We start from the raw sequence: 71,322 nt of genomic DNA, 5'->3' as shown, positions 1-71,322 counted from the left end.
TATAGCTCGGTTGGTCTCGAAAGTGATTATAGTGCAAGCTTCCATCATCGCAATCTACAGAAGCTTTTATCCAAACTTGATGCTTCCATTCACTCTATTTGACATTTTACTTGCTGAGTTGCTCATTCATATTCTATGAATAAGAGTCATTCAACCTAGTAAAGCTGTCCAATCTTTTTGAAGCATGGATTGAAGCTGAACCAAAATCGGATATTCTACTTCAGTCTTCATATTGACAAGACCGAAGCAACTTTTGATCCTTCAACCGACATATATTTGTGTTACTGGAGCAGTGAATTTTACTGACACCAACATGATATATGCACTTGTGCAATGCGCTACAGACTTGAATTTCTAATACACGCCTTGAACCTGTGATAGTGAATATTTCAAGTTATTACTATTTTTCTTGAGGGCAAGACTTCTTAGCTGGAGTTGCTAGTTGAATGGATGAGCCGAGTGAAGTTCATACTAATCTTCTTCCCTTATTAAAGGGTGACCTGTGTGACGCTTATAGTAATCTACTTCCCTTGTTAAAGGGAGAGCTGGATGATGTTTAATGCTCATAGTACTCTACTTCCCTTATTAAAGGGTGAGCTGGGTGACGCTCATAATAATCTACTTTCTTTGTTAAAGGGAGAGTTGGGTGAAGCTCATAATACTCTACTTCCCTTATTAAAGAGTGAGTTGGGTGACGCTCATAATAGTCTACTTCCCTCATTAAAGGGTAAGCTGGGTGACACTCATAGTACTCTACTTCCCTTATTAAAGGGTAAGCTGGGTGAAATTCATAGTAATCTACTTACCTTGTTAAAGGGTGAGCTGAGTGAAATTCGTATTAATCTACCTCCTTATTAAAGGGGCGAGCTAAATGAAGCTCATAATCGTCATTCCCGTATTAAAAATGGGTTGAAATAAAAGTGCCCCGTACTATCAGGGCCCGAGCTGAATGAAGCTCGTAATTGTCGTCCTCCGTATTAAATGGGGTCGAAATAAGCTTGTAAAATATACTTCCCTTTTTCAAGGGCGAGTTGAGTGAAGCTCATAAAATATACTTCCCTTTTTAAAAGGTAAGCTCATTTAGCTTAAGAAAGCATATTCTCTCAGCTCATGAAGTTCGGACAAATCTGCTTAATTCTTAAAGGATTAAGAGAGGTTAACCAAAAAGAGGTCGCCTAACGAAGGTTAACCTAATATGAGATTGATTTCTGCTAAAGAGAGGTCAGTCAAAAGACACTTTGACATTCTCGATGCTTGACAAGCAAACACGAAAATGGGGGGCAACTGATAAAGATAAAAATAATAGGCAACTCAAAGTCAAATGAGAAATGAGATAAGGGTAAGGATAAATTCCCAAAATCTTTGTGGAATCATAAAAAATTTCTCTGACAGTTACCATATGTAACGACAGTTATCATTTCCTATAAGAATGTAAATAATCGACTTGAAAGGTACGCCAAAAATTTCATATTTAATCCTTTATCGGAGATTCAATCGTGAGGTACTAACTTGACTGTCGGAGTGCTCCCGGCTGGCACCACGCCGATCAACACTTCTCTTTTCTGTTTTGCAGGAAACACCCTGTAATACCTCTAATTTTAAAAATTAGTCTCGGCATTTTTGTAATTATCTATACTGCATTTTTAGTTGTTTATTTGTTTATTTGCCTGATTATGGTAATTAATTGATTACTTGTTTTATTTAATTGAATAGTTGTTTGTTTAATTGTTTTATTTTCTTTAATTAAGTTGTTTGTCTTAATTGTTAATGGTTTATTAATTAATTTAAATGGAATAAATGGAATTAATTGGATTAAATTAGTATTGTTAATTGTAATGTTTAATTAGGGTTTTAGTCTGTTAGGGGTCACGTATTAGCCGACTTAAATTATAAGTATTATTGTTTTCTTTTCCTTCTCGGATCATAATTAGAATTAGGGTTATATTTTTTCTAAGCCTATAAATATATCATTACGTTGGTTTAGAGTTTGAAAAACATAAAACATAAATTCTATTCACGTAAAGAGAGGGTTGAGAGAACAGAGACATCAGTTAGGGCTACCAAGGAGGACCGAGAAGGTTTTGTTTGTGGATTTAAACCAGAGCAATAGGAGGTTAACAGTGAACGGACGTTGTCGGAAAACTTAGGAAGACGGCCACAAGGTTTTGATTCCCAAAACCACACAAGCAAGTTTTATTCTGTCTCTCTCCCCTTGGCCTGTGTTCTGTGCATACCTAGATAATCTCTAGGAGTTTAATTGGACACTAACTTAATCTTGCATGCTTAGTATAAGTTAAATTGCTTGTCTGTATGTGTTGAATTTTATCTGATATGGTTCTTGCAAGTTTGGGTTTCAGTTTTGGTCTTTAAGCATGTTAAATCGGTAATTGTTTTAATGTTCTTTATGATGCAAACTGTTTTTAAATAATGGTTTGGGATGATACTGGATGTAATTAAAGACCCTTAGGTTCAGTTTTAAAGAAGAACAGAACGGTTGGAAGCGACCAGAGGCGAAGCAGAAAGGTTCAGGGCTCTTAGAGCATGGAAGAGGGAGCTGGCTCCCTCAACTACAAAGCCGGCTCCCACCCCTTTTGAGCCGGCTCCAAGAGGCATGGAGCCGGCTCCATGCTTTAGGGAGCCTGCTTCCAAGTTCTGCGAGCAGGCTCTCTCATGTTAGTGCGTTTTGGAATTTTTTTGGCACTGTTGCAACAAGTTTAATTTGTTTTGAATTATCTAGGACTGTACTGGGGTTCTAATTATTGATTTCATGGAGTTTTAAAACCTCACATGGCATAAATTATACCTATAAGCTAATGGATGGAACAGTAGAAAAGTAAACAACTTTGCATGCTGTTAACGGTTGGAGGGGAATTAATTGCTTAATTTTAATTCGGCGATTTAATGGATTATAACATGATTTTAAATCTTGTTTTAGATGCACAGTAGGGTCATTTATTTATCAGATTTGACCTATACATACTCTGGATTTTAATTGCTGAAATATTTGTCTCTTTTTTGCAATTACATGAATTAAGATTGAATTTAATTGCTGAGATATTAAACACTATTCTGCAATTACCTGGATTATGGTTTTGGGCTTTAGTTGTTGAACTGCTATTTATGATCTGTAGTTTACATGGTTTTGAACTTAAATTGCTGAACTGTTACTTAGGTTATGTAATTTACATAGAAATTAACCTGGATTTTAATTGAGGAATTAATAGCTTATATTCTGTTAATTACATGGATTTATGTGTTGAATTTTAATTGCTGAATTAATATATATTAAATTCTGTCAATTATCTGGATATTGTGGATTGTATGCACCGGTATGGGACGGTGACATACTAGGGATGGTTTAGCTCAAAACGCTAAGACCTACCCTATTGGAATCAGGGAATGGATTGTAAAAATTGAATCCTACTTATATTTGGGTTAGATCAACTGAGTAAGTTGAGTAACTATATGGATTAACTGTTGTTTGGAGTTAAGTCATATCAACTGAATAAGTTGAGTGATTAACTAGATTATAAGTCGTATGTCAGATCAATGAACAATTGAATGACATTCTCTGGTTTTGGACAGACTTTAAATATATGTTTATGGTACCACGACATGAGCTTAAGTCTCATAATTGTTGGTTAGGATGCGTATATGCAGTGGATGCGTATCTGGCTATGATAGGTTGAGGTGTACCCTGTTAGGTCTAGGTACTCATGCCCACCTTTGGGTGCGTTTTTGCATGTTGCCTTCTATTCAGGTTGAGACCCCTTTGTAGTCCAGTGAATGTCCCTTAGTGTGGATATATATGTATTTATGGACTAGATAGATATTGTGAGATATCTAGGATGTATTTGCGTATCGGGTCATTGTATGGATTGCAGTTAGAATAGAACTTGTTTGTGGGCCTGACCCACTCTTATATTTTTCAGGTATCAGACGGTTCCAGTCTTAGGGCTTGTGCAGCTGAGCAGAGACGGTCATTCACTCTACCGACGATGTAGGATTTCATTCCATGTTTTAGATTTGGATTTTTATTTCAGTTGTTTATGTTCAGTTGGGATTTTGTTTAGGGGTCCACTAGATGGATTCCCGAGTTATACTCTTGGAGGTTTTGGAGAGTTGGATTATTTTGATCTTTATTATTTGAGGATTTTATATTTAGAATTCCTTCAGCTTTAATATTTATTTCTTAAATCTTTTTGTATTCCTGCTTGTTTATATATTAATTGTCTGATATTCCCTCGAGTTTGGGCTTGGGCCTGATCAACCAATTTAGTATTGTAAGCCGCTTTACGAAATTTGAAAAGGGTAAAAGAGAAAAAGAAGGTTTTGATAGTGATGATGATGAAAAAGGTCTGCATAAGTTGAAGAATAGATGGAGCAGTGTGAGTTCTTCTGACCTCATGCTCTTGAATTCTGAGATGCTTAATGCTGCTATGTCAAGCAATAGATTCTCTTCCTTGGATACAAATATTGATCAATTCGTTGCAAAGAGATCGATGTCAGAGATAACAGTTCATCTAAGATTCATAGAGTCGAGCATAGAAAATAGTATTAGATCAGACTCAACTCCTCCTGAAAATAATGTTAAGGAGGAAAGATTGAGGAGGCTTTGGTTGCCAATTGCAAAAAAAACAGTTGAATGGTTTGCCATAGGGGTGTTCAAATAATCCGCTAATCCGTCAAACCAATTTGAACCAATTCGATCCGTGTGGTTCGGTTCGGTTTTTTGATCTAATGGTTCGGTAATGGTTTTAAAAATTAGCAATCCGCAATGAGCGGTTCGGTTAACAGATTGAACCCTGAAAAAACAGAACCGATCCGATCCGGTCTGTGAATTATATTATATAATTAATATATATATATATATATATATTTTATTATATGTATACTGTAATATATTATTTCTATTTATTTTTTGCTTTTAGATTAAATGTGTTACAACATACTGTTTTGAAAGATTTATTGTTTGGGCTTAGCCATAACTAAAATAGTAAAATATAATTTTATATTGGCTTAGGCCATAATTATAATATAATTATATTAGGCTTTTTAAAAAAGCTCAATCCGTGATAATCGAACCGAATCGATCTGTTATTTCACGGTTTGGTTTGGTTTGGTTTGGATTGATAGTCCCCACAGATTGATTTGGTTTTAGATTTAGCCAATCCGTGAGGATCGAATTGATTTGAATTTTACCCAAAACCAAACCGATGCAATCCGTGGTCAGCCCTAGTTTGCCAATAGAGAGAAAAGGACACAACAGTACTTTCACAACACAAGACAATCACTCAATGTGTAGTTTTGCTTTGGGCACTTCAGGCCTGTTCTTTTCAACTACAAGTGAGAAGTTTGAAACCTCTCATTGAAAACGTGTGTCTGTGATCTTGTTTTTTTTGTAAATAGATTTAGTAAAAGCGCTGTATATATATGTTTTATACATAAAATCCATCATGTTGCATTGAAGTTACTATGAACAAAAAAAAAAAAAAAAAAAAAAAAAAAAAAAGAAAAAAGTCCTTTAATCCAACAACCAACAATATTATCTTTCATAAATGTTATTCTAGCCCAAGACTCTTGACTCATTCATTTAGATTCCATTTCCAATTACTATTTCATAAAAAAATTATTTGTGTGTTTCCTGTTGAATGAGAAGCTCTCTCTCTCCCCTCTCACAGTAGATTATGTAATTTTTTTTTTTTTAAATTCAAGCAATTTTTTATATGTGTGTGTGAAATATCAAATATGAAAGTGTTGTGGGCTGGTTGTAAAGATCAGCCCATAAAGTTTACAAAAGACATGGAGGACAAATAAAAATATCTGAGCCCCTTAAAATATCAGGCCTAATGGCAAACAAGCTTAAGTGGGTATAGTAAAAAATTGGCCCCAAATTTGATTTTTCTTTTCACAGTTGGACACGTAAATAAAAATATAAATAAAATTGATACATTCATTTGAGTTATTATTTGTAAAAATTTCTTGTTATCTCAAGTTGAGGTATAGGTTGAAACCTAAGTCACATAAATCGGTGCCAGAAGTTTGAGTGAATTTGAGAGTAGAGTGTAAGAGCGGTAGAATAAAGTTATAAATAGTGGGAATTTGAGTCAACGTGAGAGTAAAATCGTGCTTGAAACGTGAAAATTACACCCATTAAGAAAGGATTATATGACTTAGGTTGAAACATTGATTATCTCTCATCCAAATATCTAATAGGCCCTAATCTGACAACGACTATGCCAGGTTAGTCTCAAAAACAATTCCAGTTGACTCCGGGGGAAGGTGTTTGTTCCAATGACTTCACGGCTTCAGCACTTTGATTTATATGAAAAATGTTTGATTTCTTTAATCTTAGCCGCCTTATATATAATCCACCTCAAAAAAAAAAGCTGTGTGACATCAAACAATATTTCGTGTTCATCAATTAATCTTGTTACATACTTGCATGTCATTGCTTGTGTCATTACATAATAATTGATTACTGTAAGGAATGCCTCCAGATTTTCTGTTTTCGAATTTATTCCTTATAAGTTGGTTTCTAAGTGAGATGAGATGAGATGAGAACAAACCACAAAAACATAAATGCTTCAACCGAATTTTGGACCATAGTTTTCTTTTCTTTTTAGTGAACTTTACTAATTACAACAATCCTCTCGAAAACTATCATTAAAAAATGATCCGCCCTTGTTTTTTTTTTTTTTTTTTTTTTTCTAATTACAAAGTGCAAGCACTAAAGAAGAATTGTGGAATCCATATTGAATTTGAATTCACTATAATTATTAAGCTAATTTGATTGAATTTAATGTGAAAGAACACGAACAATTTTTTGTGATTTCTTATCATTATATTAATTATAGGCCTAATTTTATTTTATTTTTTTAATATATAGTCATAACCATTTATAGCAGCAGTTGGCTGAAGCCTCAAATTTATAGAATACAAAGAGTCAAAGACGAAAATCCTAATACTAAAATGTTAGCACCAGCATAATTTAGCTACTCTATTTAATTCTTTTAATTTGTTTAGTAGTGGCTCCATTGTCCTGGCTTCCCTATATATGTAACTTGCGAAAAATAATGCTATGTTTGTGACCCCAATCAATATTTTGTGTTCATCAAGCTTGTTACATGCCATTGCTTCTGTTATACAATAATTTGATTACATAAATTACCTATAAGTAATTATTATTATCTAAGTCATACAATTCTTTTGAATAGGTGTCGCGCTCTCACGCTCCGTGCGCTCTCACGCTCCGTGCGCGCTCTTGCTTAAATTCTCACTGTTCTTGAATTCGTTATCGCTCTCGCTCCCTTTTTATGTAACTTAGATTATTATTCAAGGATAATAATTTTAGACTTCATGGTTAAAAATCTCTTGAATGCATTCGTTAGCATCAAAACTTTGATTTTATGGTTCATAAACCTTTTGATAGTGTCACGGTATAGATAACTAGGTTTAAATAGCATAGTCTTGCTTAAATCAGTACTTCACATATCAAGAAAAGTTCATTACAAGTGGAGGAATCATAAGTTTAAATAGCATAATCTTGCTAAAATCAATATTTCACATACCAAGAAAAAGTTAATTACAAATGGAGTAATCAGGTTAGACTATTAGGTTTAAGGAAAATGCTTCTTGAGTCGATTTGTCAAATTTATTTATATATATAGCTGAAGAGTTTCTATATTTGTAATATAATGGATGATTGACTGCATTAAGATAAAAACTCATTTGATTAGACTTTTCTACTAAATTCTAGGTTTAAATAGCAAATATCAAGAAAAGTCATTATGAGTGGAGGAATTATAATAGCTAATTATTAAATTCAAAGATTATTGTTGTATACAGTGAAGTCACCTACGTTTACAGGTAGACAAGATAGATCCTAATTCTTGACTTTGTGGTATATAGCTTGGGAAACAAGTAAATCTTACTTTTAATATTATTCAAAGCACATAATTAAACAAAGCTAATTTCACCAATATGGAAAGAGAAACAAAGTCGTACCAAAAAAAAAAAAAAACCTCTCATCTCTTGCTCTCCACGAAATGAACACTATTGTGATCCAACGGCAATTATATAAAAAACTGCTTGCATATGGCCTTTTAGATTTTATTAATTAGAAAAACCACCTATACGGTAAGAAAATTTAAGGGCAAAATTGTTTTCAAATTATTTTTAGAAAACCATAAAAAATAGTTCTCTGTAACTAAATTTTCATAATACAATTTTAATCAAACTGAACAAAGTTATCTAAAGACAGGAATTTTTTTTTTTTTTTTTTTATTGACAAATCAAGAGATTATAAACATCTACTTGTTTATTATTTTTTATTTTTATAATCCAACTCAATAAACAAATCACTATAGAGACGGCCAGTATTTGCAAACTTGCCTACCACACAAACGAACTGATGAAAAATTTGACTATGAATAGCTTATGCTTTAGTCGCCAAAAAATTTTCTGAAGTGTTTTTTCTATTTATATAATTGCATCCAACCGGAGTGTTGGCTCCTTTTGCAATGATATGGAAAGAGAAACAAAGTCATACAAGAAGAGAACTATATAAACAAGTATATATATATATATATATATATATATATATATATATATATATATATTATTAGGTTCAAACTTTCTGTAAAAATTCTTATTAATTATAGTTATATATATACTTACAAGACAAGACAATAATTAAATCTTTACCAGTGAGGATGTACTTTATTCTTACTATTGATGTAGATTAATAATAAATGGACGCATTTTATTTAATTAGTAAATAAAAAATAGTGACATTGAACTTGTTCAAATTTACAAAGAGAGACACTTAGGCCGACGTTTTCAAACTTTATAATACAAACCTACCAACAATCTTGAAAATAATATGAGCACATTATAAAGTTTTTAATTTTTTTTCTTTAAGAAAAATTAACATCATACACATATGCTTGACTTGATAATTGTTCATTTACAAGAAAAATACTATTATAACATAGTAGTGAAATAACTCTCTCTCTCTATATATATATGATATAAAAATTATTACAATTAGTATAAAATTTAAAACAAATTAAATTTTTATAATAGTAGTACTCAATACATGTATATAAATAAAAAAATTATATTTATATATAACTGTGTCCAAGCTTGTATCTTACATTTTTTTAAATTTGACGTGTCCACATATTCATGTGGTATCGTATCTGTGTCCATACTATTTAATTTTAAATATAAATAATGAAAATAAGACATCAAAATTGTGAACACAAATACAATATCAATAACTAGGCTGACCTTCTACATTATGTAGCTTAAATCAGTTTTTTATTTTTATTTCGCTTAAATAAGTGTTTCACATGGGAAGAAAAGTTCGTTACGACTCTAGGATTGGAGGAATAATTGCTTACTATTAAATTCATGTTTTAACAAAGGTGAAGATTTTTGTTTTGTTTGTTTGTTTTTTTTTTTTTTTTTTTTGAAAATTTTTTTTAAATGTTTTTTATATGCCAGTTTAAAAAATGAATAATGATAGGAACCGAACAATTATCCCCGATCACCTCGTTAACTTCTTTAAACACGTGATTTATAATAGTTACCTCATTCAGATAACAAATATATAATATAAATATATATAGAGCGAGAGGAGATCTGATGAAAATTCTTAGTTATAGATTTCAAAACTTTGCATCATCAAGCAACGAAGAGCAGCGCCATATCGACTGACTTCTAATCAAATCAATTCCTTTATTCAGTTTATTATTCCATTATAAAATTTTCCCAAAAGTTTTTTTTTTTTTTTTTTTCAATATATTCCAACGGCAAAATCAATGGCCAGCGATTAGCCCTGAGAGGGATTGTTTGGGCTTCCATTGCAAGAGACTGGGTTTTGACTGGAAGAATCTTCTCAGACTCGTTGCCGTTGAGTGCTGCGATTTGTGAGGTTGACGAAGAAGGAATCAACGAGAAGATAAAATATTCCAAATGATTACCAGCTACACCTTACAATCTAAATTAGGAACTGCACAAACCAAAAACATAAATTACAGGGTCTTCGGAACTCAACCTTAAGAAATATTATTCTGGTTCTTTTATTTGAATCAAAGTCAGCCCAAGAACCCACAAATGTGTTTGTTCATCCCAAACCCAATTCAACAAATTTGCAAAACAATACCCAAAAAAAAAAAAAAAAAAAAAAAGGACCAGTAATCAAATGAAAGCCAATAAGAGCAAAATTAACGGCCGGCGATGAGCCACGAGAGGGATTGCGTGGGCTTCCATTGCAAGAGATTGCGTTTTGACTTGAAGCATCTTCTTAGGCTCGCCATTGAGTGCTGCGATTTGTGAGGTTGAAGAAGGACAATTTTGTGAGGTTGAAGATGAACGGCGGATGATCCACTAAGCCCACGTGAGGTGAGAGAAAAAATAAATTCTCACGTTAGAAAGACGCTTAAAATTTATGACAATAATAACGTGACAATAATAGTTGTTCAATCAAGGAAAAATATATATGCTAAATGAATGAGTATTAAAAGAAATATAAGAACAAAAATATATTTTTTTGTAATATTTTCATTAAAAAAAGAGTATTGCTATTTATCCGAACAAATAAAAACTTACTATTTTACCGGATCTATGTGTCTGCCTATGTGTCTAATATAATGGGATACATTTTAAAACATAAGGTAATTAACTATTTGGAAGGTTGTAGTTCAATTTTTAGGTTTCATTTTAATATAGTATTTTTGTTGGCGATTAAAGTTTGAATCACTATGCATATAAATTATATATTTGTTTTATATATACATCACATTGCATTTCTCTAACGCATAAATACTTAAGATTGTAACTCCTATATATAATTAGATAGACATTTGTTCATTACTATAATGATCAAAACTAATGATCTATGAGATTTTAGAAACAAAAACAAAGAGAGGAATTTAAAGAAAAATTGCAAAGCATTGAAAAATATTAATTTTAAGTCGGATATTAAAGTCATCAAAAATATGATTTTTCTTTTAAAAAAATTACATATTGCATATACACGTAGTAATACCAAGTGTAAAAAGAATATTTTGAAGAAGTATGAATTAAAAGAGAAAAAAAAGGAAAGGAAAATGACAACTTTGAAAGGAAAAAAAAAAAAAGAAAAAAAGAAAAAAGAATTTGATTGAAGAAGAGAAATTTAACATTTTTTTTTTAAGGAAATCAAAAGAATTTGAAGAGTAAAAAGGATATGGAAAGAGAAACAAAGTCATACAAGAAGGGAGTTATATATATATATTATTAGGTTCTAACTTTATGTAATTTTTTTTTTTATTATAGTTATATATATATTACAAGATAATACTTAGGACTTCACCAGTGAAGATGTACTTCATTCTTATTATTGATGTGGACCAATAATAAATAGACGCATCTTATTTAATTACCAAATAAAAAATGATGACATTGAACTTGTTAACCAGGGGTGTTTGGAATGACACGAACCCTTAGAGCCCTCAAGAACCCGACTAATCTCTGAGAATCCGGAAGGGCACCTTCCCACTCGGACCGGGTAAGTCACTGCACATGCAGCGAGGCTAGTCATAAAAAATAACCAGCGGAACTCGAACCCCAGACCTTGGGCTTACTAAGCTCCAAAGTCCAGCGAGTAAAAATCGTTGAACCATATCTGAAGTGGATAAAAAAAAAATTATAAAAAAAAAAAAAAAATTTACAAAAGAGACTATTTTATTTTATTTTATTTCGAACATATGACCTTTAGATGGCAATAAAACTACCTTACCATTGTAATCGGGCTCGCTTTCAATTATTTAACTATACAAATTATAATAATTTCTCAAGTTAGTAGATACCGAAACCTAGTATGAAGAAACCAAAATAACTAACAAATTAACTAAAATGACACCTTTTGGGGTGTGGCATATAAATAGCAGTCCAGCATAGCAAACCTAATGTGATCATACTACCCTGTTATTGGAATTCCAAGCAAGTTTCTAAAGTTCAATCTTCCCATGAATCAATTAAGTGTGTTCATGTTACTTGTTTTCTTCTTCTTCCATGTCAAAGCACAATCTCCTATCTCTGAGCAGGACATGCTTTCCCAACATCCAACCAGTTTTCAACATGCGAACACAACATTTGTCATTGGTGGTGTCCTCTGTGTCATGGTTTCACTAATATTCATCATCGTTTTCTTTGCAAAGTTCTGTCTTATGTCATCATCTGTTGATAACAATCAACAAACTCAAGACGGAGTACTTACTCAATGAAGGCCTCGATTCTCCGGAATTGATAGAACAGTGATTGAATCTCTTCCTTTCTTCAGATTCTCTTCACTCGATGGATCAAGGGAAGGACTTGAATGTCCAGTTTGCCTATCTAAGTTCCAAGATACTGAAATTCTTCGGTCGCTGCCCAAGTGCAAGCATGCCTTTCACATCAATTGTGTTGATCCATGGCTCGAGAAGCACTCAAGCTGTCCTCTTTGCAGGACTAATGTCAGTGCTGATGACCTTACGTACTCGAATAGTTCAAACTACTTATGGAACCAGTCAGAGCAGCGACAGGACTCAAACTTGGAGCTTGTTGTCCAGAGAGACGAAGACCATCATGGCTCTTCAAGATTTTGCATTGGAAGCAGCTTTAGGAAATCTGGAAAGGTTAAGAAAGAAGAAGAATTGCCGATCCAAGAAAATTGTGATGGCGACGAAATTGAAAAAGCTCTGCGTAAGTTCAATAATAGATGGAGCAGTGTGAGTTCTTCTGACCTCATGCTCTTGAATTCAGAGATGCTTAATGCTATGTCAAGCTATAGATTCTCTTCATTGGATACAAATAACGATCAATTCGTTACAGGAAGTAGGGCTGCAGACACAGAAATTATGTTGAATCCCAACACAGAGAGATCGATGTCAGAGATAGCAGTTCATCCAAGATTTATAGAGCTGAACATGAGAAATAGTATCAGAGACTCAACTCCTCCTGAAAATAATGTTGAGGAGGCTTTGGTTGCCAATTGCAAGAAGAACAGTTCAATGGTTTGCAAATAGAGAGGAAAGGACACAACAGTACTCTCACAACACAAGACACTCACTGAATGCGTAGTTTTGCAAAATTTGTGCATTTCAAACTACCAGTGAGGAGTGTGGAAGCTCTCTCAATCAAGAGGAGCAGATGTATCATCCATTTGTTTATTTCCATGATTTCACTTGGAACTTCATATTAGTTTGTTAATTGATCATGTTTTTATTGTAAATAGATATAGTAGAAGCACTCTGAATATGTTTTACGCATTATATATAACCAAAACGTGATATTGAAGATTTAGTTCCTCAAAAATTATCCTTAACCATATGGATAAATCTTTTTTGTTTGGCTGTTCCTTTCTCTAATGTACGTGGTGGAAGTGGTTTCTGTCCAGTTATTTTGGTTAAGTCCCTTGTTTGTTAATAAAAAAATTTCTTGGGAAAAGAAAAGAAAAGAAAAGAAAACCATATGAAATTATCTTTGAAAATTAACTATCAATTATTAGGTGCAAACAATCTTTTTGGAGGCGTGTATGAGTCCCAATTAGAAAAAAATAATTTTTTGAAAACTTAGTTTCTCAAAACATATACAAGCATTTTTATTTATTAATTAATTAATTTTTTCCCTTACATCAAAGCAATTTTATTTAATGTTAGTACAAGTATTTTTTTTTTAGTTGGTACTCACACACATTTGTCTCTCATGAGACTTGAACCATTGACTTCCTTTTAAGAAGTAAGAGACTGATGCCGCTAGGCCACTGACCCGTTGATAACCACCATTATAATTTAGCTAGTCTATTTAATTTTTTTATTGCTTGAGGAAAATAATGCTAAGTCAAAAAACTGTTTGTGACACCAATGAATATTTTTTATTTTTATTTTTTCAAATTTATTCCTTAGAAGTTGGTTTTTTAGTGAGATAATTAAGGACAAATTATAAAGACATCATGCTTCAACACATCGATTTTGGACCATAGTTTTCTCTTCTTTTTACTAAACTTTACTAATGACAACAGCTTCCTTTGATTATGAAGAAGTTGTCTCTGACTCTTGATGTAACATTGCAAATTTACAGTTTGATTGTATTAACTGTTCTTTGTTCTTTATTTTTTGGGTAAATTACAAACTGTTCTTTTTTTTTTTTTTTTCGAAAAAGAATGAAAATGACAAAAAAAAAAAAAAAAAAAAAAAAAAATTTGTTTGGCAAACGCTTTGGAGAATTATTATTTTTTATTTTTATTATTATTAGTTAAAAAAAAAAACGGAAAAAATCTTTTCAAGTAACTATTATACGAGTTTTTCTTGTACGGACACTTCTACAAATGAGTCGTACCGATATTCGTTGGACACGTGTCCGACACTTTATATACGTATTCGAAAATAAAAATACATTTTTATTATTTTGGACACTTTTCCAATATTTCTGGACACTTCGTGGACTTTTATTGGACACTTAGGCCGACATTTTCTAACATTTCTAATATAGACCTACCGACAATCTTGAAAATAATATAAACATATTCTAAAGTGTTCAACTTTTTTCTTTAAGAAAAATTGACATTATACACATATACTTGGCTTGATATTTATTCGTTTACAATAAAAATACTATTATAACAAAGTAGTGAAATAACTATATATATGATATAAAAATCATTATAACTAGTTTAAAATTTAAAATAAATTAAAATTTTATAATACTAGTACTCAATACATGTATATAAATAAAAAAATCATAACAGTGTCCAAGCTTGTGTCTTATATTTTTTAAAATTTGACGTATCCATTTATTCATATGGTATCGTATCTATGTCCATACTATTTAGTTTTAAATATAAATAGGGGACTTTTACAATAAAGTGGTCTTAGTGTAGGTATATTACCCATAACCAAATGTAGTTTGCATATTTACAAATACATGAACCAAGTTCCATTTTAACCCTTTATTAAGCTGAATTCATATTTTCACCCCTAGGAGTTTAATTTATGCACAATTTACTCAAAGAACAACTTATTCAAGTATTAGAATCTTGTCAAACAGCACTTAGGAACTGTCAAATAGCTCTAGAATTGGGAGACATAACACGTAGTGTACAAAAAAGAATTGAAGAAGTTAGATCTAGAATTATATTAATACAAAATATTTTAGAAGCTAGACGTCAACGATTTTAGTTTATGAATAGACTTGGCTTTAATAGTTTAGATACTTCTATAAAACGATTAGGAGAAAATTTAGATTATATTAAAGAACAAGTAGTACAGAATTCTAGTCCAAATAATTTAGATAATAAGATAATATTAGTCGCAATTAAAGATATCAATAGTGATATTAAGAATATTGCTGAAAACTAGAAAATAATCATAGACTCTTTAAAATCCCTTAAAACTGATATCCAAAAATTGTTACAATAGTTTTATGAGCACCAGTAGTCCTGAATATTTAACCGCGTTAGCTGAACTTTACAAAATTGATAAAAAACCTATAGGATTTACTAGCTTTAAAACAGACGTACAGTCAACTAATACATATTAGACAAAGTAACTTTTTAATTCAGTAATTACTCCAGTTATTTGATAAAGTTAATAAACTTGAAGAGAAATTAGAAGTAATACAAGAAAGTATTCCCAGAGAATCTTCAAAAGAATTATCTGAACTATTAGATAAAATAAAAGAAATAAAATTGTCAGTCAATAACCAGTCCTCTCCTACTACACCTAAAAAGATTCCCGAAAATAATATGATATATGTTTCAAATAGCGGAAATGCTAGCATAAGGTTTAGTAATTATAAAAGACAAGATACTTTAGTTGATGATACTCAAGAAGACTTTTTAACTACACTAATAGAGATCGAATCTCTAGAAGAAATAAATGTCCTTTATGATAGATTAGAAGATGAAATTCTAGATAAAATAATATATGATTTTGATAATTTAGAATTAGAAGCATTGCAAGACAAGTATCCAGAACCTAAATACCAACTTATCGAAAGTATTTATTTAGGACAAGGAAATAATGATGATATTAAGAAAAATATTCTAAGTGTCGGATTTGAATCCTTCTATACAACATTAGAATTAAACACAGTAAAAGAAGAGTTAAATGTAATAGAGTATAGAGAAGGGAAAGCACCAGAAGCATCAAGAATCTCACTCAATCGACTAAGAAATGAGTGACCAAAGAAAGACTAACCCCTCAGGTAGTAATACCTTAAATGATGACTTTACTACTGGACAAAGATTAAATCTCTCACATGAAACTTATGTAGAAAATAGAAATATACCAGATATGTACACCTTAACACAATATCGTAGACAATATGAAAATATACCAGCGCAATTATCAGGAACAATATTAGACATAGCAAGGCACGATCCCCAAGACTGGGCAAATGTAATCGAAAATTGGGAACAAGATTGTATTAGACAATCTATTTTGACCAATTTTGACAATAGAACTCAAGCCTTAACCTATTGTGAAACCTTATTAAGAAGAACCATTCATGACTGGTGGCAGGCTTATAAAGTAATTTATCCAAATGATTATTCCATCTTACGTGATAATTTTACCATTTAAGGCTTTACAAGCCTCATTAAAAAAGTATTAATTGGTGAAGATAGATTATTAGATAACACCTTAATAAAACAAAACGAAGCCTTACGTAATTTAGAATTACTACAGATTTGTGATTTTAGATACATAAAAAATTATACCAATAAGTTTTTTGGGTATTTTGCAGCCACTGTTAAAACAGGTGATAAAACATTACTTGATCGTTATCTTCAGAAGTTACCCGGAAGCGTATGAACTAAAATATAGGAAAAATGGTTACAAAATCCTAGACGTGATACGCTAACCATAGGAATAGAGTTAATCATGTGTATAACATGTTAAAAGCAGAATGCCGACAACGTAAAGAGTCTAAACAAATCAAAAAAATAATTTTATTATACGTGTAGACAAATAGATTTTCCACCCCAGTATGGATATATACCTCAAAAAAATTACAATTATAAGCATAACAAACCTAAAAAATATAATATGCGAAAAAGCAAGACCTACAAGAATTTTCGTAATAAAAAACCTTATGTCAGAACTAACCCTAGGCAATTCAGAAAGCGACCTTGGTATAAAAAGTAAAGGATAAATAAAGATAAGAAGGACAACAAAGATAAGGATAATAAGTTAAACACTTTACCCACAAAAGAAAGAAATGTTTTATTTGTGGAGATTCAGGACACATTAGACCAAATTGCCCTCATAGATACAAACAGAATCCTATTAAAAGGATACAAGAAAAGATCAACATACTTGAAGATATTGAAAAACAGATAGAGAAATTATATGAACTAGAAAGTATTTATAACTCTGACGATGATAATGAAAGTATATGTAGTATCGAGAGCCTAGATAGTAACTTTAATAATGCTGAAGACTTTGAACAAGGGCTTCATTCAATAGAAGAGTTCGCTCACACTATAAGTAATCCCTCATGTCAGTATAACTTAGTTAGTTTTCAATTTTCTTCTTATAATTGTAAACAGTGCAATACATGTATTAAAAAAGGTCATTACTGTGAAAACCATTGTAAAATTTTATTATGTCATAATTGCTATACAAAATATGAAGATAAGCAAGAAAATATTTTAGTTGAATCTAAAAATTCAATTTATAAACCATCTAGTCTAATTCAATTTCCAGTAACATTAGAATTTAGAGAAAAACTAGTTCAAACCTCAGCTATGGTTGATACTGGAGCATCTAAACGTATAATTCAAAAACATTTAGTCCCAGATGAAGCCTTAGTAAAGTTAAATTATAATGTTAACATGAGCCAATATAATAATGAAAAACTCCTAGTAACCCATTCCGTTCAAAATATTCATATATTAATTAATAATGAAAAGTTTGTTTTACCCCAGACTTATGTAGTTAATAATATTCTTAGCACCTATGATTTTATCTTAGGATTAAATTTTACAAACTCACTTACCGGAGGATTTATGTATACACCTACAGGCTTACAATTTTTTAAGAAAGGAACCTTTATTCCATCTAGAGATCCTTATATTTCTCAAAAAGAAAAAGGAGCTATTACATATGTTAATACTTTACCTATGACAGAAGAAACTACGAAAAATTTATTTGATATATCCGAATTTTTAGAAGACGTTTCTAAAGCCTTAATGTTTCTTAGTCATCTTGACGAACCAAAGATTTTCCTTAATAATAAAGCTATATTAAAAAACCCCAAACTAAACATTGATAATCTTATAAGATTAGCTGAAACCACAGAAATTTTAGGTGAAGACTCTCAGAAACACTGGTATAAAAATAAAATTGAAGCAAAATTAAATATAATAAATCCTTTTATAACTATAAAGACACAAGATAATCCTCACACCTTAGACGATCAAGAGGAATTCCAAAGACAAATTAAAGAACTGTTATTACTAAAAGTAATAAGAAAAAGTAATAGTAGACATAGGAGTCCAGCTTTTATGGTGAGAAATCATGCCGAAATAAAAAGAGGAAAAGTTCGTATGGTTATAAATTATAAACGATTAAATGATAATACTTACGATGATAGTTATAAAATTCCTAATAAAGATGTTTTAATAAATCGAATCCAAGATAGAAAATGATTTTCTAAATTTGACTATAAATCAGGATTTTGGCAAATCCGAATGGCCGATAAATCCATTGAATGGACAGCGTTCACATGTCTTGAAGGACATTATGAGTGGTTTGTTATGCCTTTTGGATTAAAAAATGCGCCACAAGAATTTCAGCGTAAAATGGATACTATATTTAATAAACACTCAAAATTCTGTTGTGTTTACATCGACGATATCTTAGTCTTCAGTCAAACTAAAGAAGAGCATAGAAAACATCTTGCACTTATATTCAACGATTTTATAATACAAGGACTCATTATAAGTAGTAAAAAGATGATATTAGAAAAACAAGATATTGAATTCTTAGGTTTATACATAAAAGATGGAAAAGTAGAATTACAATCTCATATTGTTAAAAAGATTTTAGATTTTCCTGATAAATTGTAAGAGACCAAGTTGTTACAAGCATGTTTAAGATTATTAAACTATGGTCGCAATTTTATTCCAAAATTAGGACAACTAGTAGGACCTTTATATTCAAAACTAGGAAAATATGGTCAAAATTATTTCAATACCCAAGATATAGAGTTAGTTAAGAAAATTAAATCTTTAGTCTTTCAGTTAGAACCTTTACAACTCCCAATTGAAAAAAGTTATAAAATTATTCAAATAGATGCATCAGCTCAAGGATGGGCATGGTTACTTTTTCAAAGATCAACAAAAAAATCTTCTCTAGATGAAGAACAAATTTGTCGCCATGCTAGTAGAACTTTTAATAAAGCACAATTTATTTTACCGTCAACGGACTTAGAAATTTTAGGGGTAATTAACTCTATTGAAATATTTCAAATATTCCTTGATAAAGAATTTCTTATAAGAACAGATTGTGATAACATAGTAAAATTTGCAAACAAAGTAAAGCAACAACGGATGTCTGCAAAACGATGGATTTCCTTTATTGATTGTATTACTGGAAGATGTTTTAAGCCTATATTTGAACATGTTAAAGGAAAAGACAATTATTTAGCAGATATTTTATCTCGTTTACTAATCGATTTTTAAATTTTTGTAGTAATGGAAATCAAGAGCAACAATAGCTATAGCCTTATACCAGGCACTTCTAATCCTCTTTTAATTATCCAAAACCCAGTTCAATAGTTCCGCGCTAGACATAATCTTTTTCCTGACCAAAAACTTATTTTAGATAATATTTGGTTTTCTAGAAACAACCCCGATAGAACCCTTGTTAGAAATCTAAACACCTTAAGTGAATATTTTGTATCCACTAATACAGCATATCAGAATTTACAAAAGGAGCACGAGATTCTTATATCTCATTATAAAAAGTTAAATTTAGTCTATCAAAGATCAACAGAAAACCCCACAGAACTAACCATTTCTGAACAAATAACTAATGAAGATGAAAATTTTCAGAAAGTTCAATTTTTGCAGGTACAAACCAAGCATGCTAAGCTTCTACCCCTCTTTTCCTCAACTTACAGAGAAATCATAAGACAACAAGTTGAGCTCTTCCCTGATGATCTCAAAGACCTTATCCTTGAAGAGATTAAGTCTGATGGTTTCACAGAATGTGTTGATATCCAAAACTACCTCAAAAATAACAGTCCACCTAAAGGAACCCGATATAACTACTTCTTCCCACGATTTATACAAACAGGCACCCAGAGACCTATGTCCGTTATCTTGTTAGATATAGATCCTATTTTCTTTATTCCTTTTAAAATAACTAGAGAAACCCTTTTCTCTACCAAAACAACCATTTGTTATTTAAGCAAGTTGTTAGAACTAGGAATGATCTATAGTGTCACAATACCCAAGGATACGCCCTTGGAATATCTTAATTCTCTGTGTAATTTTTCCAACTGTCTAAACCAAGCCATCGCCTTCGAACAAAAACTAACCTAGAGTTTTATACCAGAAAGTCCAATTCTCCTTCAAATTCACAGTACTCCCCTATAATGGGTAAAAGACGGAGCTATAATTTTGGGACAGCATTAAGTTTACATTCATTCTGATCCAACTGAAGTCAATATTCTAACACGCCATGTTGATTTCGCTAATAAATTTCGTGTTGAAATTAACCCTACTACCTTTAACCATTTGGTGTACTATAAAGCTTATCGACAAATTAACCAAAGCTACAATCCTGGTTTTAGACTCTACGATCATAATATCAATATGGAAATTTTTGTTAAAGCAAGAATTCCTCATGTCTTAAAGTCTTCTCCAGAGATTGAGATATCCCAGAAGTTGAAGAAATAATAAACGAAGAAAAGATGTTGTTAGAACAGCTTGAACTTGCTTACAAAAATGAAGAAACCAGCTCACCAGACAGTACTGATGAATACCTGGCCCGCAGGCATGCCAGAGCAAGAATTGACAGTCCAACAGATACACTACCGACAGAAATTTGTCCAATACGCAAGAATTCTAGTGAAAAACAATTTCTCTACAGTAAAAAGCAGCTTCAGCATTCAAGAAAAGTAGATTCTCAACAGTGTAGAGTCAAAAGCAGATCCATCGAAAGCAGATTCTCAACAGCAAAAGTAGATATAATTCTCCAGAAGAAGACATCAACAGTTCAGCAATAATTCACGTCATCTTATCTCTAAAGCATCTTGAATCTCAACCATCCATGTAACATCTTCAATCTCAACCGTCGATTCATCCCTCTTTTCTGCTATAAAAGGAGCCTTTCTGCTCAAGTGAAGATCATCGAGTTTTAGAGAAAACAAGTCTCGAACCATCAAGCATCCTAGCCTTCAGTTTCTAGTGTGTTTTCTTTTGTGACTTCCTTCAGTATATTTCCTTTGTAACATATAGTGTGAGAGTGTATCCATGTATAAACAATGTGTATCCATGTATATATTTTTCATGAAATAAATCATTCAGTTTATTTCTGTTCAACAACTTTCTTTTCCTTATTTAGTATTTTCAGTACTTTCGGGCAAAAGACTTCCGTCGACAAATAAATCAAATATATGGATTTTATTTAGCCAGACAGTGTAGATCCTAGAATTTTCTTGAATCCAACCAGTACAAGCAGTCTTAGTTTTAATTTATCAATTTCTTCTGTGAGTTGACTCGAACTGTTGGCTTGTTGGCCCAATCTTTGTTGGTGTTTAGGCGTTTCTATAGGGCGTTATCAGAGCGTTATCAGGTTCGGCAGTCATTTCTGTGATTTAATTGTTAAATTGATTCTTTGTTATTTTGCCTACTTCTATTTGGTCGGATCCATCTCAATTTTGGTATCAGAGCCATACTATTTCGTTAAATTTAATTTATATATGCGATCTTTTGTCTAAAGAAGTCTATAAGTCTTTATTAAGCTACTGTATAATTTATCGTGAAAAATTAAAAAGAAAAGAAAAAATATTAAATATTTTTTAAAAAAACATTGCTGTACTTTTATTTCATGATCTAAGGCTTTTTGTTATATTAAAATATTACTTTGGGTCATTTTAGTAATATAAGTTCTTTTGTGATATAAAGTATAAAGTGGAATCCATTTTGGAGAAATATTCTCTAGGTCAATCCTTTTAGTGAAAACTAAGACTTAACATCAAAACTGTGAACACAAATACAATATCAGTAACTGAGCTAACCTGCTGGATTAGACTATCTTATTAAATTTAAATAACATTATGTTGCTTAAATCAGTTTATTTATTTAGTTGGCTTAAATCAGTATTTCACATGGGAAGAAAAGTTCATTACGACTCTAGGATTGGAGGAATAATAGCAGACTATTAAATTCATGTTTTAACAAAGGTAAAGATTTTTGTTTTTGTTTTTTGTTTTTTTTAAATGTTTTTTATATGCCGTTTTAAAAAACCTAAACAAATGAGTCAAATGACCATCGATAGGTCCACTACTTACTTTACTTGCCAAGCACACAAACAGACAAGGACAGTTACTGATGAAAAATTCCAAAGACTTTCATCAAATTTCATGTACACGCTAAGGCTGCTGCTGAGTATACATTATTCAAATTAAGAGTGTGATTTAAAAATGAGATTTCAATGACTTATCTTTCGAATTACTGCTAACACCGCTATGTTCTGAAGGCAAGTAAATCATTTAATTAATACATCTTAAATTCATGATTTATATAAAAAGGGAGCTTTCTTAGTGAAAAAAAAAAAAAAATCAACTAACATGACGAATAATAATTGTAGTCAAAAATATATATATATATATATATATATATATATGTGCTAAATGAATGAGTATTAAAAGAAATATAAGAACAAATATATATATATATATATATATATATATATATATATATATGTTTATAATATTTTTATTAAAAAAAGAGTATTGCTATTTATCCCGACAAATAAAAACTTACTACTTCACAGAATCTATGAGGCTATCTATGTGTCCACTATAATGGGACACATTTTAAAAATATAAGGTAATTAATCATTTGAAAAGTTATAGTCCATTTTTTAGGTTTCATCTTAATATAGTATCCTTATTGGCGATTAAAGTTTTAGTCACAAGGTATATCAAATTGTATGTGTTTTATATATACATCACATTGCATCTCTTTAATGCATAGATACTTAAATATTGCATCTCGTGTATATAATTAGTTAGACATTTGTTCATTGCTATAGTAATCAAAACTAATGATTTATGTGACTCCAGAAACAAAGAGAGGAATTTAAAGAAAAATTGCAAAGCATTGAAAAATTGAAAAATATTGCAGTTTTTGTTTTAGATTTTGTACCAATCAAATTCTTTTATTTGAATACTATGAAAGATACTGTGAAAACGAAAAAGAAGATGATACGGTTATGAAAAACTAAAAAAATAACAAATAGAAATAGTAATGATACTTATTTAAGTTGAAATTTAATAATAACACATTATATTTTTACCTCGGTCAGTTTTAAGTCGGGGTATGAAAATCGTTAAAAATATAATTTTTTTTTTTAAAAAAAAAAAAAAAATTACATACTGCATATAAGTAATACTTAAGTGTAAAAGGAAAATTTTGAAAAAGTATGAAAAAAAGAGAAGAAAAAGGAAAGAAAAAGGAGAAATTTGAAAGAAAAAAAAAAATAGAATTTGATTGAAGAAGAGAAATTTAACATTTTTTAAGGAAATCAAAAGAATCTGAAAAGTAAAAGGAAAAAAGAAAAAAAGAAAAAAAAAATTAAGAGGTAATTTTAGAAATTAAAAGTTTAGGGGCATTATATAAAAAATTTCCATATATACATAAAAAAAAAAAAAAAAAAAAAAAAAAAACCATATATGGTAGTGGGCAGGCTAGGGACATGTGCCCCTCAGGCACACACTTATATATATATATATATATATATATATATATATATGAAAGAGAGATGATATCATTAAATATGATATGACGTTATTGCCCACTCAAATAAAAAATACCTCCCTCAAATAAAAAATAAAAAGAGTCAAGTATGCTTGACTCTTAAATTTCTTATTATTTTGGGTAAAGTACACAGACACTCTCTGAGGTTTGCTTAAAGAGCACCCAGATGAAAGTTTCCCAATTTTGAGACAATGACACTCCCTTATGAAATTTGCAAGCCAAACATAGCATTAAAACATGTGACAAATCAATTTTACCCCTCCCTATTTTATTAATTTTAATTATAAAATATCAAAATAATTAAACGACCAAATTACCCTTTTTCATCTTTTTATATATATATATATATATTATATAACAACACAAGCACCGCGGGTGGACATTAGGGCTTCGGCGCTGGAGATGGAGAGGTTGAAGAGGGTGGCGGTGGCATTTTCTTGGGAGATTGGAAAGAGAGAGTAGAGGGTTTCGGCGATGTAGGGTATTGTGCCCTCGTCAGCGATCAGATATCGACTTTTCCGGGTCGTGTTTGGAGATGAGACTAAGGTCGCAGAAAGCTTCGGTTCGAGTTTATTCCGATGCTGAGCTCAGCTTCGCTACCAGAGATCTCGCCGTTCGGCGTTTGACTTCTATTTGGAGCTTCTCTCTCCAAAGCTCGAGTTCTTCCCTTTTCTGAATCGTGTGTGTGTATATATATATATATATATTGATTCTGGGTTTTTCTTCTCTCCTCTTGGTGCTTTGTTACAGTTGAAAATATCTAAAATTCAAAGAATTAAGATGTATACTTTATCTTTTCGTTCTTACTGAGGATATTGATGCTGCTAAACCTTAGATTGAATACTCTTTGGCTCAAAGCCTGCAATTTTGATTTAAAACTGGTGCCTGGTTAAGGCAGCAAAGACATAGGCCATAAAGCAGTTCAAGAGCGAAAATCTGATTCTCGCCAGCCACTTCTTAAAGGTGCCCCTGCTAGAGCTATGTCTGATGGGTTTTGCTTCTCTCTCTAAAACAGAGAAGTAAGTTCTTCTACTTCGATTACTTTCTCTCTCTACATGTATCTATGCGGCGGCGGCGGCGGTGGCTGAGGGGTGATGAAGATGTAGTGTATGTGTCTATACATACACAAACACATACAGAGAGAAAAGGGGAGAGGTTCTCTACACGGGGGGAGAGGTTCTCTTCACAGTCGGGTTTGGGTTAGGATTTGAGATGGGTTTGGGTTTGGGTTTGGGTTTAATACAAGGGTATTTAAGGCAATTAAAATGTAAATTTTATATCAAAGGGTAATAAGGTCAATTCACCATCTTCAGGGTCTTTTTGTCCATTTTTTAAACTTAAAGGGGTGTTATTGTCCAAAAATTGACGAACTTTCACATGCAGGGTCTTTCCCCAAATCTCGGGGGTGTCGGTCTAGTTTACCCTATTTTCTTTATTAGTTAATATTTTTTTTCTATTTAAAAAAGTCTAGATGGTCATACCAACGCGGTTTTATATAATAGCATCCGAGATTCCGAGCGCTTGTGTTTGCTCCTTCAGAAAGAATATAGAAAGAGAAACAAAGTCATACAGAAAAAGACATACATGCATGTCTTCCTATGAAAACCCCTAGCTTCCATCTACATATCTTCCTAGTATTTTCCTGTCACACAAGAAAAGACATGTACATGCATATCTCCTATGAAAGCCCCTATAATTGATCTACATATCTTCCTAGCATTTTCCGAATAATTGCATATATATATATATTGCATATATATATACATACATGCATGTCTTCCTATGAAAACCCCTATCTTCCATCTACATATCTTCCTAGTATTTTCCTGTCACACAAGAAAAGACATGTAGATGCATATCTCATATGAAAGCCCCTATAATTGATCTACATATCTTCCTAGCATTTTCCGAATAATTGCACATATATATATATTGCATATATATATATATATATTACACTCGAACTTCTCACCTCTTTTTTGAGAAATGAGAGGTTATACATTTGTTAATGGTCCATTGTGGGTCTGGTAGGCAATTTTGTCATTACATGCAGAGAAGTCACTATTGCACCAAGACTTACCCTCATCTATTTCAACTATATAAAAATTATAATAATTTCTCAAATTAGGAAACACGGAACAGCCCGTGAAAAACCAAAATAACTGAGAAACCAAAAGGACACGTTTTAGAGCGAGGCATATAAATAATAGTCCTACATTACAAGCCTATATATTGTCATACTACCCTTTATTAGAATTGCAGTCAAGTCTCTAAACTCCAATCCTCCCCATGAATGAATTAGGTATGTTCATTTTACTTCTTTTGTTCTTCTTCCATGTCAAAGCACAATCTCCCAGCTCTGAGCAGGACACGCTTTCCCAACATCCAACCAGTTTTCAACAAGCGAACACAACATTTATCATTGGTGTCCTGTGTGTCATGGTTTCACTAATATTCATCCTCCTTGTCTTTGCAAAGTTCCGTCTTGTGTCATCATCTGTTGATAACAATCAACCAACTCAAGATGGAGTACTTACTCAATCAAGGACTCGATTCTCCGGAATTGATAAAACAGTGATTGAGTCTCTTCCTTTCCTCAGATTCTCTTCACTCAAGGGGTCAAGGGAAGGACTTGAATGTGCTGTTTGCCTATCTAAGTTCCAAGATACCGAAATTCTTCGGTTACTGCCCAAGTGCAAGCATGCCTTTCACATCAACTGCGTTGATCCATGGCTCGAGAAGCACTCAAGCTGTCCTCTTTGCAGGTCTAAGGTCAGTGCTGATGACCTTACGTACTCCAATAGCTTAAACTACTTATGGAACCAGTCAGGGCAGCGACAAGACTCAAACATGGAGCTTCTTGTTTGCAGAGAGGAAGACCATCATGGTTTTTCAAAATTTAGAATTGCAAGCAGCTTTAGCAAATTTGAAAAGGGTAAAAGAGAAAAAGAATTGGCAATCCAAGAAGATTTTGATAGTGAGGATGATGAAAAAGGTCTGCATAAGTTGAAGAATAGATGGAGCAGTGTGAGTTCTTCTGACCTCATGCTCTTGAATTCTGAGATGCTTAATGCTATGCCAAGCTATAGATTCTCTTCCTTGGATACAAATATTGATCAATTCGTTACAGAGAGATCCATGTCAGAGATAACAGTTCATCCAAGATTCATAGAGTGGAGCATGGAAACTAGTATTAGATCAGACTCAACTCCTCCTGAAAATAATGTCAAGGAGGAAAGATTGAGGAGGCTTTGGTTGCCAATTGCAAGAAAAACAGTTCAATGGTTTGCCAATAGAGAGAAAAGGACACAACAGTACTCTCACAACACAAGACACTCACTAAATGTGTAGTTTTGCTTTGGGCACTTCAGGCCTGTTCTTATCAACTGCCAGTGACAAGTTTGAAACCTCTCATTGAAAACGTGTCTGTTGATCTTGTTTTTTTGTAAATTGATTTGTAAAAGCACTGTATATATATGTTTTATACATAAAATCCATCATGTTAAGTTGAAGTTAATTTGAAAAAGAAAAAACAAAATTCCTTTAATCCAACAACCAACAATGTTATCTTTCATAAATGTTATTCTAGCCCAAGAGACTCTCGACTCGATTCCACTTCAGGCCCACGTTGATGGCATCGGGTAAATGAATAGGCCCGATCAAGTCTCGGGTCTTAAAATAATTTCCAATTACTATTTCATAAAAAAATTATTTGTGTGTTTCCTGTTGCATGGGAAGCTCTCTCTGTCTCTCCTCTCTCAGTAGATTATGTAATTTATTTATTTATAAATTCAAGCAATTTTATATATTAGTGTGTGAAATATCAAATATGTAAAGTGTTGTGGGCTGGTTTTGGAGCACAAATAAAAATATCTGAGCCCCTTAAAATATCAGGCCCTATGGCAAACAAGCTCAAGTGGGTATGTTAAAAAATTGGCCCCGAATTAGACAGTTGTACACGTAAATAAAAATAAAAATAAAATTAATTCATTTATTTATTTGAGTTATTATTAGCCCACTATGTAAAAATTATATCAAGTTGAGGTATAGGTTGAAACATGGCTTGTCTCCCATCCAAAAATCTAATAGACCCTAATCTGACAACCACTGTGCCAGGTTAGTCTCGAAAACAATCCCAGTTGACCCCAGGGGAAGGTGTTGTTCCAATGTCCTCGGCTTCAGCACTTTGATTTTACTATATGAAAAATGTTTGATTTCTTTAATCTTAGCCGCCTCAAAAAAAAACTGTGTGTGACATCAAACAATATTTCGTGTTCATCAATTAATCTTTTACATACTTGTATGTCATTGCTTGTGTCATTACATAATAAAATTGCTTGTGCCTCCAGATTTTCTGTTTTCGAATTTATTCCTTATAAGTTGGTTTCTCAGTGAGATGAGATGAGAACAAACCACAAAAACATAAATGCTTTAACCGAATTTTGGACCATAGTTTTCTTTTCTTTTTAGTGAACTTTACTAATTACAACAACCCTCTCGAAAACTATCATTAAAAAATGATCCATCCGCCCTTGTTTTTTTTTTTTTTCTAATTACAAAGTGCAAGCACAATAGAAAATTTGTGGAATCCATATTGAATTGGAATTCACTATAATTATTAAGCTAATTTGATTGAATTTAATGTGAAAGAACACCAACAATTTTTGTGATTTCTTCGTCAATTGAGGAGTAAATCAATAATCATTAGATCTACAAGATTTCAATAATTAAGGAAATAATTATGCCTAAAGTAAATCCTACAAAGAAAGTCAGCTATAATACATATATATATATATATGATAATACATGTTAACATTTAATGTTTACATATGAACCTGCTCTGCATTGTTTGACAAAGTTTCCAGTCGACCCGTTGAGGGTTTTAAGAACCTCATTTACTTAACTCTCGTGGTAGGATGTTTTTCCTAGAAAAAATCATTATGAGTGGAGTAATTATTTGCTGACTATTTGAATTCATGTTTTCACAAGATTGTTGTATGCAGTGAGTGAACTCACCTACAATCACAGGTAGCCCAAGGTAGGTACTACTTGACTTTGTGGGTAATATAAGAAGCTTGTGATGCAACTCATTTTTGACTTTCTACTTGCAATCCATTAAACCCATCACAATCTCTTACTACAATATTATTCAACCACATAAACATAGCTAATTCACGAATATGGCAACAGAAACAAAGTCATACAAGAAAACAATTATATATATATATATATATATATATATATATATATATAGTAAGATTTTCCATGGGAAGTTCTGAAACCAATTTTTTAAATGCATTGAGCCACTCACATGTGTATGTGGGTATCTGTATGTATATGTAATAATAAATGACTTGGAAAAAGTTAATCGTTACACTGTTTGGTGGCATGATTGATGGCGTCAGGCTCTCAAAACTTCTAATTTAGCTGCTAAAACCGTTTTTGTGTTTTTAATGATTTATTCTAATGTTAATTATATAACTACCATGTAATAATGCCTACCATGTCAGAAGTCAAATATGCATACAATTATAAGCCTACATTGAACTTCAAATTTTAAAAAACTTCAACCATACAAAATTATAATAATTTCTCAAATTTGGGACACACAGAACAGCCTATGAAGAAGCCAAAACAAATGATAAACTAAAAAGGTCCTTTTGGGGGAGGGCATATAAAAAAAGTGTCCTGCATAACAAACCTATTGTCATTTCTCATACTACCGACCCTTCTACCCACTAGATGTATCTTCTCCGGCACCGCGCTCACCGGAGAATTTAGAATTCCGGGCAAGTTTCTAAAGTTCAATCTTCCCATGAATCAATTAGGTGTGTTCATTTTACTTTTTTTGTTCTTCTTCCATGTCAAAGCACAATCGCCTAGCTCGGAGGAGGATGTACCTTCCCAACAAGCAACCACTTTTCAACCAAGCATAAAAGTCGTGTTTGGTGTCCTCTGTGTCATGTTTGCACTAACATTCATCCTCCTTGTGTTTGCAAAGTTCTGTCATGGCTCATCATCTGTTGATAACAATCGACAAATCCGAGATGGACTGACTCAATCAAGGTCTCGATTCTCTGGACTCGACAAAGGAGTGATCGAGTCTCTACCTTTCTTCAGATTCTCTTCACTCAAGGGGTCGAGGGAAGGACTTGAATGTGTAGTTTGCCTATCTAAGTTCGAAGACACTGAAATTCTTCGGTTACTGCCCAAGTGCAAGCATGCCTTTCACATCAATTGTGTTGATCAGTGGCTGGAGAAGCACTCAAGCTGTCCTCTTTGCAGGGTTAAGGTCAGTGCTGATGACCTTGCGTACTTCGCGTACTCAACTAGTTTGAGGTACTTATGGGAGCAGTCAGAGCGGCGAGAGGACTCAAACATGGAGCTTTTTGTCCAGAGAGAGGAAGACCATCATGGCTCTTCGAGATTTAGCATTGGAAGCAGCTTTCGGAAATCTGACAAGGGTAAGAAAGAAGAAGAATTGCCCATCCAAGTAGATTGTGACAGCGACGAAAATGAAAAAGCTCTGCATAAGTTCAATCACAGGATCATTATGTCTGATGTGGTCCTCAAGAACAGATGGAGCAGCGTGAGTTCTTCCGACCTCATGCTCTTGAATTCGGAGATGCTTAATGCTATGTCAAGCAATAGATTCTCTTCCTTGGATATAAATAATGATCAAATCGCGACAGCAAGTGGTGTTGAAGGCACAGAAATTTTGAAGATCAAGGAGGAGACGGAGAGGAAGAGACTGTTTGAGAGCAGGGTCAGTGAAATCAGCCAAACTGATTCATTGTCATCTTCAGATCTTCCTAACACTTCCGAGTCGAAAATGTATCAAAGTCAAACATCAAGATTTTTGAATCCTAACGCAGAGAGATCGATGTCAGAGATAACAGTTCATCCAAGATTCACAGAGTTGAGCATGAGAAATAGTAATAGAGACACTTCTCTTCCTGAAAATAATGCGAAGGAGGAAAGATTGAGGAGGCTTTGGTTGCCAATTGCAAGAAGAACAGTTCAATGGTTTGCCAATAGAGAGGAAAGGACACAACAGTCTCACAACACAAGACACCCACTCAATGTGTAATTTTGCTCTGTGCATCTCAAGCTTGTTTCAAACTTCTAATATATTGATCACATTTCCATGATTTCAATTGAACTTTTGTTATAAATAGATTTAGTAGAAACACTATACGAGTTTTACACATAAAATCCATAATGTTATATTGAAGTTCTTAAATTTCATAAATTTGTTATTGTGATCCAAGGCAACAAACCCCGTGTGTTACTATTAGATAAATTTTATTTTATTTTGTTTCCTGTTTCATGACAGCATGAATTACTATATACTATTTCTTTGTCCTTGACTGCAGGTCTCTCTCTATCTCTCTATCTCTCTCTCTCACACGCAAAACACATTTATTAAATCTAAGAAGATGACGAATAAAAGACAAATCTTTCACTTATTTAATCCTTAAAATGATAGGTGGTCTTAGAGTACTCAGTCCATGCTAATTTACTATTTCATGGCTGTTCTTGTTTATTCCTGTATTCTATTAGTAGTTCTATGGTTTATTCAATTTCATTGAGTAGGTTGGTTGTTCCCATCTTGGTGATAATATTTAAAGAGAAAAACAAGGATAAGGAAGTTGTCCAAACAGAACAAACATCATCGCAGCCATCACAGCTCCATTTTATAATGAAAATGGACAATCTGATATACATTATTATGTTGGACCAAAAAAAAAAACGATGAAAAGAAGATTGATGTCAGCACTACACACTCATAGGTAGTGTGTCTATACAACATATATCTACACCTATACATATAAATATATTTATATTGCTATTAATTTCAGGATAAAGTTGTGATGTTTCTGTTTTTTTTAGCATTTTCATTTTTCCAATAATTCGTGGAGACAAGGGTATTTATGTCTTTTCGCATTGTGTTAGGGATTGTGGTTGGGTTCATTTGCATTGTGTACATTTTAAATTATGTGGATTAAGTAGTATTTGCATGTGGTTCACTTGTGTGTGTATGTAGTGTAAAATTGAAGTAAAAGAAAAAAGGAAAAGAAAAGAAAATCAGGTGGAACCCACCACTACCTCAAATGTGGTCTTGAGACCGTATTCTTGCTCTCTCATTTTTCATTCTCCCGTAAGTTCTCTCCCTCCCTCTTGCTCTTAGCTTTTCTTTTCATTTTTGGCTTCAAATTTTTGAATTTTCATAACTTCTTCACTTCTTAGTGAAATTGAAAGTCGTTTGAGGCAAAACGTCGAGCACATCGAGCTCTACGCATCCATACCTGAAATTCCAGATTTGGTGCCCTCCTTAGAGTTCGAATTTGAGGACCCATTTCAAGGGTTCTGTCCATTTTCGAGGTAGGGGTCCTTAATCCACTTCCTTCTTGTTTCATTGTGAGTTATATCTCATTTGTGTGATTAACATGCTTAAATTGAGAGCTAATTGTTTCAATGTTGTGTAATTGATGTCTAGAAAAATTCATGATTTTGATTATGATTTGTTCTATGTGAAAAGCATGTTGTGGTGATAGTTTTGTTATGTTTAATGTGTTGATGACTCAATTGATGATGTTGAATATGATATATGCTTAGTTGTGAAGTAATTATGAAATGTAAAACTTCTACATGCTATAATATTGTAAGCTTGAGACACATATACATGTATATGCCATTGGGTTACATGAAATGGGAAAATTCAGTTTTTGAAATGAAAACGGGAATTTTGGGAGAAGAGTTTTTGTAAAATGGTTTTGATAAACCCGGTTGCTACGGGGTTACCAACGGGCCAGAGGTTAATATAGCCTAGAGGGGACTAGGGAGTCGCCCTAGCGTGGTTGAGCTAGCTGGGCCCCATAATGACGCCGCGGGGTTACCAAGGGTCAGGGACACTAGCCAATCCTCATCTCGTGTCGCAGCGGGGTTATCGAAGGGCGAGCTGTATTAACAGTTGGAAAGTATGGTTTTGAGAAATGAAAAATAGCAAGTGACATATCATGCATTGCATTTCACTGCGTTGCATTGTTTACACTTGGAATTGACATTGAAGTTGTTTTAACCCTACATTGCATGATCCCCATTTCCCATTGGCTTATGCTTTGATTGGATTCACAAGGACACAAGATGTGTGTCTTAAGTGTCACCTACTGAGCATATAGCTTACCCTGCTTTATATTAATTTTTTTTTAGGTTTTGGAAAAGAACCGGCGGATGCTAATCCACCTCAAAATTGAAAGTTGTTGGAAGATGATTTTTGCTATCTTGTATTTAGCTATTTCGTGTGTAATTATAGTTTTGGGAATGTAATCTAAGTAACGTGTTGTAAATTACGTTACCAACGTGGTGGTTGTTATTACAATTTGATGTTGAAGTATATCTTATTTTGTACATGAATGTAGTGGCGAGGTGGTTAATTGCCAAGTGTTGGTGTAAGTGAGTTATCACTGGACAGTGAGAAGTGGGAGTGCAATTTTGTAACGACCCTAACTGATGCCAAGAATTTTACAAAAAATTCGGCATAACCTCCCCTAAAAATAGGCCCATCACAACCTGTTTAATTGCATTTTTAACCTGTCATGGCTCAAATTCCGAATTCACGGCAATAGTAGATGATGATATACAATCAAATGACCTTAATAATACTTCAAACTAGTATTACTCTCCCCATTCATCAATAAGGTTTACATGTTATCAAATTCACATCCAAAATATCATCAAATACCTTAACTACATTACATGACAAAGTTTTTGCAAAATATACATATACACCTTCACACTTTTAGTGCTTTGCAAAAATAATGGGAGATATACAAAAGACACAAAAGTGAGCTTCTAGTATCGCTCAAGCTTGAGGTGGGTTGTCGTCCACCGGTTCTTTTCCAAGACCTGAAAAAAATGTATAAATAGTAGGGTGAGCTATATGCTCAGTAGGTGACACTTAAGACACAAATCTTGTGTCCTTGTGAATTCAAGCAAAGCATAGGCCAATGGGAGATAGGGATCATACAACGTAGGGGATCAAATACAACATACAAGTCAATTCCAAGTATAAACAATGCAATGCATGTCAATGACACTCCCCATTTTCATTCTCAAAACCATCACTTTCAAACGTTAATACAGCCCGCCTTTTGGTAACCCCGCCGCGACACGAGAGGAGGATTGGCTAGTGTCCCTGACCCTTGGTAACCCCGCGGCATCATTATGGGGCCCAGCTAGCTCAACCACACTAGGGCGACTCCCTAGTCCCCTCTAGGCTATATTAACCTCCGGCCCGTTGGTAACCCCGCAGCGACCGAGTTTATCAAAACCATTTCACAAAAATTATCATCTCCTAAAAATTCTTCATTTTCATTTCAAGACAAATTCTCCCATTTCATGCATCCCAATGACATGTCCAAGAATGTACATATAATCTCAATATCATGACAATGTGAAATTTTGGCACAATACAATTAAACATGGTCTCATACATCACTTTCAGCAAGTTTACACATGGTAGACATAAACTCAACACATAGGCAAGCTTTTCACATAATACATCACATGTGCATAAACATACATTTCTCTAGACAACGTTAAAATAATCATTAACACAATTAATCCCCAAGTAAAGCATGTTAGCACATAAAAGAGGTGTAATTCACAAAAAACACCATAAAGCCATCATCTATACATGCTTTTCACATAGACAAGTCATAACCCTAAGACATGAATTTTTTCTAAACATCACTTACACCTCATTGAAGCAATTAATTCTCAAATTTAGCATGTCTAGCACAATAAAAGAGCATAACTCACAATGGAACAAGAAGAGAGTGGATTAAGATGCCCTTACATCAAGATTGCACCAAAACCCTAGAAAATGGGTCCTCAAATTCGAGCTCCAAGGAAGGTAGCAAAACTGGAATTGCTGGTACTAGAACGTAGAGCTCGTCACACTCGTCGTTTTGCCTCAAACGGCACCTAAATCCGGCAAGGATTGAGAGAGTAATTAAGGGTTAAAGCTTGAAGTGAAAAAAAAGAAAAAAAGGAAAAGAGAAGGAGCCGAGAGCAGCAATCAGGAGAAAGAGAGAGAAAAAGAACAGAGATTAACTTGGTCTCTTAATTCATTTAAAAGGGACGTGGGTCCCACCTCTCTTTTTCTAATTTCTTTTTCTTTTTTTTTTTCTTTTTTTTTTTTTTTTTTTTTTCTTTTAATACACACCGCACACACAGGCATATATATATAAAGGCACAAACATTACAAATTTTCTCAGAACCAGTCGACATGTGGCCTCCCAAATGTCGACCGGTATCTTGGCAGAATGGTCATTATGGCTTACGTCCCAAACCAGTCGACCGGTATCCATTGTAACTTATGTTCAGAACCAGTCAACTGGTATCCCAAACCAGTCGACCGGTATCTTGGTAGTGGTTTTCCCACTGCTCATATCTCAAACTAGTCGACGTATAAGGAGTATACGTCGACCGGTTCTGCCTTAATTACTAATCTAAGTTCTTAAAAATTACACTTTGACATCATTTGAAGTTGAAATTAATTATTTTTATGACCCAATTAAATGCCATAATTATATTTTTGTCCCAAAAGGACTATTTTACCCCGGACCTCATTTTAATTATTGTGTGATGCACATAAATGACTATGACATCCTTTGGGTCTTAATTTATTGAAATATGGCAAATTACCATCTTGCCCTTTTTGGAACTCAACATTTTAATTTAACGTAAAATTACCGTTTCATCCTTGGGTGTTTTTGGGTCGGGTTAAGACCCGTTTAATGATCCAGATCCATGAGGAGCCGGATCGTTACAAAAGTAGTTTCTGTCTCATTACACATTAGTATGTCAAAGTTTATCTATTCAGCCGTCTCACCATCTTCTTAGGCAATGGTTTAGCTTTTGAGCAATTTGAACTCAAACCCATCTGATTAATTACCACTCTAACGCCTATTCTATAACTGAAGAGAACATTAAGGAGAAGTTCATGGTTGAAATCTTCAAATATTCATTTTTTACCATACAAAATAAGTAATGTATTTGATAAAATTTTGACTAAATTAAACTATTGTTTAGCAAACATTACGGCTATAATCTTTCTCACCTCATCCTTCGCTACCTGGTTTGACAAGAGTCACAAAGACAAATCCCTTGTCATTCCAGAAGTACCCTCCCATTAGGCACATCTTTCTGCACTTTCGAAGGGTCAAAATGGTCATTACATGCCCATAATCATATCCACTCAACTACCAACCTGTGTATTCCTAACCGTTTCTTGAAACTTCCCTAAACATTTTGTTACCTGTGAACTTCAATTAACATAATAAATGGATAAACTAAGCGATCAAAATCAAGGAGGAGGACCCAAAACTAGAGACGTGACCAAACTGAAAGGGAAAGAGCTAGGAGTCTCATGTATGTTGAACACTGAGGTTGGAGCTGTTCTTGCCGCGATCCGACGCCCACCAGAACCCAATGCTCAGTTCCTTCCTCATCCTGATGACAACTACAATTCCTCCGTATTACAGTTATTGAAATCGCTAAGAACCCATATATTTAATCCTCAACAGGAATGGCGAACAATCGATCCAATGGTATATCTGTCCCCATTTCTTGATGTGATACAAAGCGAGGATGTCCCAGCTACTGCAACCGGTGTTGCCCTTTCATCCCTCCTCAAACTCCTCAAGTTTGGGATATTCGATGAGAAGACTCCAGGAGCCAAAGATGCTATAAATTCAGCTGTGACTGCCATTACAGGCTGTCGCTTGGAGAAAACAGATCCAGTTTCTGAAGATGCTGTTATGATGAGGATTTTACATGTTCTGATTGCGATAATGAGACACCGCGCTGCAGTTTTGCTCACAGACCAGGCGGTTTGCACCATTGTCAATACGTGCTTTCAAGTTGTCCAACAGTCAGCTGGCCGGGGTGATTTGCTGCAACGAGGCGCGAGGTACACAATGCATGAGCTGATACAAACCATATATTATCGGTTGCCTGATATAGAGGTAAAAGACGCAGACAATTCTGAATCAGACAGTGAAGATAGCAGTTTGGATTCGAGGTATGGAATTCGCTCTGCAGTTGATATCTTCCATTTCTTGTGCTCTTTACTGAATGTGGTCGTTGAGCATCCAGAGGGATTGGCAGCTCAAAGTGCTGATGAAGATATTCAACTTTTCGGGCTGATTTTGATCAATTCTGCGATTGAATTGAGTGGTGACAGCATAGGAAAGCACCCAAAGCTTCTGAGGATGATCCAGGATGACCTGTTTCACCATCTGATCCACTATGGAATGTGTTCAAGCCCATTAATCCTTTCCATGATTTGCAGTACTGTTTTGAACATCTATCACTTTCTTCGCAGGTTAGCATTTGAATCAGGAAGCTAAATTTTCTCCCAAGTTTGATATGTAACTATTGAAGTTAGAACCAAAATGTCAGCTCGTCTTTGCAGGTCTATTCGTCTCCAACTGGAAGCTTTTTTCTCATTTGTGTTGCTTAGAGTTGCAAGTCCAGCAAACTTAGTCCAACAGCAAGAAGTCGCGGTTGAGGCAATTATAAATTTCTTCAGGCAACCCACATTCGCGCTTGAAGTTTATGTAAATTATGATTGTGATCCAATGTGCTGCAATGTGTTTGAAGATACTGTCAAGTTGCTTTGCAAGCATGCATTCCCCTCTGGTGGCAATTTGACAAGTCTACAGGTCCAGGCCTTCGAAGGACTTGTAGTTATCATTCACACCATTGCTGATAATATCAACAAAGAAAATGATTCAAGCCCTTCAGGACCCTACCCAGTTGAAATTTCTGAGTATAGACCTTTCTGGGAAGAGCAATTCCAAGAAAATTATGATTCGGACACTTGGGTGGAATATGTGAGACTAAGGAAGGCGCAGAAAAAGAAAATTTTAATTGCTGGTAACCATTTTAATCGAGACGAAAAGAAAGGTTTGGACTACCTGAAAATTTCTCAGTTGGTCTCCAATCCTCCAGATCCAAAAGCCTTCGCTATTTTCTTCCGCTACACTCCTAGCCTAGACAAGATCATGATTGGTGATTATCTTGGCGACCCTGATGAATTCCACATCCAAGTTCTCAAAGAATTCACAGACACGTTTGAATTTTCTGGAATGGTTCTTGACACTGCACTACGAACTTATCTAGAGGCTTTCCGGTTGCCAGGGGAATCCCAGAAGATTCACAGGATCCTTGAAGCATTCTCAGAGAAATATTATGATCAACGGTCCTCGGAAATTTTTGTAAGTAAAGATGCAGTTTTTATTCTTTGCTACTCCGTCATTATGCTCAACACTGACCAACACAATCCACAAGTAAAGAAAAAGATGACAGAGGAAGACTTCATCAAGAACAACAGAGCTATCAATGGGGGGAAAGATCTTCCAAGAGAATACCTATCTGAGCTCTTCCTTTCCATTTCAACCAATGCCATTACTGTTTTCAGTCAATCTGTTTCAGCTATAGAACTCAATCCAAGTAGATGGATTGAGTTGATAAACCGAGCCAAACTCATGAAACCTTTCATAATGTGTGATTTTGATCGTCGACTGGGGAGAGATATGTTTTCTACCATTGCTGGTCCCTCAGTTGCAGCACTTTCAGCAATCTTTGAACATGCTGATGAAGAAGCAATCCTCCATGATTGTATTGAAGGATTGTTCTCAGTAGCTAGAATTGCTCAATATGGACTAGAAGACACTCTTGATGAGCTCCTTGCCTCATTCAGTAAATTCACTACGCTGTTGAACCCTTATGCATCTGCAGAAGAAACCCTTTATGCTTTCAGCAACGATATGAAGCCACGAATGGCAACCCTCGCAGTTTTCACCATTGCAAACAGTTTTGGAGGCTCAATCCGAGGGGGCTGGAGGAGCATTGTGGACTGCTTGTTAAAACTCAAGAGGCTTAAGCTACTTCCCCAATCTGTTGTCGAGCTTGATAAAACTTCCACTTCATCATCTGACCTTCAATCACACTCAAGATCAGAATCTGGTGTGATTTTCCCAACTCATGATCCTAAGTTCAGCGTTGACCGCCAGAGTTCTGGCTTGATGGGTAAACTCTCCCATTTTCTCTCAATGGAGAGTGTAGAAGAGTCTTTGAACCTTGGTGTGAGTGAATTTGAACAGAATCTAAAGATCATCCAACAATGCAGAATCGGGAGCATTTTCAGCAACACTTCAAGTTTACCTGAGGAGGCATTGCAGAATCTTGGGCGCTCTCTGATATTTGCTTCTGCAGGGAAAGGCCAGAAGTTTAGCACACCAGTTGAAGAAGAAGAAACAGTTGGCTTCTGTTGGGATTTACTCCTCATTATTGCTTCAGCCAACATTCACAGGTTCTCTGCATTTTGGGCTCATTACCATGATTATCTGCTCGGAGTTGCTCAGCTTCCTATGTTCTCCCCTATCCCATTTGCAGAGAAGGCCATCATAGCCCTTATAAAGATCTGTCTCAAGCTCCTTTCTTCACATCAAGATGACAAACTCTCTGAGGAAGTCATCTTCAAATCCATAAATTTAATGTGGAAGCTCGATAAAGAAGTTCTTGACACCTGTTGTGAGTTCATAACAAAATCAGTGAGCAAAATTATAATCAACCACCCTTCAAATTTGCAAACTCAACTTGGATGGAAGTCAGTTCTTCATTTGTTATCAATTACTGGTCGACACACTGAAACATATGATCTTGGAGTGGAGACTCTCATTACGTTCATGTCCGAGGGGAACCATGTTTCGCGCACAAACTATGCTTACTGCATTGATTGTGCATTTGGTTTTGTCGCCCTAAAGAACAGTCCACAAGAGAAGAACATGAAGATATTGGATTTGATGTCTGATTCAGTGAATTTATTGATTCAATGGTTCAAAAGTGGATACTCTGATCCAGGGAGCATTCCTAGTCTCATGAGCAACACAAGTTCCTCCTCAATAGAAGAAAATTCAAAAGCTCTTAGTTATTCGAACTTCACCATTCACTTATTTCTCAAACTAGGCGAGTCACTTAGAAAAACCAGCTTAGCCCGAAGAGAAGAGATAAGAAATCATGCTGTCACATCTCTGCAGAAAAGCTTCACACTAGCTGAGGAATTATATTTTACACCAATCAACTGTATTAACTGCTTTAACCTTGTGATCTTTGCCATGGTCGACGATTTACATGAAAAGATGTTAGAATACTCGAGGAGGGAGAATGCAGAAAGGGAGATGAGAAGCATGGAAGGGACTCTGAAGATTGCAATGGAGCTCATGACAGATGTATATTTGCAGTTCTTGAAACCGATATCAGTGAGTCCCGGATTTAGGACATTCTGGTTAGGAATACTTAGAAGAATGGATACATGTATGAAGGCTGATTTGGGAGAATATGGTGAGTCAAAATTGCATGAAGTAGTTCCTGAGTTGCTGAAAAAGATGATCGTGACAATGAAGGAACACGAGATATTGGTGCCAAAGGAAGATGATGACCTATGGGAAATTACATATATTCAGATTCAGTGGATTGCTCCTTCACTCAAGGAGGAGATGTTTCCTGAGGAGTTTTAGTGGGCACAAGAGAAAAAAGTATAATTTTGTTAGTTCTAAGCAATAGAAGGTAATAATAGATACTAGATAGTGAGGTAGCCTTCCTTTATCATTTTAGAAAAAACTGTAGCTAATTGACAAATAGAAGCAAGAAAAACAATTTAAGTTTGTTTCATCCTTATTTATCATTGATGCAAATGTCTCATCCTGGACATTTTAACAGGTAAAGATCTATTGAACAATTCTAAGTGTTCATAACTCTCTTGGTTTATTCACATATCATACCCATTGAAGAATTATAAAAAATTTGCCAGATTGTCAGATTTAACATTAATGCACATGGTTCCCCAAATCTCATGTATGGATTCTGAAATAGGTCTTTACCATGCTACAGATACTAGTCTTAGCAACAGAGAAAATGAACTTGTCAAATTGTAACATTATTTAAACTTGTCAAGTTTAATATTTTATATTCTTGATCCAATTTGATAAGGAAAGTTGAATTGATCTAATAATTCAAAATATTTAAAGTGATGGGTTTGATAGTGGATCCAAGAGGGCTCAATAAACCCACCAAAAAAAAAAAAAAAAAATTTGTACCACATTAACAATATAATTCGACTTTGATTGAAAGCTATAAACAATAGATTCGGTATACATATTCAAAGAAGAAAATAAAAAAAATTCATATGGGTAAAATTACACTAACCTATTGATGTCTTTGTGGGTGGTATGGAGTTGCAGTCGGTGATTTGTTGACTCCGTAGGTGGCGAAGAAGTCGAATTTGTCGTAGCAGACGTCAATCTTGTCGTTAGGGTTTCGAGAGGAAATTGGAGAAGGTGCCAGGGACTTATTGGTCATTTTAATATTTATAAATATTTCGTACTTAAATTATACAATGACAAAAGTGTAATTTCCTTTTGGCCGTTAACGGACATTGACGGCCGTCAAGCAGAAGGAGGAGGTAAGTGTTATTGTTTACAAAGTTAGGAGACGTTTCTATAATTTATTCTATTTAAAGAGGAGGTTAGTATAATTTACTCTTTTTTAATTACAGGCACTGAGAGTGTAAAGAAGACCAGTGTTCCTTGTGTGCGTGTGTGTGTGAGAGAGAGAGAGAGATGGGAGGAGACGTAGAGAAGATGATCGCCGTAGGCATCGTTTGGGGCGCCACAAACGCTTTGATGCGTCGGGGAGCGCTCATCTGGGACCAAACCCTAAAATCTTCTCCACCTTCCAACTCCAACCACCGATTACTATCGTCTCTTCAGAATTGGTTGAACCTTCTCTTGATTTGGCAGTACTCTATTCCTTTTCTTCTAAATTTATCGGCCTCCGCTACTTTCTTCGCCATTCTCAGCGACACACCTATATCGCTTGCTGTTCCGGTGACCAATGCCACGACGTTTGCTGCCACTGCCGTGTTTGGGTTGCTCTTGGGGGAAGAGACTCATGTAGGGTTGGCTTTGTTTGGTACATTTCTCATTGTTCTTGGTGTTTATATTTGTATCATGTGATTAGACATTAATTTCTATATTCTATTTTTGAAATTTTTGTTTGCAATTGGAACCCTTTATCTATTCTTGGATAAAGATTCTATTTGGTTGTTGGGAAAATGAGGAAAAGAGAAAAAAGATTGAATTTTGAATATTCTGTTGTATGTAATTTAGGAAAAAATATATATATTCTGTTGTATGTTGGTAATGATTATACTTTTTGTTGAGAAAGTTGAAGAAAAGAAAATCAAATGATATTTTGAATCTTGTGTTGAGGAACCCATTGTTTGGTTGCAGATGAAAATGGAAAGATCTGATGTTATATGTTCCTATTGAATCCTCTATTTGGATCTGAGAAATTTGAGAATGGGAGTGTTTGATGTTTTAATTCCAAAAATATGGAGAAAGCCCCATGATTTTTACTTGGGCCTTTTTGCATTTGTGTTCTAGATTTATAGCTGCCTAGATGATGAAGGGTTTTAATTCTGAATTAGACATTTGGCTTTAACTAACCTTGTCTTTCTTTGGATATATTTATCTGAATTGGAATTGTGATTATTTGTAATCAACACTGCATTAATAGTTATAAAATTCTCCTGTCCTGCCGGTTGAAGGCTTCTCACCATCCCTGCCTAACCATCCATTTGCTGGTTCTCTTAGTCTTAGTTAAAGGGTGTGGGTGATACAATTTGTGCTGATGGGACTTAGGTAATCCATTCAAACTTTCGAGGTCAACTGATTTTATATTTTTAGAAGAGGGTGTCTTTAGAAGTGAAAGTAATCCAGCTTCAAAGTTGACATGGATCCATAAATTTGTTTATGTTATAAATTTATAATTATTTCAGTCTCGCATTATATCTCAAGTTTCTCTCTGTTTCCACATGAAAATTTGTAATTTCTACCGCTCAATATTTTTGTCTCCAACGGATGGATGTAAAAATGCGTGGCTTTGTATAAAAATGGTACGATAAAACTGTTTTATTCCATGTATTGGTCCATTGCTACTGGATAGTTCATATTCAGTAGAGACTAGAACCCAAAAGACTGAATAACCTGATCATATAATCTGAAACAAGAATGAAGTATGTTGTATATTCCCTGGGGAAAAATAATAATAATTGAAGCACGAATTTTTGAAATATCTGAAATACAAAAAAGAAAAATAATTGAAACACAAAGGAAACTTATTCTGTGTTGAAAACTGATTGTAGACCAAGAAATGGAGCAGCAGACTTGTTCATCTTTCCAAAATCACACCAGGATTTTTGTGGCTCTTACTATTGATCCTCATGTTAATACTGTGGTTTAAAACATTCAGGTGGCACTTGTCCACCGAATCGCTTAGTATCTTTGCAGTAGTCATAGATCATGTAGTTATCTCTAACCCACTTCATCTGACCTAGCTTACCATAGCTCAATCGGCTATATACGGGGGAGTTCCACCAGTTGGCAGGGGAAGGGGAGGTGCACTGAATAGTGCTAAATGGCCCATCCCATTTGCAAGCCCTTGCCCTGAAATGACGGAAACTGGCAGTGAAGGGGGCACAATTCCAGTCGATCTTAACAAGGCCACCTCTAGTTGCCCAGTTATCAGCATTCCATAAGCTGGAGTAAACCTTCATCCCTTGTTGATTTGGGTAGGCAATCCCCTCGATCTGATAGTTTCTGAAGACTCGAATTGGCAGACTGTCTATGTACCACCTGAAATAATAGTAATAATTTTAAGGTTTAAGGATTATTTGCCTCGTGAACTTCCACAAATTTAGTATGACAGAGGGCAGGTGCTCCAATTAGGTTAACTTACACAACTTCAGTGGGGTTCCAGTGTATGGTGTAGTTGTGGTAATCGGCAGTTGGGTCAAACCATGGGTGGAATTGCTGCTCTCTGTTTCCTTTCCCTTGAGTATAGATGTTTGTGTGGATAATGTAAGGTTGTCCTGATGAGTTCCCTAAGAACTCGAAGTCAATCTCGTCGTGCTGGTTCCCAGTAGAAGAAAGCTGCCAAAATGTAAGAAAGCAGATTAGCTATTTTTGTGTGCTTATTGTTCAGGCATATGGTTTTTTCTTTTAAGTCTGATTGTTGGAATTGATCAACCCACAATCCTCAAAGAGAGAGATTTTCATAGTACTAGAAAATATATGGTTGTTATCAGGTTACTTCCCGCATGCTTTTGTTGGAGGGCTGGTCTAGATATAATGATATATAATGTATTGAATCATTCTTTGGATGAACAGGATCTGATTAACCATTTTTTCTCCTCCTTCAATGGATTCTCTTTAACAGTTGAAGATGCATATTAAAGCTTCGTCAACAAAAGTAAGGATATTCATCTTTTCGTAAACATTGTATGTTGATGATCAAACTTCTGCACTTACATAGTAGGCTGTGACAGTTCCGGCGGAATTCCCAGGTACGAGCTTGATTAGCATTTCAATGCTTCCGAATAGGAAGGATCTCTTTGATTGGACACCAGAGCCTGAAAACCAAAGCCACAGGTAGTCTTTTTAGAACAAGATTCTTCAACAAATTTGAATCAGCATACCAACTTTAAAGCATTGAAATTACATGGTGTGTAATTATTTCCCCAGTCAAACTCCAAGGTGATTTCATTAGCCATTTTATCATTATTGATTGATTTTTCCTGTTATTAGATTTCACTGTGCATTCATCATAGATGGTATCAGCAACTGAAACAATTTTATGTGGTTTGTATAACCTCATTAGAGTTGTGTCTTATCTCCAACTCTTAGAATAACTTGTGATTTGAAGTGGTGGTGGTTATAACATGCTCAGAATGAAGATTTGTGTGTGTGTGTGTGGAGCAAGTTGATATTATGGAAGTACTGAAAGTATTTTCAATTTTCTAATTTTATGTGAAAATAGTAAACAAATTGCTTTCGTATGCAAGGTTATATACTATCTGAACTAAAATGGAGTTCTGCAATATGGCATTAAACAACAATGAAAGGCAATGGTTGGGTAAATGATAAACAGGCAATTATGTACCTGAAGTTGGATCTAAAACGAGCTGAAGATCGTCGCCGTTGCCGATAATTGAAGAATGTTGAGCACCCCAAGTGAAATACATGCTCTTGGAGAACTTGGCTTCAACTGAACTTGAATGAAATGCAATCGCTAGAATGCAGAGAGCTATGAACAAGGCTTGTACACTCCCCATTTCAACCCCCCCAAAAAATAATAACAATTCTGTTGTTGTATGTTGTTTCCGGACGATGTTGTTGTCGAAATGGGATGGTTGAATTAGAGGTGTTGTGATGGGCTTTTATATAGCCCATCACGAGAAATGAACCTACTAACATGAATTTCGTTTTGAATACTTCTTTCCCACTATGGTCGTGTAATATTTTGACCTTGTCATGGTTTTTGACATTCATATATTATTATTATTTCAAACAAGAAAATCCCAATATAATTTTCAGTTGAGGGAGGTGTCAACTTGCGTTAGTCATTAGGTCTCTGTCAATAGGAAGTAATACGGTGGTCAACACGCTTACAATAGTGCTGTTTTCTGATGCACGGTCGAGATTGGACTGATAATTTCCATCTGTCCAGAAAAAATAAATTGATTTATAAACTGAGTTTGAAATAGGTATATGTGTGTGTATATATATAATTTATATATTTATTACTTAGGGTGAGGTACAGCATAACAGCTGGGACGCGGTGGTGGTAGGAAAATTGACGTGCACGAGACTAATGGAAGTGGTGGCTGGCCAGCTGTGATAACATGTACCATTGATCTCTGGTGGTAGACGTGAACACCTCAAGATATTTTTAGTTTCAGTCTTTAAATTGCAAGTGATATCACAAATATAACAGATACATATGTGCGTGTGTATATATAATGTGTGTTATTCGTCCATTTCAAGTAGCATGACTTGCTTGCTCTTTTTTTTTTTTTTTTTTTCAGGGGAAATTCACTCTGAAATTAGTGCATTGCGTTTGTTTTTATTTTCATTTGAAGTCTCATCATTTTTAATTTGTTAAGGATTTGTAGAGAAAAGAAAAATAGTCTCTACTCATGAAAGGTAAAATTGCTAATTCTCTCTAGAAACTCAAAAATCAAAAGACTGGTGAATTAAACTAAACTTTATTTCAAACACACACCCTCAATAAAAATTCTCATATATAGCATTTTCGGTTGTTGAAAGTTAGTAGAAAAAGATGTGCATCTGCAGAAGTAGTGTTAAACATATTCTCCATGCATTCGGTTCGAAATTAAATCTATAGGTTGAAGACAACGTGAAGTAAGGAACTTCTCTGACCATGTGTCAATCTTGAATTGAGACCATTATGGTACGATCGACAAATTAACGTAGTGTAAACAAAATGTTTACAACTAAATTTACATGTGGTCAAAAACATGAAAGAAAAGAACGTCTTCTTTGATTCGAAATGGCTCTCAATTTGATACTCCAAAGCTTCTTTTCCTAGTCTCCCCGCACAACTCAACTAGTCAGACTGAACCTTCCTCAAACAGACTTCACGGATCATAGGCGAAACGAAGTAGACATCATGTCGAGCTACTTGGGTCAAGAGTTGTGGAAAAGACAACAAATGTACAGCAATATTATGAAAGAAATGTTTGATTATAATCTAAGCATGAATCTTGATCCACATTCATTACTTCGCAGGCCACCGCTGTAGCTGACGTGAACGGTGCAACAACATCGTCCGATCACCTCTATGACCTAATAATGACGCCGGTGCCTTCAATCCCAGCTTCCACCTTGAATTGTTTTCTGTAAGTCAAATTTTTTTAAAAAAAATTATGTAAAATAATCAACTCAACGTAACATTTTTCTAATAATGACAAAATGAGGGGATGAAAATCTACGATAGTAACATAACATAGATGCATAGGAGGAAAAAGAAAAAAAGAAGAACATAACATAGATGATAGGTGCATGGATGCCAGTTATAAACATAAATGGCGTTCGATTGGAGATTCAGAAGGATTTTTTCTTTTTCGTTTTTTTTTTTTTCCCTGGGTTACGTTAAGAATGATTCTTTTTTGTTTTAATGATATTCTCGATCTTTGTTAGGAAAAAAAATTAATAATAATTGATCGTCACTCACTCATACTGATTTTTGGAACAGAAAGATTTCATGAAATTGGATGAATCTTTACTTTACAGTGTTCCCTTTTATTTCAGCTTCGTTTGTTTGGACGTTAATGCTTGATCGTTTTACAAAAAATATATATATATTAAAATTTAACAAAAATAATTTATTCATCAATTTTCGATAAGTTATTTTACATACCCCGTCCGATAGACTCGACCTCAACCTCTTCGACGTAGATCTTTGCCAAACATCGAGAAAGTAAAAATAAAAGAATATTTTACTTGAAAAAAAAAAAAAAAAATTCAAAAATAAGCCTTCATGTGAATGGTTTGATGTGCATAAAAAAAGCTTTAATGATTAATTACTAAAATTGCTCTTTATGGTTATTTAGACTTCATAGCAACATTAATTTTAGTATGTTTCTCATGCAAATGGCAAGTGAAATGCTACTGGGACCAATACTGGCTAGTGATCACATGCACCAAGTATGAGCAGAAACCCTATGTTTTTAACATCTTTCATTCCCATTTGAAATGCTATACTATATGGTGATGGCATTATCTTATAATCTTACATTTCAAAAAAATAAATAAATAAAATAAATAATATCTAATAATCCTGATTTTTGTATTATTCTTCCAATTATATATATATAAAAGTAATCCTTCAATTAATTTTGTTGGGATGAAGGCCTTTAAAAGGATTGAAAGCTATAGTTTGGAAAAGACTTTTGCTGAATTGACTTTGAATTGATTTTTCTTGTCATTATCATAGGAGCTAGGCATACATTGTTATGATTATTTAGGGGCTGCTCTCACATTTTACATCTTTTTAGATTAATTCTTCATGGTCATCTTAGTCTTTTTACCCCGTAGTGATTAATTATTAACGGATAAAATCTCGCCAATTAACATGATAGCTTAAAAACATTCATTAGTGCTATTGATTATATATTTATTCGCCTGTTATTAACATGGTAGTGTGACCTTGGTACTAATTAAAAAGATTTTTTTCTTTAAAAAAAAAAAAAAAAAATGAGGAAAGAAACAATGTTGTTTCAATAGGGAAAGGACTCTTATGAAGTGGATGCTCCGGCAAAAAAATCCTCCTTGTTCTCTGATGATCCATCCCATCCATCAGATTTGGGATATTTCCTTATTAATCATGGTCAAAGTTCGAAGAACCTATGTGTAGGTGCAGTTAAGAGGACGTCTGGCGTACAACCCTTCCGAGCTGTCTAAGGCCATAACCTTAATTAGACCATAAACTGTTTTTAAGTAATTATCACTCACCTTAACTTTGGTCTCTCTCTTATCCTATTGCTACTCTCAATGTGGAGTATGTCATTCTTCCTGACCCGTGCATCTAAAGTTGTACTTTGCACACGTCCAAACCCTCTTAATTGATTTTCTCTCATTTTATGTCCAATCTATGTTGCTCTAGTTATCTCCCGAATGTGATCATTTTTAGTTATATGCAACTCCATCTCAACATTAACATATTTCTTATTCCTTCTTGACAAACACTTTGCATTAAACTAAAAAAATGAAGATGATAAGCAGACCTAGCATTGAATGGATCCATCCACCAAAACACTGTATGTGCAAGTGATCATGCATGGTCAATTACTTATATTTTTTTTTTAGTTAAGGGTAAGCTTGTATTGGAGATAAAAGAGAAAATACATGGTGCCCTCAATGAGGGAAAAACAAACAACAAATAGGCCGAGGCCATGAACGGAGCAAGCACAACTATACAAAGCACAACTACCATTGAACTAAGGAAACTACTAAACTAGCTGGTACTGCAAAGCAAAGAGAGAGACCCAAAGAGCAGCTGCTATGTGGAAGAACTAATTAACAGCATATCATTAGTCACACTATTAATTTGTCATATCGCCAACACTAATTCATGTCATCATATGCTAATGTTAGCGCGCTATCTGAGTTATAATCTGGTTGCATTAAGTAGGGTGTCATGATCTTCCTCCCAATTCGATCTCCATCTTCAAAATAGGGTTTGATCACCAAATATAATCAATCTTAAGACGTACTCAACTCAAAAGTAATACAAACGTTTTCCTAGTGACTCCACAGTCTCTCTGTGGAAACATGAATGATTTGACGATTTGGAAGATTCCCCTTTATTCTAATCATCTTTAATAAAGTTAATACTATTGAACAATAGGAGCTAGTAAGAGAATAGAAACATTATAACTAGGACTCATGTATGTATGAAATAAAGTTACCTGCTGTAAAAGTGAGCTTATTACAAACTAGCCTTTTTTGAAACTCAATTGTGGCTTTTGTTCTCCGGTTGGAAGTTTTCGCGGCTCTTAATAAAATGAGGCTTGGAGAAATAAGAAGAAGAAGATCGAAGAAAATCTAGACAACAATGAAATTCTCATTTCTTAAACATTTCAGAATATGTTACCAGAATAATATTTCGTTTTATGCAGAAACCAGTCTTACACTCCCGAATGATTAAACACAAATCCATGAAGTTGCTCAATTTTTTTTTTAATTTTTTTTTCCTTTTTTTCTTTTTTCAACTTATCAAGTTCAAACCATTATGTTGAACTGCATGTCAAATTATAAACAAGACAAATAAAAAGTGAATCCATACATTTGAGTGGCAGAAATGATCTGCAGACTAAAGTGAAAGTCTGAGCTCCAAATCGAGTTCTTGATTATCACTTGATCCCGAATTCTGACTGCTTGAACCCATTGAATTGCTCCGGTCTTTCTTTCTCTTATCGTCCAATGAGTCCTATGAAACGAATTGTGGAAAAGAATTGTCATTATCGGATGAGAGTACTACTCTCCTTACCATTAGATGAGACTAAATTAAGAAAATAGGTATTATGTATATACCTCAACTTGTAGATTCATCAGGAGGTGTCTAGTCATGCTTGGTTGTGCAAAATGTTGGATCTCTAAGTTGCCATTGCCAGGATTGTCCCATCTAATAATTGAATTTCGATCATATATGGATTTAGAATTAATCAAGAATATATACTTAAAAACTAAATATGGACAGAAAAAACAAGAAATCTAAGTTGTCGATCAATAAAGGCCCTTACACTTATAAGAATTTAGGTTAGGAAGTACCTTGCTGTAGTGCTAGGTTGAGAATCTCCATATCTCACATTTGTTCTTTCGCCCCATCCCATCTGTAACACAAGTCAATTTTGAAAGATAAATTGTTTTTTTATTTTTTATTGTCACTGCACAAATATGTAGGAAACGAAAACTATATAGTAAAAATAAATAAATTCAATCTAAATTAATCTCTCTTCTTGCAAGGATGGTGATGATGATATTGATGAAACACAGTAATGCATAACTCGCCCAATTATTAGTTCGGAACCCTTCCAAATAAATTGGAAAGGGTCTAATTGAAAAGAATTCTGTAAGTTAAAGGAAAGAGAGTTCAATTTCAAAAGAAATTTTGTTCATATGGTAAGAAACTATGTTGATTAGAAGGATATATATATATATATATATATGACAAATGATTGTAGTTCAGATGATGATGATAGACCATTTCTTTATTTTCAAATGGTGATGATGGACCATATCATTTAAACACAAGCATCATAAAATTGATGTATAATGCACCCTAGATCTCTCTCTCTATAAAAAGAAGTGTATGAAGTCTGAGATGTACACATGAAGTATGTCATCAAATTAATACATCAATTAAATGAAGGTAAAAAGGTAGGATACTATAAGATGGAAATTTCTTCTGTAGAATATCTTTTGAGCTAAAATGGCTATATACCACATACCATGATATTATTATTCTGTAGGCCATGAAAACCATATGAATTAGATGAGGAAGATGATGATGGTACATGTGAATAAGCCATTTGCTGTCTCATGTCTTCCTGCATGATTTTAACAACAAAGAAATTCTATAAATCCAATAATACCAAGTCAACACAGTATATATAAAACTAGAGATAGAGAGAAACCTGGTTGAGGGTGGTGGGGTAAATAGTAGTATGAAGATGAGAATTAGGAAGGTAGTTAGAAGGTATTTGGCTATGGAGTCTGATCTTCTCTAACTGAGCAACACCAAGACCTCTCTGTGGTTGCTTCGGCTGCTTGTCTGAATTGCTCTTCTTGCCTTTCCTTGCAGATCTTTCATTGCCCCCTAGGTTTGGCTCCCCAAAATAACTGCTACCCATCTCCTCTCTCTCTCTTCTTTGATGTTAGAGAGAGAAGAAGTAGTCTTTGATATATATATATATATATATAAATCTCAAAACTTTATCTTCTGCATAGTACTATTCTGCAACAGCTAGCTGCTTTGATTACACAAATCTTCAACACCCTTGTAATTAAGCTCTGTTTGCACCACAGTAAATATTGCATCGCTGGATTAGATTGTATTATAAATTTTTATATATGATACACCTATATATAGTTAGATTTTATGCTCTCTTGGCTTACTTTGAGAATGTTCATACATTTCCTTATTATTATTTTTAGATAAATTACACTGATTTTTTTTTTAAAATTTTGACAAATTAAACATGATAAATCATTCCATGTTTATTACTTTGACCTTCCCTATATCCATTCACCCATTATCAAAAGGTTAAAGTGTAAAAAGTCAATAATATCCTTATATTATAATAATATATTTTTTTAAAAATATTTGTTAATCTGAACAGTGTGTGTGCCCAATGAAGATCAATGTAATTTATCCTATTATCTTTTTATAAAAATGAATGACAAAATTGTCATTGTATGATTTTGATGAAAAACAGTAATGCTATTATTCCCTTGATGTTATATAATTTTTAACATATTATATTTATTTCTTTTCTAACGGAGCTTCCAGGCGCCTCATGACGGACGTCACTTGCCCTTAGTTTATTATTGATCATGTAAGATTATGGCCAAAACGGGTCCTGCTTGTCCGGTGGCTTTTCAGTTTCATGATTAATGCTTTATTTAAAAATACATCAATTATAATATTATATATTTTCCTAATTATAAAATTATATAAGCAACTTCTTTAGAAAGTAAAGAAGAGTATGATGTTGGACCAAATCACATTTCACGATAGATTCTAGAAATCTTATGGCAACTTCACAGGGATTATCAAAATGAAATTCTCGGACTTGTAACTTACTAAATCTTATTTTATTTGGAAAGTTCATAAATTTCTACTGCATAGGTTTAAAGTATTAATAATTTATTTTGATAAATGATTTCAATCCTTAAAATTATTGTAGCCCCAAAAAGGACCATACTAAATATATCCATCATAAAAGGTAATTTTATTTTTGTCAAAACATCGCAATATGCGTGTATGGATATATGTGTAATTGTGAGTTGCCATTCACCAAATCTAACATTAGCTGTTTCACGCATGATTTGTGGGTCATATTTCATGAGTTGCTGTGCTGTAGAAACTGAGAATTAATCCTCTCCATTATTAAACAGACACGTGAACTTAAACATATATTAAATACCAACTAATTATCATATCAATCCCTCAAAGCATATTATCTTTTTAATTTTTTATTAGTTGGTGGATTGGCCCTAGGACTTGTCACATTTGATAGAGGTAGTGAAATAGGAAAAAGTTATCATAAAAAGTTGACGGTGATGAATGAAAATAAAATTTATAGGTACAAATTTACAATTGTACTTTGGATGAAATGTCATATGTATGATTTGAAATAAAATTTATAAGATCCAATTATATTTTCGTAGAGGTGGAATCCTACGTAATACATCACGTTTTCAACGGATCCCAACTCTTGCACACATAAACATTAGTGTATCAAAAATCATGAGGTCATGGATGATGCGAAACTAAATCTTGATCCTCAATCCACCATGCTGTTGAGAATAAATTAGTGTTGGGACATTAAATATGAATATACTATAATCTATACACACACACACATATATATTTGACATATATATACACACACATGTATGTCGAGGGATGGTGTTTATAGTAAACTACGCGGCAATGTGATGAACTGAACTCCGTAAAAAAATATTGTTCTCACACACCATATGTTAAATTGATCAATACTAAAAGATCTTAGTTTGCTAGGTAAGCTAGTTTAATTATTATAGACCATATTTTCCCTCAATTTTTGGACCGTCTTACATAACAATTAACAACAATAATAATTTAAACATAAGTAATGAATGAAAAGGGTCTTTTGAGTGTGACAATATACAACTAATCACAAGCCAAAGTCAAGACGATATGGGTATTTTCATTAGTCAAATTGCTGAACCCAATCCGTAAGTTTCTTATTAATTATAAAATACATTGTCTTCCATCACTTCTTTTTCATAATATTTTATTGCTTACAACAACAAAAGCATTAAAACTTTGACATCCTAAAATATTCAAAACTCTGTTTCCTTGTATATATCATATATAATAACAATTTTTGATTTGTCACGGCTGACTGACTAATACTAACTTGCCACTTGGATCAAATTCAGTATATAATATAAACATCAGCTAAAAGTGTTTTACTTTTTTGTCCAAAATGATTGTGATGGAAACGTGGGGCTTGCTTGGTTTGTAACTCTGAAAACAGTTCTTAATAATATAGAAAACAGTTTTCGAGTAACAATAAAAAATAATTTTCTGAAAGTATATCTTTTTATAACTGAATTTTTAGAAATTTGAACCAAATAGAGTTTTTTGTACAGTTTTTTGTTTTCAGTTACAAAAAATTGTTCTTAGAGTTACAAACTAAGTAGACCCATAATATCTATTTGGTTCTATTTTTTATTTTTTATTTTTTTAAAAAATAAATAATAAAGTTACTCCATTATAATGAGGTAAACTTTAGAGTGTGACCGTAATGTTGCTTAATTACTTGAAACTCACTATTTTTAAATAAATAATTTTTAGGTGCAGAGATAAGATTATGCACGTATCACAATCTCTAAATTCCCTAATTGTGAAAACTTCTAAGTTAAACTGTTTTCTATATATATATATGTGTGTGTGTGTATTGTGCGTTGCGATTTCTGGCCGAATAGCCGAACGCAAACGCACGCCCCCATCACTTTGAAGTACATCCATCCATCCATCCCCATAAAGCAAATCGACCTCAATTCTAAACATTTTAACATTCTCCTATTGTATTAATTATATATCTAAATTACACAGTACAAGTGGACTTGTAAAAAACCTTCTTTATGAGATTTATGTGTCCTCTCTTCGTCTTTGTGTACCATACCACTGTGGTGTGTGTACGATTATACTTTTATATGTATCTCAACTTTCTGAATTAACTTCTAAAAAAATTATACAAATTCTTGTAAAAGGATCATTGATCCTTAAAAAAAAAAAAAAAAAATCCCATAATTAACAATCAATCACATCTATGAATATACTTTGTGATCTCTTAAAATGCATTATCCTTGGCTGAATTAATAATTAAGTGCATCTATTCTGATTATATATATATAGTTTGGCAGGAACTCTTCGCACTGTCCTATATAAGACATGGTCAGACAACTTGAAACTTGTAAATTAACTCAATATTATTCATAAAATCAAAGTGATATAAGGGCTAAAATTTCTAATACTGACATTTTTTCTTTTTAATCCATAATGTGTTCATAGGTAACCAAAAAAAATTGACCTGATCCTTAGACTTTGGCAATGACGCGCATACTACACAAAATAGTGCTATATACATTAAATGTACTCATATAATTGTGACATTTTTACAAAATTCCAGATAGAAAGGGAAAGAAAAAAAAAAAAAAAATTTATGGAAGTGACCATGGTCATCCATTTGCTCAACTCCACAGTAAATTGGATTAGAAATTTTTTTGGTTAAGAATTTGGATTAGCAATTTTCTAAAGCCTTCAAATGAGTTTTAACACTTAATGCATGTAGACACTTTAATGAACATATTAATGCATGCATGATTGCTCATTTTGTTCTCTTTTGTTGTCTCTAACAGTTCGTTAACTTTAAGATTACATATTTCCTGCACAAGAACGATAAACTAATTATATCCACAATATTTGCATGTATGCAGAGGTATAATATATATATATATATATATATAAAAGGTATCTATTATCTTGCAACAGCGTGTGATTTGGTGGAACATGTGGGTATATATATATATAAGTAAATATATAATGTTTTGGGTAGTGCCCAAGACCTCCAAACTTAAATTAAGCTGCATTATTGAGTTTCAGAACCTTATGGATACTATATATCTTTAGGTTATGATGCTGAGTCATAAAATATTAGTCCGAATCCATGTTTAGCCAACGTGGAAGATTTTCTTGTGATTAAAGATTGAAAATAAATTGAAGAAGGTGTTCATACAACTGGAATACGACCTTGAAAACTACACAGAGAGAGCCCTTAACCCACATGTGAAGATGCTATTCATATATATATATATAGCTCCATCAACACTTGGCTACTTTTAAGATATTAAAATCTATAAGATCGAAGAAACCCTAAAAAAATCCCCATTAATTCATTACTAAGAAAGACAATATTAATGGATTTGGTCTCCCTTTGTCTCCCACTTCTTTGAAAATATCACTCGATCGTTAGAACCAACATCCCCCACTGCTCTACAGATCTTTCTTAAATATGATTTGGTATTTCAATGGTTAATTAATTAACTGATATGATTTGATATTATTATTGATTAATTAACTAATAAGTACGTACAAGAATATAAATTCTAAGTTTGAAACTAGTTACTTTGTGTAATTCGATGCCAGACTAGCTTTGATTTTCTTTCTTGTCTAAATTATAATTTTCAGATCTCTAGTCCTCCTTCCGGTCATATCTTTGATTGGTAAGTCTTTATTAATTGATTGAAAACAATAATTCCATGTATTAGCTTGATCGCCACTTTAAATGTCTAATGTGCATTGTAGATGATTAGCTTAATATTCACTTTAAATGTTTAATGTGCACAATATAATCATTCTTAATTATATTGCATATAGTAATGTTAATCACCCGTATTAATTAGAGGGGTGTTGGATATGATTTCAATGTACAAGTAATTTAGCGGGAAAAGAGGACGGTCTTCGTAAGTTAAATAATGCATGCATTGACGGTGCATATCCATGGTAAAGAAATTTTCCTTTTTTTACAATTTTAAATTGTAGGTTGAGAGGTTTTCCAACACAATAATAAATTGCTTTCAATAGCTTTGAAAGAACCCAAATTGCTATGGCAAGAATACGTAAATAATTTAATATAAATATGTATCTGTCATATACATGACTGTTACTAGAAGACTTATTGTAGAAGTATTTTATATTGCTTTAAGATTTGAAGCACGCTTTCCTATAATGAATTCTAATGAAAAATATTATATATGTGTGTGTGTGTATATATATATATATATATAACTACATGCAGATTAAAAATATATATATTATGGTTCTGTTTTTCATTCTAATGGAGAAATCATATTCATTTCTTTTATATTAGTTTAGTATTGATGAATCTACGGATGCTACTCGATCAACACTGAATTTTGAAGTATAACATCGTGCATTTGAAAGTAGATGGCCCCATAGACCACGAACATGTGTACATGTGTGAATAATATTTGTATGTTTGTTTATCATTCTTTAGAAAAGAATATATAGATTTTAGAAGAATGTAACATCAATTGCTTTCAACAGTGTGGTTTGGCCAAATATGAATTTGATCGAGTTTCACGTACAAACTGTTTAAAAATTCACTGGTAAAGAATACATCTTAATCATTCATAGTATAACATCATAACCCTCCATTAAGAGGAGGGATGCATATATAAGGATTTGAGGTATCATTAGGGATGCATATATAACGATTTAAGGTATCATTTGTAATCGCCAAATACGAGTGTGTAGAGCTTAGATGTGAGTGTCAGTGCTACCATTTTACTATTTGCTAACGCAATGCATTGCGTTCAACAATTATAAATGCTTCTATTTACTGTTCTATTAAATGCTTCTATTTACCGAAAGCATTTTTGTGATTTTGTTTATATATTTTTGTATAAATTTGATGTGTCAGAGTAGATTTACACAAAAATTTTCAACTACCTATTTTTAGCTCTAACGGTTATTTTATTATTCCCCAATAACAACCAAGCACGTGTCATACCCAAGCCTTACATAACTTTTACAAACTTACTTAATTCATTTACTTTTTCGCGATTAAATCACGTCCCAATCCTCCTCAATTAGGAAAAAAAAAAAAAAAAATTTCCCTTTATATTTCACTTTTTACACAAACCAAAAATATGCAACAACAATTATGATTGAATTGACTAATCACCAAAAAAGGAAAAAATAATAATAATTTGTATAACTATATCAAACAACAATTATATAAAATCGTGATTAATATATATATATATGTATATATAATTTTAAAAAACCCTAGAATCTAGAACGATGATTACAGAAGATAAGATGAAATGAAAGTGATTAATCAAACTATTTTTATTAAAAAGGAAAAAAGAAAAATAAAAGATGGTCGAATAGCCAGTTGCAAATTCTTCTCCATGGTGCTCTAAAAGTGGGAAACAAAGAGGCATAAAGGAATGAGAGAGAAGAAAGAGAACCGCGAGTAGGAAAATGAGAGGAGAGAGAGAAAATATGCTTAATAGACTGTTGGAGATGAAAAATATTTATAAATCATGTGTGGCAGTGTATATATATCACAAAAGAATTTTTTAACAGACCGATGGAAATGCTTTTAAACTTTGTTTCAAAGTTTTATTTATTTATTTTTTTTTTGAAAAGTAAATTGAATTATTGAAAATATAAATGATCAGCCCCAAAGAAAGAAGGCTCAAGAAAAGCCCAATAGAAAATTACAAAGGCAATCCAAAGATGACAAACCCAAAAGCGACAATCCAAAACACAATTAGGAACAATGGAGGCCATTACCAGCAGATCCACATTCCGGTCAACACATGGAGGAAACCTTCACATTTAGGTGTCTGGCGGCTTCGTCGGAGGACACAAAACAGAGGACGGCTGATTCCATTCTTCAACAATCTGTCTTCCAGTGGTAGAATCCTTAATGGAGGTAGATAGGAGTTTAGCTCTTACTGAGTCCAATATGAGATGAAGGAGTGAGTTCTGCGACAGTTTTTTCCCCGTGAAGATCCTCCAATTACGCTCCACCCAAATATTGTAGACCAAGGAAGCCAATGCCAATCTCGAGATTGAGCTACTGTGAGAAGAACCTTCCCCTCTCCAATGGTAAGCCGCCCAAGAAATCAAACTTACCCAATTTGTCGATTGGATATGGAACCCACAACGCGTTTGTATAAAGGTCTACAAGGGCTTAGCAAATGGGCACATAAAGAAAAGGTGGTCATGAGAGTCCAGAGCATTGTTACAAAGAACATAAGTGACCGAGTCAATGTGTGAAATGCATTTTCTGTCCAGGGTTGGAAGTCTTTGCTTGATAACAATCCACGGTGTAAACGCATGCTTAGGAATTAATGGTTTCCCCCAAGCTAAGTGAGTCCATAGTAAAGTCACCAAGTGCCAATTAAAAAACTTCATGGTTAGTGCAACTGAGAACTCTCCAGTTGAGGATGGAATCGAAGTGAGCTTGTCCTTGTAATGGGAGTTTGGTGATGGCAGTCTATTTGTGAGGTGTAATTGTGGAAGGATATTTGTAACGTTACCGATTTTTCCTATTTTCTAATTTCTAAATTTATTTAATTTCTCTAGATTATTTTAATCATTGCCTCGTTTTGTGTGCCACGTGGGCTCGAGGGGCGTTTTGGTCAATTGTTGAACCGAGGGTTTTAGAAGTGTATTTTTAATCATTTTAAGTCAATTAGAAGCGACGGTGTCATTCTTAGAATTTTTGGAGGTCGGCACGATTTCCGGACTCGGGAACTTCTTTAAGTTTTTTCACCTTAAGTGAAGGGCGTTTTCGCCATTTCATATGTGTATGTGTATATTTTTACATGTATGTATGTTGTATTAGTGGTATTTTATGGAAGGATGTATTTTATGGCAAGGTTGAAGTTACAAAGAAGTTCAAGGGGCATTGTTGTCATTTTGACTCATGGAATAGCCTAGAGAATTCTAGAGACAATGAGGTGTCTCCTTTTAGCCCATTTCTTTCTTTCTTCCCCTCATTTTCAGACCAACCCACAAGCTCTCTTCCTCTATTTTCTTCTTTCTCTCTCTATATCTTTCTAAAATTTGTTTATGCTAGAGAGGATTTGGTTTAAGCCTTTGTTGGCAAATCGTAGACCATTCCAAAGGCTACATTTTGGTACCGATGTTGCAAGCTTTTGGAGGGATTTGAGTTGGGAGCTTGGAGCTTAGAGCTTAAGTTTCTATCTTGAGGTAGGGGGAGTCTAGCTTACAAATTCCTATGGTTTTAGTGAGTTTCTATATGCCTCCTTGCATGATAATTTTAAGGTTGTGAAGCATGCTTATTTTTTAAAAAAATTTGGTTGTGATGTTGAGCATGAATTGTGATGAAATAATTGTTGAAGGATGAGGAAATGATGGTTTCTTGTATTTGTGCCAAGTATGCCACTTTTCTATGAAAAAATGTAAAAGTATAATCTATGTTATCAATTTGTATGTTTGGATGTTTGATAGGATAATTTAAATGTAAATTATGAATTTCATGAATGTTGAAATGATTTAATCCCATGATCCCTTTTATTTGAATCCCATTCTTTGATTGTGGCTCACAGGATTTTTAGGAATGTGATTTAGGCTTTACTCTACTGAGCTGTTGAGCTCACCCTATCAATATTAACATTTTTCAGGGATTTGGAGATGAGCCGGTAATTGATGTACATCCATGGATATCAATGTAGATTGGACTTCACTTTTATTTATACCAAAGCTGTGTAAATTTTAGCTATAGAGGCCTTACTCTTGTATTTAATTCTTTTGAAATTTGTATAAAATGAGACTTATGTAATTCGGTCTTTAAATGATGTATTGGAACGTGTTATGTATCCTACAAAAATTTTGTTATCAATATGTATTATTTTTGCAACAAGTTAAATGATTGGATTCATTTTGTATATGGTCCTTGGAAAATGAAATTAAGTTTTACTCACTCAAAATCAGTTTGTGTGTATTTTAAGTAACGTGCGGCAAATTACGTTAACAACGTTGGTGTTGCATTAGGTTTTGAAATGTATATAAATTGGTACGTGAGAGTAATGGCGTTAGTGGTTGGTTATTGAGTGTAGATGTATATTGGGCTCCCTTGGACAGTAAGTGACTGAGTGTATTTAACCCGAAATCAGTCAACGTGTAACGTGAACCAGTCGACGTGTAGCGTGAACCAGTCGACCGGTATCCTGGCAGAGAGGTTGTCACTGTACACTTCCCAAACCAGTCGACGTGTACATCCCACACGTCGACCGGTATCTCGGCAATGGGTGTCATTACTGTTCATGTCCCAAACCAGTCGATGTATGAAGCATATACGTCGACCGGTTTCTGTTTCGTATGTTTCTGTTTCGTATGTAATTGCTATTTTAAATTCTTAAATTACACTTTGGTACCCAAGTGAGGTTATACGTAATTATTTTATGACCCAAATAAATGCAATAATTATGTTTTGACCACCGAAAAGACTATTTTACCTCGGATCTTATTTTAATTATTATATGATGCAAGTAAATGGCCATTTTACCCTCAGAGTCTCAATTTATTGAATTATGGCAAATTACCATTTTGTCATTTTTGGACCTTGATATTTAAATTTAACGTGAAATGACTGTATTACCCTCGGAGGTTTATGAGACAGACAAGGACCCGTTTAATGATCCGGATCCATGAAGAGCTGGGTCGTTACAATATTTGTGATAGAGAAGGGAAAAACCCATGTTGAATTGGTGATAAAGGAGCCAAGTTTAGTTGTGGTGTTATGGGAAGTGCCAGTAAACTGTTAAGGTTAATTAGTTGATGAAGAGGGCTAAAACACCAATTGTCAAACCAGAAATTGATGTTTTGTCCATCCCCAATTTCTAGGTTAACAAGGGGTCGAAAAGCTGGCCTGAGTTAGAGAAGCTTCCTCCAAGTCCAGGAGCACTGGCTAGGAGTGGTGACTTCCCAAAGGCTTCTTCCTCTAAGGAGGTAAATGTTAACCCATTGAACCCATAGCATATCTTTAGACTTAAACAAGTGCCAAATGTGCTTCATTATTACAACCTTGTTCCAAGAATGCAAATTAGGTAGACCCAAACCACCTGCCCTTTTAGGGAGACATCAAAACCTCCAAGCCACCTTTGTTATTGTCCTCTTGAGTTCAAGACCAGACCATGGGAATGCCCTAAAAATTCTAATTAATTCATTGATGGTGCTATTTGGAAGGATGAACTAAGAACTCCAATAGGTTTGAATGGAAAATAAAACAACTCTAACGTACAAGTTGTAGCCTACCTGCAAAGGATAGATGCCTACTGGTCCAATGAGAAATTCTTGATGTAATCTTATCAATCAGAATTCCGTAGTCAGTGGATTTAAGTATGGTAGAGATAAGGGGGACTCCCAAGTATCTCACAGGTAGGGTACCCTTCTGAATTCCCATGAAGGAGGTAATGCTTTGGACTGTAGACTCATTAACACCTGAAAAGAAAAGTTGGCTCTTGTTGAAGTTGATTTGCAATCTTGATAGTTGAGAGAAAGTGTCCATAGCAAGCTTAAGGGTCTGAATTGAGGGTAAGCTGCCATATGAAAAGATAAACAAATCATCTGCAAATATCAGATGTGAGAAAGACAATTTATTTTCATCTCCAGCGATACTTAAAGGGCCTTAGGAGTGTGACTTTGTTGACAATGGTTGAGAACACCTCCATTACAATAACAAAGAGAAATGGTGACAGTGGGTCACCTTGCCTAAGACCTTTGATTCCTTTGAAATAGCCATTGAATTCACCATTAAAAGAGATGGTGAAGGAAGGAGTAGTAAGACAAAAGTGAAACCAGGCTATGAAGGTTGGTGGAAAGCCAAAAACCTTAAAGGAGTCAATGAGGAATTCCCAAGAAACAGAGTCAAAGGCTTTTTTAAGGTCAATTTTAAAGGCATATCTTGGAGAATTTACTTGTCTATGGTATCCATTGAGGAACTCTTGAGCCAAAAGTATGCTGTCATCAATGGTCCTACCCTGAATAAATGCAGACTGAGAGGGACCAATGATGTGAGGAAGTATGGGCTTAAGCTTGTTTGCCAAAAGCTTGGATATGCATTTGTAGATTGTAGAACGGCAAGAGATGGGCCTATAATCATTTATGGAGGAGGGGTTAGGAACTTTAGGCACCATAGAAATGAAAGAGCTGTTAACCTCTCTAAGTAACTTCCCATTAAGGAAAAACTCTTTAATTGCAAGAGTGACATCATGCCCAATGACAAAGCCCTCTTAAAGAAAAATGCATTAAAGCCATCTAGTCCAAGTGCCTTTCCACTATACACTGAGAACATACAAAGTTTAATTTCTTCATTAGTTGGAATAGATGAGAGTGTGGAGGTGAAGTGGGATGGAACTGATGAATGGATGTATGGTTCAAGGAATGCCATACTTGGGAATGGATGAGGATCCATACCAAGAACCTTGTGGAAATGAGCAACAACTGTATCTTTGATAGCCACCTCAGTGTCATGTAAGACCCCATCAGAGGATGTGAGGGATGTAATCTTGTTCCTATTGTACCTTGAGGGCATGCTTTTGTAAAAGAAGGAAGAGTTAAGAGTCACCTTCTTTAAGCCACTGAACTCTGAATTTTTGCTTATAATTGGCTTCCTCAATGGTTTGAAGGCTAGAGTATAATGACGTAAGTTGTTTCTCTTGAGCTATTAGTGCACCACCTTGTTTCAAAATGGTAAAATTAAAAATAACATTATCTTGGCTGACCATAAAAATGACATATTCAAACTTTTTGCGTATGGTCTATTTGCTGACCATAACAATGACATATTCAAACTTTTTTAATCAACACTGTGACTGGTGAGCAAGCTAAAGTTAAAACGAGTTGTGGTACCTTTATCCAACACGCATTATAATAAGGAATTGAGTATTTTTTTTATATTATATAATTGATCTGAATTACATCAAATTTTGATGAAGTCAGCCACGAATCGAATTGGTTCCGGAAGAGAGAGACTCAAATGACCTATAACTGTATTATAACGTTGAATTAGGTGTGTGACAGCCATGAAAGACTTAAGAAGGTGGGAGAACAGAGGAGAGAAGAAAAGTATTATTGTATTTACTTAATATACACTCTACACACAAACGCACAAAAACATTCAAATGTGGTCCTAACCCTAGCGATCCAATTGGGTTGCAAAATTATTCCACTGAACCACGTCAAATTTTGATGAAGTCAGCCACGATCAAATTGGATCCTGAAGAGAATTACTCAAATGACTCAAACACCAACCAATGTATTATAAAGGTGTTTCACTGTCTATAAGGAGATATTTTGGTATTTTTATGCTGAAATATTTGGAGGGTATAAAGGTAATTTCACCTTAAAATTAAGGTCTCTACTCTTTGGGATGCAAGAAATTTGAAAAGTTTCAGCTGGGTGTAGTTAGGCCTATCCTCGGGAAAGGTCAGTGTATATAATCCTTGAAAATTTAAAGCATCAGTTCCTGTTCACACATTGAAAATTTAAAGCCAAATGTTTCTGTTCCCATTGGAACGACTGTCAATGTTATTTTCTTGGAATTCAATGCCATGCCGCTCAAGCACTCTGGTCTTCTTGTTACAATAGAATGAACATTGACATGAAAACCTTGTGTTACAATATATGATCATTGACATGAAAACGAGAGGGTGGCAACAAGATGGCGGGCAAAAAGAAAAAAGAAGTACCTATTTTCAGCCCAAAAATACCCATTGCATGGATATAGATCTTCTGTCAGAAAATAAAGATCCATAACACAATGGTTTCATTCCGTGGCAATTTTCAGTAGCTCCTCCCGCGTGGTAAATTTTTCTCTGGGTTTGTTCTTCAAACTCCCAAGCCTCTTTTCTTCAGAGTCGATCTTTTCCCAGGCACCGAATGGAATTACTTTGGCGCCCCTGCTATCTAATAAGTGAAGGAGTCCCTCTCTGCCTGGCTTGGGGAAGGTAGATGCCGATGCTAATGCTCCTTTCTCAAGGTCTTCAGATATGCTTGCAATCTGCCAATATTTTAGTCATTCAAGGAAAAGCTAATTATCTTTACATATAAAACTTCCAGCAAGATGCTTCATGCATAACTGATTATGTATTTGCAGTTCAAACAGATGGTATTCTGATTATTCGATGCAAATAAAGCTTACAGTTTCTTCAGCACAGTAAAGGTTGGTAGCAATGATCCCTGTAGGTCCTCTCTTCAACCACCCACATACATACAACCCCTCCTCAAGATGTGTGAGATCTCCTGAAGTATCATTTAGAACACGTCCTCTAACATTCGGAACAATGCCTGCAAAAGAAGCCATTGATGGGGAAACATATCGTTTCTACTGTCTCAGCTAACCATAAATTTCCTAATCACATGAAAGCTAATGAATATTATGTATTGGGCACTCTGACTGGTACAAATTGGAAAAGCTGAAGCACAATAACAGACTCCACAGTATTATCATTCTCTCATGTCTACATGAAAAAATTAGTTTGTAGACTAGATGATGCATGCATTTTTTGCATCACAATGTTAAGCAAGAAGTATCCACAAACAACAAGATGTAACGAGTGAGGAATTATTTTATTTTTTTTTTTTGTACAGTGGTGCATACATTCTTTGACGTACCTTTTTGATGATCGAATGGTAAACCATCAACTGGTATGGATTTGTAACCAATACTTTTTAGCACCAAACTGCAAACAGCAAGAACACACTGGCACAATAGTCACTACCTCATCCAAACATCTGGACCAACAGGAAAGAGTTTACAATTGACTGAAGCAACCTTTAGATCCCCATTTCTACAGCTCAATTTGCTTCCTTGCAACTCTTTTTTTTTTTTTTTTTTGTTGGAGGAGTGGGTAGGCACAGGTCATTGCACAATAAATGAGGGGTATTTTAAACTTTGAATAATTAAACTCGTTAACAGTTTAAGATAAAATGATGGTCATATCCTCTACATACAGCAGCTTGAGTATAAATGGGTATCAGAAGCAAACAGAAGGAGAACACAAAAGGTAAACAATATTTTGAGGGGTTGTTGGTATGTGTAGTCAAAGCTCATATTTCAAATAATTTTTACCCGCATTCAAGGTCTTCAAATTCCCCTGCACCAACTGCAATCTGTTTCCCGGAGCCAACATCTACAGAAAGAGCTAGTTAAGCATTAATTGCAGGACGTAAAGACATTCCATACATATAGAAAATATTCCATTTTCATTTTGCTGTTAGTGCATAACTGCAATGTGTCCTCTTACGAAATGCATGCCAACTCTATTCCTTTCACCATTCCTTTTCTTTCTTTGCTTGTTGTCTTCAACGTGCAAGTACTAGAATTAAAGGTAAGATGGTTTTTCAATAAATCACCACATTCTATTTTTGCACAGTCCTTAGATGAATATGATACTGCATTTGGCACAACAAACTACTCCGTAACATGCCCAAATAAAATGCAAGAGACAATGAATACAACAATGGCTAAAGGAGAGATGAGTATGGAATTGTCATCTAGACCTCTGTCAGACGAAATTTTTATTGAGATAAATTACCTTTCAGAGCTGTCTTCTCAAAGCGCACACCAGCGACCTGGCCACTTCTGTCACCTGAATCTAGAAACCTATCTGGTTTCCGGAAGAAAACAAAGTGGAGTTCACGTTGACCAGAACTGGGATAGGAAGGTCCTGAGATGGCTGCTTTGGAGAGCAACTCATACACCCTCCTCTGAATTCGACTATTCTTCAGTTCTTCCTTTGCCAAATGACGACATTAGGTACCAATAAATCAGTTGTGCGGGTGAAATTACTAAAGGAGGAAAATAGGTCAAATCTGCTACTGCAGGGCTTCTTCTAGCGACATAAAACTAGTATATAGCTAGAACCATGATTATTTTTTTTTATTTTACTGTGAAAAGAAATCCCTGCATTACTTGAGATGGAACATACTAAAATTTATGGAAGAGAAGTATACCTCATCTGCTGTGGTTTTCAGCAAATCAATTTCCTGAATTTGAATATACAAATCTTTAATACCTGCACTAAGATGCCAATCTCTCCATCAAAACCCATTCAAAGGTGGAAAAAATGCAACATCAACAATGACATTCTCAGATTAAACACTATAATAAAAAACATGCCTTCTAAAAAATTTAAAAGATTGGTATCGTCTAAACTAAAGCAAGCATCAGTTTTTCTCCTAGTGGTAGTGCCCGATGGAACAGGTCCAACAGTCCCATTAAACCCCAATGTGAACATTATCGAATATGTTTCTACAATTGTATATGACTAATAAGTTTAGAATTACCAAGAACTTCACGTAGCTCTTTTGCAGTACAAGCTGCTTGCACTGGTCCGCGTCTTCCAACCAGGTAAACTTTCCTGCAGTTGCATATATGTATTGGACACAAAAAATTATTCCTTGTTCTGAACTGCTTGGTTGCTATCAAACGGTGAAACAACAAACCTTATAGAACTCTCCTCTAGAGCAGCCAAAGCGTGACTAGCAATATCAGTTGTTGCTAATTCAGCAGTTGGTCGTAAAAGGATACGTGCAACATCAAGAGCTACATTGCCCTGAAAGCAAATGCAGTTGTTTGGTATAAGGAGAGCACTTGTTTTAGGATTGAAGTTTCATATAAGCAAAAGGTTTATTTTTTAAAGATTTTATATTCATCAGTTATGCATACAAACTTTAAAATCAATTCCTAAATTATCAACTATTACTTCTCGCCCCAGATCAAGAAAGTAAAGCAGAAATCCTTCTCTGCAAAGTTTGTAAAATGGGTATGTGGACCCTCTTATCATTAAGTAGAACACTCAGTCGACAAACATAAGTAAAACAGATCGGCAGCTGAAAGCAGTCTTTGTTTGAGTAAGGAGAGTCCAAATTTGATGAAAAAGAACATACATTTGTTAATTGAAGTTGTTTGGGTTTAAACTTTAACTTCGTATTTCAGAAATGAAACCTTAAGAGCATGACATGAGACCAGAAAACAATGAGATAGAATGCCATAGTGTTGTCATGAATCACTATATCATGCAAGTATAACACACTCAGACAAAGTGAAGGAATGTTTGTGCATCAGAAATATGATTTTAAGATCTAATTCCCAAATAATTGTGACTAATCTTCGTTTATTTATCAAAAAAAAAAAAAAAAAAATTGTGACTAATCTTCATTTAACCCATAAGTACATACAAAAGCCACCTTTACTTCCTTTTTCAATCTTTCAAAAATTTCATAAATGGGCTTGCCTATGCAGCCCCTTCAATCAGATCATCATTTTATCTAAGTATCATTGCCATCTCCTAATTCTTTTTGTGCAAGTTTCTTTCTTGTTTTTTTAAAAAATGGGGTAAGGCATCATGTCCTAATTCCAGACTCCTTAAATTGTGATTGAAGAAGAACAGGAAACAATAACCAATCTATCTTATAAATCTATTTAAGATCTCATGATTATATTAGCAATCTCCCTCCTAATACCTGGCCAAGAATAACAGCTGTGTCAGTTCTCTTCAAGTCTGGAGTTAGATTTGTGCAATCTGGGTGTCCATTGTACCACCAAACGAATTCTCTAGCAGAGTGTACCCCTGTCAAATCCTAGAAAGAAAAAATGGAAAGGACAAAAGGATGTAAGCAATAGAACCACAACTTCCCTTGAAATATTTGCCTATCATAAAACCATAAATTCTGCCAAAGACACCATTAGTAAAAGCAAATTTACAAAGAACTAAAACAAACAAAAAAAAGCAACCAGCCACATTCTAAGTTTGTTACATACTTCTCCTGGAATACCAAGAACTCTATCACTCTCAGCACCATAGGCAAGCACCACCTGATAAGTAGCAGCTAATGTCAGTCAACGAAATGAAACATTCAAGGTAGTCAATGCAAAACATACAATATTTTTCAACACTGGATCTACCTAGAGTCGGTAACTTACCACATGATACATCTGGCGAAGCTCAGACAAAGATACAGAAGATCCAACAGACACATTTCCAAAGAATGAGCAGCGTTCATTTTGTGCAACCCGAGAAAATTGGTTCATTACAATCTGTTGAAAGCTCTCTGGTAAACTAAGCTCAATTAACAGAATTATTTGAAACAGAGAAACAAAATTCTTGAAGGCTTCTGAAACACAATAAACTTCATGACACTATACAGGTATGGCACATCATAGTAAAACATTTTGGAAAGAGTTATGCTCTTATAATCTATGTTCATTAAGAACACTGAATTTGTTTATAACAACAAACCAGATGTATTTCAAAATTCTTAGCTTAATTGCAATGAGGTATTCAAAATAAATTTGGATCAACAAATCAATCCAGTTTAATACAATGGTTCAAAATCCAAATAAAATTCAAATGTGAACAAAAAAAATGCAGCCAGAATGTAAGTCTATATGTATTATATTCATTACAAATTCTGATTAAACAAGTTCTTGAAAGTTTCAAACCTTTGTTTCAGGATGATCAGGTGCTACGCCGGAGCGGACTAATCCAAAAGGCGTCGGCAACCGATCCACAATATCAACTTCTGCTCCTTGATGCGCTTTCAACATCTAGTAAGCCAATTTAAATGAAACTTATTGCCAAGCATATTAAATTGACAATAATAAACATATAGCCCTAATATGTGTGTATACATACATGTAGAGAGAGAGAATTGTACCTTTTCGGCTGAATAAAAACCAGCAGGTCCGCTTCCAACAACACAGACACGTAACCGGTTGAAAGGAAGTGACGAAAAGCTTCTTACCAACCATGTTCTTGCCCTACAAATCGCCATTTTTTTTTTATCAAAAATTTACAAGTTGATCAAGACTGAATATTAGGGTTTTCAAATGCTACAGAGTACAGAAAAAGGATAAGCAGCTTTCTCGAGGATGTAAGTGATGACTGTCCACAGGCCTTAAACGGCCCGATCCATCAACAAGGAAGGCCCCATCACAGGCAGTATAGTTTGATTTAGTGGCTGCTTTCAAAAGCCCAATCTAGAATTGGGCCTCACTTAAATCGGTCCTTGTCTAGCTATTTACCTGATTAACTGTCTACAGGCCTTAAACGGCCCGATCCATCAACAAGGAAGGCCCCATCACAGGCTATATAGTTTGTTTTAGTGGCTGCTTTCAAAAGCCCAATCTAGAATTGGGCCTCAATTAAATGGGTACTTGTCTAGCTATTTACCTGATTACCTGTAGTTTTGTCTTCTTGATCAGCAGACTTAACCAGACGAATTGGCTCTGCTAACCGTATTTCAAAATATTTATCAAAAATAAAATCCATTTAGAAAGGAATTCAGGTTTTAAGTCCAAAATTATTTTTAAAGTTTTTAGCTACTGATGCAGTATTCAAAAATTTTAATTTCATAAAACACCACTTTAATTTACTCCGTATTTCTTTTGTAATACCTAATTGCATCTTTAGAAAAACCTAATTTTTTGAGAAGTCATTAATGCAGAATTCTATATGAGTGAGGGCTTAATTCAATGAATTCCTAAATTGAATTTGTTAAGAGTGTCTTACAATGTATCTAATACCATTTTTATAAAGAAAAATTAACCTATCGCAACACTCACAATTCTTTGTGAAATCCACCATGAGTGATAAGGGTCACAATCAGCACTATAAGTATTGTGACCGAAAATACATGCTCATATATGTGTAAAAGACATAAATACCCCTTAATTTTTATGAAACACATATACATTTTAATTTCTATGCATACATGCTCATGTACATAGATCGAGTTGAACTTCTTACAGTAGCTTCTGCTCAGCATAGAGTAATGCTATTGTGCCCAAAAAAAAAAAAAAAACGTAAAGGGTAATGCCATTTGGTAGCACCTTGAAAACAAGAAATAATCATCAAATAGTACCTCACATTTGGTAGCACCTTGAAAACAAGAAATAATCATCAAACAGTACCTCAACACTCAACATCTTTCTTTAATTAATATACCTATAATATTGTTCTAACAAAATCAAACACTCAACATCTTGATTCACGGTATATATATGAATTTGTGTAAGGCGAAATTTACATTAATTGTGTTTATTGTGGTAACTTTCAAGTTTTAATATATAATATATAATATATAATATATAGGGGAATGGAAACTAAGAATAAAATTCTTTATTACCATTTGAATTAAGAATCATTGTTATTTGAACACAAGAAAAAAAAAAAAAAAAAAAAAAAAAAGTTCCACATTGCTTTTTATGTAACGTTGCCTTGTTAACTACTTCTGAAAGAGATAGAGGTCACAATCCAGGGTAGGTGAGTTGTTTCTCCCTTTCGGTGGACTCCATCTCTCTCTATACACGCACACGAACAATCATAAAGCTTATACTCTAGTGAATGAGGTCAACCCTTTAGACAAGCTTGTCCAAGAATTTTTTGGATGAAAAACGAATTTCAAAAATCTTGACCTATTGAACCTATATATATATATATATATATATATATATATATATACACACGCACATTCTTTGGCTGGGGTGGTTTGAACACGAATTATTAGATTTGGAGTTGTGAATGGGTTGGAAAGTGATGATGTATTTAAGGTCAAAACAGTCTTCAAGTGCAACACACCGGGTCACTTCTTTACCTTTAATCATCTTGCCCACTTATTTCATCATTGTACAAAGCTAACATAAATTAGGTGGATAGCAAAGAAATCATTGACTCATATCTTATTTACTTAAATAAATAAATAAATATATATATATCTCAAAAGGTAAAGAAATTATTGATCAGCTCTTTTTTTTTCACATTAACTTAAGCCAAGATTGATTTGTGTATAAGAATAGTAGGTCTTCTTTCTTGATTATTGACGCGGTTCAATCATAGATGTACACATCATCTCTAATTACAAAGTAAGAAAGATTATGTCATGCATTTATCCATCATATTTTATTTATTTATTATTTTGCTGATTTTATAATTTAAAACGTATATTTGTGATTGTACACA

At 33.9% G+C, this 71,322-nt stretch overlaps 7 protein-coding genes, 1 long non-coding RNA gene and 1 pseudogene across 11 annotated transcripts; 5 read left to right on the top strand and 4 right to left on the bottom strand.

Moving 5' to 3' along the window:
• Positions 1-12,017: 12,017 nt before the first annotated feature.
• Positions 12,018-21,264, top strand: LOC132278112 (E3 ubiquitin-protein ligase ATL42-like; annotated as a pseudogene).
• Positions 21,265-26,146: 4,882 nt separating this feature from the next.
• On the top strand, positions 26,147-27,715 carry LOC132278975 (E3 ubiquitin-protein ligase ATL42-like). Its single transcript, XM_059780887.1, has one exon. It carries the CDS (start codon positions 26,312-26,314, stop codon positions 27,371-27,373), a length of 1,062 nt encoding a protein of 353 aa, XP_059636870.1. The 5' UTR covers positions 26,147-26,311; the 3' UTR covers positions 27,374-27,715.
• A 1,989-nt stretch (positions 27,716-29,704) lies between these two features.
• LOC132279207 (E3 ubiquitin-protein ligase ATL42-like) lies at positions 29,705-31,392 on the top strand. Its single transcript, XM_059781137.1, has one exon. The coding sequence runs from the start codon at positions 29,838-29,840 to the stop codon at positions 31,110-31,112; it is 1,275 nt and encodes a 424-aa protein (XP_059637120.1). The 5' UTR covers positions 29,705-29,837; the 3' UTR covers positions 31,113-31,392.
• Positions 31,393-33,685: 2,293 nt separating this feature from the next.
• LOC132280075 (uncharacterized) lies at positions 33,686-35,360 on the bottom strand. 2 transcript variants are annotated; one of them, XR_009471449.1, is made up of 2 exons: positions 34,847-35,360; positions 33,686-33,931 (listed from the first exon to the last, which is right to left on the bottom strand). It is a non-coding gene; the product is annotated as an uncharacterized LOC132280075 (long non-coding RNA). The 2 variants fall into 2 exon arrangements; XR_009471448.1 differs by having other exon boundaries at positions 34,884-35,360.
• A 987-nt stretch (positions 35,361-36,347) lies between these two features.
• Positions 36,348-40,865, top strand: LOC132280074 (ARF guanine-nucleotide exchange factor GNL2). Its single transcript, XM_059782193.1, has 2 exons — positions 36,348-37,415; positions 37,506-40,865. The coding sequence occupies exons 1-2, from the start codon at positions 36,373-36,375 to the stop codon at positions 40,612-40,614; spliced, it is 4,152 nt and encodes a 1,383-aa protein (XP_059638176.1). The 5' UTR covers positions 36,348-36,372; the 3' UTR covers positions 40,615-40,865.
• An 802-nt stretch (positions 40,866-41,667) lies between these two features.
• On the top strand, positions 41,668-44,512 carry LOC132280073 (uncharacterized). 2 transcript variants are annotated; one of them, XM_059782191.1, is made up of 2 exons: positions 41,668-42,067; positions 44,375-44,512. In XM_059782191.1, the coding sequence occupies exons 1-2, from the start codon at positions 41,716-41,718 to the stop codon at positions 44,389-44,391; spliced, it is 369 nt and encodes a 122-aa protein (XP_059638174.1). In that variant the 5' UTR covers positions 41,668-41,715; the 3' UTR covers positions 44,392-44,512. The 2 variants fall into 2 exon arrangements, with proteins under 2 accessions (XP_059638174.1, XP_059638175.1); XM_059782192.1 differs by lacking the exon at positions 44,375-44,512 and adding an exon at positions 44,326-44,351.
• On the bottom strand, positions 43,153-45,269 carry LOC132280072 (probable xyloglucan endotransglucosylase/hydrolase protein 26). The gene is made up of 4 exons (XM_059782190.1): positions 45,098-45,269; positions 44,467-44,567; positions 43,895-44,088; positions 43,153-43,791 (listed from the first exon to the last, which is right to left on the bottom strand). Exons 1-4 carry the CDS (start codon positions 45,267-45,269, stop codon positions 43,383-43,385), a joined length of 876 nt encoding a protein of 291 aa, XP_059638173.1. The 3' UTR covers positions 43,153-43,382.
• Positions 45,270-49,831: 4,562 nt separating this feature from the next.
• On the bottom strand, positions 49,832-51,371 carry LOC132278111 (protein SPEAR1-like). The gene is made up of 5 exons (XM_059779931.1): positions 51,156-51,371; positions 50,970-51,068; positions 50,290-50,351; positions 50,053-50,143; positions 49,832-49,948 (listed from the first exon to the last, which is right to left on the bottom strand). The coding sequence occupies exons 1-5, from the start codon at positions 51,369-51,371 to the stop codon at positions 49,832-49,834; spliced, it is 585 nt and encodes a 194-aa protein (XP_059635914.1).
• Positions 51,372-63,801: 12,430 nt separating this feature from the next.
• On the bottom strand, positions 63,802-69,209 carry LOC132280070 (NADPH:adrenodoxin oxidoreductase, mitochondrial). 2 transcript variants are annotated; one of them, XM_059782187.1, is made up of 13 exons: positions 69,020-69,209; positions 68,805-68,909; positions 68,286-68,399; positions 68,124-68,177; positions 67,826-67,942; positions 66,806-66,915; positions 66,647-66,720; positions 66,314-66,375; positions 65,896-66,094; positions 65,430-65,490; positions 64,973-65,040; positions 64,500-64,645; positions 63,802-64,358 (listed from the first exon to the last, which is right to left on the bottom strand). In XM_059782187.1, exons 1-13 carry the CDS (start codon positions 69,134-69,136, stop codon positions 64,125-64,127), a joined length of 1,461 nt encoding a protein of 486 aa, XP_059638170.1. In that variant the 5' UTR covers positions 69,137-69,209; the 3' UTR covers positions 63,802-64,124. The 2 variants fall into 2 exon arrangements, with proteins under 2 accessions (XP_059638170.1, XP_059638171.1); XM_059782188.1 differs by lacking the exon at positions 69,020-69,209 and having other exon boundaries at positions 68,286-68,413.
• Positions 69,210-71,322: the final 2,113 nt, after the last annotated feature.

Source organism: Cornus florida, unplaced genomic scaffold, assembly GCF_030987335.1.
Source record: "Cornus florida cultivar Cherokee Brave unplaced genomic scaffold, ASM3098733v1 CherokeeBrave_3.0.0_Hap2_Chr10, whole genome shotgun sequence".
NCBI classification, from domain to species: domain Eukaryota; kingdom Viridiplantae; phylum Streptophyta; class Magnoliopsida; order Cornales; family Cornaceae; genus Cornus; species Cornus florida.
This window is presented reverse-complemented; position numbering and strand designations above follow the sequence as displayed.

Excerpts from the sequence above, each read along its gene's own strand:
- LOC132278975 (XM_059780887.1), top strand. The coding sequence starts at position 26,312 with ATGAATGAATTAGGTATGTTCATTTTACTTCTTTTGTTCTTCTTCCAT.
- LOC132280072 (XM_059782190.1), bottom strand. The coding sequence starts at position 45,269 with ATGGGGAGTGTACAAGCCTTGTTCATAGCTCTCTGCATTCTAGCGATT. Across the intron at positions 44,568-45,097 it reads CGTTTTAGATCCAACTTCAG|GCTCTGGTGTCCAATCAAAG; the intron begins GTACATAATTGC and ends TTTGGTTTTCAG. Across the intron at positions 43,792-43,894 it reads TGGAACCCCACTGAAGTTGT|GTGGTACATAGACAGTCTGC; the intron begins GTAAGTTAACCT and ends CTATTATTTCAG.
- LOC132279207 (XM_059781137.1), top strand. The coding sequence starts at position 29,838 with ATGAATCAATTAGGTGTGTTCATTTTACTTTTTTTGTTCTTCTTCCAT.
- LOC132280074 (XM_059782193.1), top strand. The coding sequence starts at position 36,373 with ATGGATAAACTAAGCGATCAAAATCAAGGAGGAGGACCCAAAACTAGA. Across the intron at positions 37,416-37,505 it reads ATCTATCACTTTCTTCGCAG|GTCTATTCGTCTCCAACTGG; the intron begins GTTAGCATTTGA and ends TCGTCTTTGCAG.
- LOC132278111 (XM_059779931.1), bottom strand. The coding sequence starts at position 51,371 with ATGGGTAGCAGTTATTTTGGGGAGCCAAACCTAGGGGGCAATGAAAGA. Across the intron at positions 51,069-51,155 it reads ACCCCACCACCCTCAACCAG|GAAGACATGAGACAGCAAAT; the intron begins GTTTCTCTCTAT and ends AAAATCATGCAG. Across the intron at positions 50,352-50,969 it reads TACAGAATAATAATATCATG|ATGGGATGGGGCGAAAGAAC; the intron begins GTATGTGGTATA and ends CTTGTGTTACAG.
- LOC132280073 (XM_059782191.1), top strand. The coding sequence starts at position 41,716 with ATGGGAGGAGACGTAGAGAAGATGATCGCCGTAGGCATCGTTTGGGGC.
- LOC132280070 (XM_059782187.1), bottom strand. The coding sequence starts at position 69,136 with ATGGCGATTTGTAGGGCAAGAACATGGTTGGTAAGAAGCTTTTCGTCA. Across the intron at positions 68,178-68,285 it reads TTCGCCAGATGTATCATGTG|GTGGTGCTTGCCTATGGTGC; the intron begins GTAAGTTACCGA and ends GCTACTTATCAG. Across the intron at positions 66,095-66,313 it reads TGAAAACCACAGCAGATGAG|GAAGAACTGAAGAATAGTCG; the intron begins GTATACTTCTCT and ends CATTTGGCAAAG.